This window comes from Catharus ustulatus, chromosome 21 (assembly GCF_009819885.2).
Source record: "Catharus ustulatus isolate bCatUst1 chromosome 21, bCatUst1.pri.v2, whole genome shotgun sequence".
Classification (NCBI taxonomy): Eukaryota; Metazoa; Chordata; class Aves; order Passeriformes; family Turdidae; genus Catharus; species Catharus ustulatus.
This window is the reverse complement of record NC_046241.1, coordinates 8536451-8605378: the sequence shown is the minus strand read 5'-3', so window position 1 is coordinate 8605378 and position 68928 is coordinate 8536451. Positions and strand designations below refer to the sequence as shown.

Here is a 68928-nt window from a genome sequence, read left to right as displayed (position 1 = left end):
CAGAGGAGAGGGCCGGGCCGGTGGTGGTGGAGACGTGGATGTTGCAAATCAGCGCCGGGCAGGGGGGTAACAGCTCCAGGAATGACCGAGTCCATAATTACATATGCTTAGCCAAGATTTTTGGCAGCGACATCAGAAAGGAATTAAATCTGCCTAATTCCTGCTTACCCCCAAAATAGCCTCAAGCAGGCAGGACAGAGGTGGGGACACAGCCTGGGGTTGTGGCTGCGGGGGTGGCACTGCTGGGGGACCCCAAGCACCCCCTTTCCCGAGTCACTCCAGCTCTGAGGGGGGTGGGTTTTGGTGTCTGAGCACCCCCCCTCAGCTGCAGAGGGACATTTCCCACCAGGGCTGGGCTGTGGTGGAGGGGCTGTGCCTGGTTATCTCCCCACTGAGGGGCCTGGAGCCATCAAGATCTGCTCCAAACAATCGCTTCCTTTCCCAGGCACCTTCCAAAAAAAAAAAAAAAAAAGAAGAAAAGAAGAACAAAAAACCCCCAACAATAATAAAAGAAAAAAAAAAGCAAAAGCAAAAAAAAAGAAGTGCTGACTTTTCCCAGTGCTGCCACATTTCCCTGCCTTGTGTTTTCCTGCCCCCACACATCTTCCTCGCCTAGGGATTGTCCCCAGCTGCTTTGAGCAGGGCTCTCCACTGCTCCAGGGCCAGGATTTATCCTGCTGTAAGCCAGCACAGATATCCATGCTCAGACCTGTGGGACTGGGTGAGAAAACCCCGATGGGACTCCTTGGCCCTGGGATAGGGGTGGATCCTTCACTATGGATCCTATCCTACATGTGAGGATAGAGCTGTGCTTTCCTGCTGCTGGAGTTTTGGGAGCCCTCGTGCAGCTCTGTTGTCATCTCGCCCCACACCTCCTCCCAGCTGAGCCCAGCACTCTGGTGACTTCAGCAATGACATCTATGGAAAGAGTGATAAAGCACTGGGATGGTTTGCCTGGGAAGGTGATGGAATCTCCATCCCTGGATGTGTTTAAAAAAAACTGGATGTGCCATGGTCTGGTTGAGGTTGGACTGCGATGGACTCTGTGATCTTGAAGGTCTCTTCCAACCTTGTGATCCTGTGATCTTGTGATTCTGTGATCCTATGAGTCTGTGACCCTGTGATTCTGTGATCCTGTGATCCTGTGATTCTGTGATTCTGTGACTCTGTGATTCTGTGATTCTGTGATCCTGTGATTCTATGATTCTGTGACTCTGTGATCTTCCCAGACATTTTCCCAGTAAAACTGATGGATTTATGGGGTGGATCACCCTTTCCCACGTGCAGGACTCCCGTGGGCTCTGAGATGGCTCTGCAGCACAGCCTGGGCTCTGTGCCTCACCTCAGGGCAGGGGAATGATGCTGCCAGGGCAGAGCAGGGGCTGCAGGTCCCATCCTGGGATTGCTGAGCTCCCCCCATGCCTGTTCCCAGGGCTGCCATCCCTGGGGAGCCCTGGGGAGGCAGCTGGGAGGGCTGAACCCAAGCAGTGCCTTCTGCCACGGGGACCGGCGCGTCGAGGTGTCCATAATTCACAGCAGCCCGAGCTGAGCTGCTGGTGATTGTTCCCAAGGCTGGGATTGTCACTGGGGACAGAGCCAGCATCCCTCCCTGCCCTTCCCAACTCCTCAGCTTCACAGCCTGCACAGGGATGGGCTTGGCCTGGGCTCTGACCTCCTGCCTGCTGCCAGTGACATCCCAAGGTGTGCACACTCACCTGTCCTTGCACACCCACCTGTGCCCACTCATGCCCATGACACAACTCTTCCCTCTCCTTGGTGTGGGCACAGCAGGGGGATTCAGGCCTGACTCTGCTCAGAAATGTGAGATTTTGAGGTTTTGGGTCAAGCTCTGCCCGTCAGGACATCAGGCAGCTGCACTGGGTGTCTGGCAGAGGTTTGGGGCCGCATGGGCAGTGTGGTTATGGGCACAGGCAAAGATGGTTTGGAGGGAAGCCTGAGGCTTGTCCCAGCCGTGTCACATCCTGGCTCACAAGCACTGTCCATCCAGGGCCAGCCTCGAGGGTCACCTACAACCAAAATGTAGCACCAGTTCTCCTCCTTTCTGGGGGCAGTGCCTGGGAAGAAGCATCCCCTCACCCCTGCACAGAGCAGGCTTTGCTCCAGCTCTATCACTGCACCAAGTTCTGGTGTTAATCAGGGTAATTGATGCCAGGGTGGATGAGCTGTGAGCTGGAGGGACTGCAGGGTGGGTGGAGGGCTGAGTGGTGCCGGAAGCGTGGCTGATATCTGCCCTTGGGCACTATCTTTGTCACACTCACAGTTTCCCATGCTGGCTTTGGGAGATAGGCCTGGGGCAAAGCAGAGGGAAAACACCCCAATTCCCAGCCTGGGGGCTTTGGTGTGCGTGATCCCCCCTCATTTATGAACCTGAACCTCTCCCCATGCACAGAGCAGCCCCCTGCCTTAGCTCTACCCCACACTGGTGAATCCTTGGGATGTGAAACTCCTTCTGCACCCCCAATGTGTTTTGCCCCCCCATAAACACTCCAGGATGTGATGATGTCCTGTGGCAGGGTGCTGGGGTTTCTCACTGCAGAAGATTCCTCTCCTGGTGATTCATCTCCCCCTCTGTGGAAGCTGGAGCTGGTTTGGAAATGTGCATCCCAGCTGCCCACAGCTGCAATTGGTGCTTTCCAGGGATGCAGGGTCAGGACTGGCCTCCTCCTCCTCCGTCGTCTGCAGCCTCATCTGTCAGTAATCAGAATCAGTGCTCTGAATCTGCACTCTGGGGTGGGGAGGGAAGGTTTTTCCGAGCCCCTGGGTCAGGGCTGGGTGCCAGAATGGGAGCAGGACTGGGAGCATGGCCACAGCCTGAGCCTTGTGGCACTGGCTGCTTCCCCAGCTGAAGGGGAAACTGAGGCACGAGCTGCCCTGGCCACTGCTATGGTGGGGAAATCAGAGCCAGGCACCTTGAGCATGGTTTTTCTTTACCATTTGTTTATTTTCTCGCACGCTCCCCAGGCCGTGCTCTTTTGCAAGCCGAGGGTTTTTCGTAAGAAGAGGGACGGGGAAGTTTTGCAAGCTCAGAGATCCTGCACGTGCCTTTGGAAACTGAGCCTGACCTCGGGGCTCGGTGGCTGCGCTGTCACTGTCACCTTCCCCTTTCTGCCTGCAGCGACGAGGCTGAGATGTCACTGGAGGCAGGAAGGGACAACCCTGCCCTGAGTGTGCTTGGGCAAGCTGGGTGTGGGCAGGGAGGTGAATCACTGCCACAAGGAGCACCAGGAGGGGAGCTGGGACACGGTGGGGTGGTGAATCCAAAACCAATTTTGAGGCACTCTGAGCCTCAGTGCTTCTGATTCCTTGCCAGCCAAGCAATCCCCCAGTCCCCCATGCTTGCAGAACCACTGACCCCACTGGGGATGTGTCTGGAGCTGTGTTTGGATGTGAGCTGGATTTCAGAGCAGCAGGATCCAGCTGTGCCCACCGACCGCCACATCTGCACCTTGTGGGTGCTGGTGTGCACCTGGCTGGTGTGAGGCTGGCTCCTGCACAGAATTCCCCGTGCCACATCCCATCCTCCTCCCCCTGGCATGTGGCTGAGTGCTCTGGAAGGACTCGGTTACCTAATAGGAAGGGGTGGGGGTGGCTGTGGGTGTGATAAATACACGCAGATAATTTTACTTCAGGGTAAGTCAATAAATTACTAAAGAGCCTTTGATTGTGCTCTCAGTGGTGCATGTTGATTCAAAAACCTAAGACATTTAGCCTCAATTATGTCTATTTGTGTGTCTTTCCTGCCTCTCTTCTCTGCAGTGCAGGGGAAATAACCCTGCCTTGTCTGCGTTCCCACACCTCTCCCACCTCGGCCGCGCTCCAGATTTCACTCCTGTCCTGATAACCCTTCCAGCGGCGAGTGGGAGAGGACCAGCTCTTGGCACAGCTCTCTGTGCTTGACCAAAAGCACTTGGAGCAAACTCTCCCTGCAAGTGGCCAGCCCCCAAGGTGCCAGCCGAGGCAGTGGGATGATTTGAGGCCGGGATTGTGGCTTCCCCTGTTCCCCCTCACAGTGCAGATACAAAACCACCTGCAGAAGGGCAAACCACGCAATATGAGGACACCAGAACCCTAAAAGCGTTTCCTTTCAGCATTTCCAGCCCAAGCAGCCCTGCCCTGGCACGGCAGCAGCCTCGTGTGCTGGAGCGAGCTCCCGCGGGGCAGCGCTGCGGGGATGCTCGGACCACACAGCTCCCTTAAGCCGCTGAGAATTGGGCTTTAAAGGCGAGTTGGCACCGCTGCTGCGTGCGCTGGGTGGCTCGGCTGGGGACGTGTCGCCACGCGAGGGAACAGCTCGCTATCAAAGGAGACAGGGGCTGAGCCAGGCATCAGCTCTGCTCCGCTCCAGGGCGGTGTGTGCCCGTTCCAGAGCGCTCCCAGGGATGGAGGAGCTGGCATCGCTGCTGTTCCCAAGTGGGCAATGCAAACTCAGGCTGAGTTCATGGTCAAAGCCCCTTCTGCGATGGGAGCTGCCAGGCTGAGCTCATTCCAATGGGAAGACGATGGTTTCGTTCTGGGAAACATCAGCAGAGGGTCATTAATCGCGGGGCAGGGAGCTCTGTGTGTGCCGGGCTGCGATGCGGGTTCAGGACGATGTGGATGTGCCACGGAACCTTCCCTGGCCATTCTGAGCCAGCCTGGTGCTGTTCCGTGAGTGTGCAACAGGCACTGGGATGGCTCTGGCAAGCACAGGGCATCATTCCTGCCTCTGGCCTGGCTACATGTTTGTGCATGCAAATTTGACAGTGGCTTTTCAAGTGCAAATCTCCCGTGAAAACAAAAGGGCCCCAAAATCGGAGCGCAGGGTGCCTTGAATTGAGCTGTTCTTGCAACATCTCCCCAGATCCTGCTTCCCGTGCCTGCAGAGGAGCACCCAGCACCTTTTTCTTTGTGCTCTGCCACCTATTTTTAGCTGGCAGGGAGGAAGCACGATTACCCCGAGGGAACACCCACCCTCAGCAGACACTTCTGCTCGGCTGAGCTGACACACGGCTGAGCGTGCCCGGCTGCTCGGGGCTTTGCTTCAGCGCAGGTTGGTGCCTGATGGGATCAGACAGGGAAAGGGAACAGCACGGGGATGTGGCAGGGACATGCAGTGCTCACACGGAGGGTCTGACCCCCCTCCAGTCCCAGCCTGCGGGCAGGGAGGGACAGAGCTGCTGGGGTGCAGGTGTTTGCATCAGGAGGAGAAGTGTAATCCCCAAACGTTCCCAGCGCCCAGCCTGGCTTCTTCCACATCCTTGCTGCCATGGTGCCTTCCCCAGGCAGGCTGTGAGGCTCCTGGAAGGCAGGAGCACTCCTGGCCAGGCTCGGGATGTGGGATGTGGCTGCAGTGGGACATCAGCTCCGAGGAGCTGGGTCACACCAGGAGCCCCCCACCATGCAAACTGTCCCCACTGCACACACCTGGATGCCTCCGGAACCTCTCATCAGTGTGGGAGACCCATCAGCAGGACAGGAGGGTGGCACAGATGGTGACACAGGGGTGTGACAGCGTTCCCAGCCCGGGAGCGCATCCACAGCCCCGGGGCTCCGCGCACCGCAGCCAGTGAGTCACTCCCAGGGCTATTTTTACCCCCCGGGGCAGCCTCGCCGGGTCGTTCCCGGTTCCTAATTGCTGTGATGAGACCTTCATAAATCTCACCCGAAAGAGGAAGTCTGGGAAATCGAAATTTGCCGCTGCGAGGCTGGGCCGGGCTGGTGGCACAGAGCCGGGGCTGCTGTGGCCAGAGGAGGCTGAGGACAGAGAGCCCCGACCTGAGACCCGCTGCCCTTCACACCTTGCACCGCAGAGTTCCCCACTGGGATGTTTTGGCTGACATTTAACCACCGGAACAGACTTCTTCCACCTCCTCCTCTGTTCCCAGCCTCTCCCTGCTTCCCTTAGTGCTCCCAAACTCCTGGAGCGGCCAAGCCGAGCCGAGCCAAGCCGAGCTGAGCCAAGCCGAGCCCAGCCAAGCCGAGCCCAGCCAAGCCGAGCCCAGCCAGTGCAGGGGAGCAGTGCTGGACGGGAAAAGCCAACCCCTGATCTCTTGCCCAAAAGTCACACCACACCCAAGTGTCTGAAAAAGCTTCATTGAACAGTTTGTTGGCTATTTTTGTCAGTGTCTCTGCCCTTCCTGGCTGGAGCTGAGACCAGAAACAGCAACACCACGATGGAGAGGACGAGATGACCATGCCCAGAGACCAGAAACAGCAACACCACGATGGAGAGGATGAGATGACCATGCCCAGAGATCAGAAACAGCAACACCATGATGGAGAAGATGAGATGACCATGCCCAGAGACCAGAAACAGCAACACCACGATGGAGAGGATGAGATGACCATGCCCAGAGATCAGAAACAGCAGCACCACGATGGAGAGGATGAGATGACCATGCCCAGAGACCAGAAACAGCAACATCATGATGGAGAGAATGAGATGACCACATCCAAGGCATGGATGGAGGAGAAAGGCTGGGAGATCCTGCCGGCAGGGTGCTGGAGGTGTCCTTGGGCCTTGCTGCTCAGGATTTTCTGTATTGGGTGATGGCTGGAGGGTCCTGCTGATACTGTTTGGTAGTGGGCTGTGGGCTGGAATCAGCCTCCAGCAGAGATAAGCAGAGCACAGAAACATTGCCATCTGCTGACACGTCCGGGCGCTCCCGCTGGCCCCGGCCGTGCTGCTGGTCACCGTTTGCAGCGGGAGCAGGATGCAGGAATAATCACTTTTACAGGATGTGGGCTCTGCCCTCACCAGGCTGATGTCCCCATCAGGGACAGCTGTGGCAGGGCCAGGTGTTTGGCACCACTGTGCAGCACATCAGCTCGAGGCCGTGGCGATGGAGGCCGAGCTCTGAGCTTGGTGCTGCAGGTGCTCTCTCTGCTGACCATCCAGGAGATGGTGGAGGGCTCTGTGCCCATCCCCAAAGAGTTAATGAACCTTCACCCTTCACTTCAAAGTGTGGGGCAGCATCCAGCACGGCAGCCTCGTGCAGACAGAGAGGGCAAGTCTGGGTAATTGCAGCTCTGATGCAAGCGCTGCAGAGGATTTGGGAAAATGCGCACTTGGCTGCAAAAAGGAGTTTTGATTCCCCTCAGCCTGTTCCCCCCTGAGCTCCCCCCGGTGCCCTCCAGCTACAGAGCTTGGAGATGCGTGTCTTGGACTGGATTTGCTTTGTTTCAAGTTCCCTGGGAATCTGGCACTGGTGTCTCCCAGAGGAAAGGTGCCTCCAGTTTCTGAGCGCCGGGGTTTTGCCATGGTGGGCAGAGAGCTGGGAGCTCCCCGCTGCTCTGGGGTCTGCAAACAGCATAACAGCATCCCCAAAGAGTCAAAATGCAAACCCACAGCCCAATGGGGACCAGCCAGATGGCAGAGTTATCCTTGCATGGCTCTGGGATCTCCACAGGCAGCCCTGGTAGGGGAAGCTGATGGCCAGTGGGATTTGCTTCCCCCATCCCAGGGGATGCAAACACCCAGCACAACAGGAGCAGGGAAAGCTCATGGCCAGTGGGATTTACTTCCCCCATCCCAGGGGATGCAAACACCCAGCACAGCAGGAGCAGGGGAAGCTCATGGCCAGTGGGATTTACTTCCCCCATCCCAGGGGATGCAAACACCCAGCACAGCAGGAGCAGGGGAAGCTCATGGCCAGTGGGATTTACTTCCCCCATCCCAGGGGATGCAAACACCCAGCACAGCAGATGGAGAGGGAGGTGCAGCTCCCAAATCTTGCAGAAGAAGACACAGACACAGATGTGGAGGGACATGTTTGGCCTGTCCCACAGCTGGATTCAGATGAGCTCCCAGAGGCTCATCCCCCCCAAGCTCTGCCCTGAGAGATGAATTCTGGTACAGCAGGGCCAGAGCAGCTGCTCTGAGCTCAGAGCAACCTTGGCTGGGTGGAGCATCCCAGGGCCATGGCCTGGGCTCTCCTCTGGCCAAGCACATTTCCCTTCCCCAGCCTGGCAGCAAAGGCAGTGTTTCACTCTTGTGTCAACATTTGGAAGAAAAAGGGGGGAAATAATCATTTCTGTCAAACCCTGGGAATGTGGATGCCTCGAAAACAAATAGAAGCTCTGTTTCTTCAGTGAAAGGCCGTTGTAAATCTGGTTGGCTGCCAAAAAGTGATAAAAATGATTGCTGTTCCGGCACTAGAGGAGAGTTTTGTTGGAAATGTCACCCCCCCCACGCACCCTCCTCCCAAATCTCAGTTTTATGAAAACACCATTTTTTATCAGTAGCCTGGCAGGCAGATGTTTGGCCTGGGCCCCCACTGGAGGCCAGATGCACCCAAATTGCCATTCCTGCTTAATGTCATTTATTGACTGACAGCTGTCAGTCACCTCTGCTTTCCAGGAGTTAATTATGCTCTGGAGATCAGATTTCCTCCTGTCCTGGACTTCCCTGGTGTGTGAGGGCAGATATTTCCAGGTAAGGATCCCCATTCCCAGGTACCACTCCCCACCTGGCAGTGTCCAGCGTGGGGAATGTGGGATGGGCAAAGGGAATGGGCCACAGGAATTGTGGCTTTGCCAGGATGAGCCGTGGCCAGTGGCTGGGGAAAAGCCATTATCCCTGGCCAGTGCAGCAGCTGCCTGCTGGCACAATCCCTGACTCTGGAGCCTGCAGGAGGGAGGATGCTCCCTGTCCACACTCTCGCTTTTCAAAGGGCACAAGGAAGAGGGGTTGTGTCATCTGAGCTGTGAGCTGGACCTGTCAGGGCTCATCCCTTGTTTATTTAGGAGCAGTGGCAGCTTTCCAGCCAGTTGTTTTCCTGCTATTAAACTCCCAACCTTTTGTTCCAAGGCATTGCCCAGGCTTGGGCAGCTCACATCTCAGCTGGGGCAGCATGGAGCCCTGTTCAGGGAGCAGGGCAGGGACAATCCATGAGGGCAGCTCAGTGTCCCCTCTGCTCATCTGGCACAGCTGCTTGGGGCTTTCCAGGTGTGCCCATATCAGGCTGGGAGCTCCATGAGGGCAGCTCAGTGTCCCCTCTGCTCATCTGGCACAGCTGCTTGGGGCTTTCCAGGTGTGCCCATATCAGCTTGGGAGCTCCCAGCCTGGGTGAGTGCAGCAGGGACAGGGACAGGAGGGACATTCCAAGCCCTGACAGCGTCACTGGCACAGGGATGTGGACATGCAGATCAGTTCCCTAAAAATCACCGGTTTGAAGGTTGGGTGTGAACACTTCCAGCCCCATTGCAGGACCATAATCTTTATAGAAACATTTTAAACCTGCTAGGAGACAAACCAAGAGAGGGACCAGAGTGGGGTTAAAGTGTTTGGGGGCAGCATGAAGGACTGAGCTTTGAACTCATATTCCTCTCCACACCTGCACAGAGGAGCAGAGAAAAGAGGCGAGGAAGGAGCTGGGGTGAGCGCTGGGGTGAGCTCATGGCCACGGGAGCAGCAGCACATCCCAGTGCCTGGGGGAGCCCAGCTCTGCTGCTGCGGGGACCTGCCCGGGCACAGCCGCTTCCCTGGCTGCTCTTCTGGAGGATGAGGATCCCACGGTGCCCATCCTCCTCCTCCGGGGGAGGAGCCGGCAGGTGGAGTGCCCGGGGCCACAATTCCCCATCAAAAACCCACACGCGTCCCGGCTCGATAAGGAGGCGAGAGCGAACCCCCGGGAGCCGTCGGAAACGCGGCGCTTTTACTGGGAGAGCCCCAGGCAAAAAAAGCCCGTGCCCGGCTTCCAAGGTGCGTGGTGGTTGTTTTTGCACACTCAGACATAAATTAATTGAGAGAACACCCAGCTACCCGGGTGGATTTGTCTCTCCGGTTTCTGGAGCATCCACAGGTGGTGCGGGAGGGCTGCCGGGGGCACTGCTGGGCGGGGAGTGCCTTTGCAAAGCTCTGGACATTAATTTTGAAGCAGACTGTGTCTTTTTAGTTCAATTCTGCGGCCAAGCCTCATCTTTATTCAGGAAAAAAACTCCCTTTTAGCAATTGCAGCCTCACCTAGGGAAGGCAGGTAGGGAAGGAGCAGACTCCCTCCAGCTGCCTTCATCTGCTCCTGAGCCATATCCTAGTGCAAGATGCTGCAGGAGGGTCAGGAGTGCATCCTTTTAACATCTCCCCCTTCCTGAATTTCATGTGCTCACCATCAGGCAGGGAGCAGGGAGCAGGAGCTGATAAAATGGGGTTGCTGGGAGTGTGGCCCATCTCCTGCTATTTCACACACAGCAGGCTCTGCACAAGGCAGGACTCCCTGAGCTGGATCCATGGTGAGCTGAGCTCCTTGGCCTTTATTTTAATGTCAACCAGGCAGAATTCCCCTGCATGACCCCAGGGATGCAAGCAGGGAGATTTCCCAGAGAGCTGAGCTTGCTTTCTGTGGTTTCCCCTCTCCAGGGGGATCCAGATGGGCACAGGGCCCTCCTGGGGATGTGTCCTGAAGCTCCTGCCCAGATCAGACCCCTGCAGGGAGGCAGCACCCATGGAAAACGCAGTGGCTCCGTGTCTGCAGCCACTGATGGTTTATGCCCAGACATGTCCCACAACCTGCTAGGAGAGAGCTGTGTTCCACTGCTTTCCTTCTTCCCAGTGCTGCACTGGTGGAAGGAGAGGGAGGACATGTCCAAAAACACCTGGAGAAGAGTCTGGTCCTTCCCAGCCAGCGAGGAGAATTCACTCTCTCAACTGGTGCTGCCATAAATGCAAACAGCCAGAACAAGTGGGGGGAGTGAGACCCTCTGATCCCCACAGCTCTGGGAGATGAGGGGAGAGGGGTTTTCACTGCCTGCTTGAGAAGCAACAAGTTCTCTCTGCTGCTTCTTTATCCACAGCCCTCTCCTAGGCCAGTCCCTGCAGCTGGCTGCACCATGGGCAGGGAGGTGACAACTCCTGGGAATCCTTGGAGGTGGATGGACACCCATGACAGGCACCCAGGGAATTTCTGACCTTGGAGATGGATGGACACCCATGACAGGCACCCAGGGAGTTTCTGACCTTGGAGATGGATGGACACCCATGACAGGCACCCAGGGAATCCTTCCTGTCCTGGGAGATGGATGGACACCCATGGGGGACTTGTGCTTGTAGTGTTTTGCTTGATTTACTTTCAAATTCAGAGGTTTTGAGGGTCCATCCTAACCAGGCTGGGGGACACTGGTGTGCAGTGGGGGCAGGGACAGGGACAGGGACAGGGACAGGGACAGGGACAGGGCCAGGGCTGCTCTGCAGGGCCTCAGGTGAGGAGCTGGGGTGCAGCCCAGCCCTTGGCATGTCCCCATGGGCAGCACAGTGCCCAACACGTGCTTGCAAGCCCAAGCCCAGGAACCTGCCACGTGGAGGGGATGGAGGAACCCAAAAATCCCAACTTCACCATAAAAATATCAATCATCTCCAAACATCCGTGCGATGCTGATCCTTCCCTCCCTATTTTCTCACGCTCTGAAGCTGGCAGCAGACACTGGGAAGCAGTGTTGGAACTTGTCCTGCCATCCCATCAAGGCAGTTTATCTGCAGCATCGAGCCCTAGAGCTAGAAGAGCTGCAAGCAGGGGCAAGGCACGCTCCTGCTTGCCGCTTTCCATTGCGTCACTTGCACACGGGCTGAGCGAGTGCCCCGGGGCCAGATCCCACACACACCACCCTGCCTGCCCCTGCAGAGCACAGCAGCGTCCTGAACCCCTGAGAGCAGCCAGGGACCCTGGTGACACCCCTGAGCATCACTGGGATCCTGCCCTGTGTGTCAGGAGTCAGTGTGTGTGCCTTGCGTGACTCTCCCAAAAGTCATCGTGCCAAGAGCTGCACGCTCAGGGTGACCCTGGATTTCTGACAGGGATGGGGACCTGGTTGGTGCCACCTTTGGAGCAGAGCATGGCTGGGATGGTGGGGACAGGAGGGAATGGTGGCACAGATGCCAGGTAGGGGATGATGAGGCACCTGCCTCAGTGTGGGATCCTGCTCAGAGCCAGCCCGGGTAATTAACACAATTACAATTATGAGGCAGGCTGCTCCTTGCCCCTCCCTTGCTGGCCGCTCCATGAACCAATGGATTTGAAAAGTCAGCCACCCTTCTCCACACCCCTCAGCCGCAGCCCTGGCAGCCCCAGCTGCCCATGGCTTCCAACACAAAACTCCTGAGATCCTGGGCAAGGATCCAGTGCCTGCCTGGGCCACGTGGCACCAGCATTTTGGGGATGACAGCATGGTGACCACTGTCACCAGGGCCACAAAACCTGAGAATCTGACCCTTCCCACCTCTGGCTATGCCCAAGCCATCCCTCAGTTTCCAGGGAAGTTTGTGACTCCATCCTGGTAACTTCAGATCAGTCCAGGTTCCTGCCAGATGGATCCCCGTCTTCACATAAAACCTGCCCCTGAAACATTCTTTTATCAACAAGGGGAAAAAAAGATCTCAGCAAAGCTTTGTGTCCCACTGCAGCAATTCCTGGCAGAGCTGCAGAGCCGTGGGCAGCGTGGTGGGACGGCAGAGCTGCCCTGAGCCCGTGGGACTACGGTGTCACAGCGCACAGGGGCTGGCACGGCTGGAGCTGGGGCTCAGGGGTGCTCAGAGCACCAGGAGCAGCCGAGCCAAGGCAGGAAACCCTCCTGGTTTCCTCCACACTCAGAGCTCGGATGGTTTCTCGTGCGTGGGTGCTCTGCTGTCGAACAAGGCAGCGCTCCCCACGCGGTGGCTCTGAGGTGACACCAGCAGTGACACCCTGAGTGCCTCTCTGACCTCTCCTTCCACTGCCTACGCGCAGGAAGCTGGCAGCAAACAGCTCTGAGGCTGTCCCTGCTGGGTCACAGGAGGCTGGATTCGGTCCCTGACTCTCCTGCACAGACACAACACTGCTGGGTGTGGGGATGGGGTGTTTGTAGGGTTTGGAGTGGCAGAGGGACCCTAAGAGCAGCAGGAAGCTGCTTTGGCTTCTGCAGAACCCACACGGCCAGAGGAAGCTTCTCTCCACAAAGCCAAACATTAAAATGTGTTATTTTATTAATCAAACCCCTGGCACCCCCCTTCAGGGAGTGGTGCAAGGTGAGGAGCTGCTGTAAAATGAGAAGCCCCTGCTGGCTGGCGCTGAAAGAGTGAAAAGCAAACACTCAGAATATTTGTCTTTGGCCGGCCTAGGGCTTGTTTTTCTGACAGAAAAAGATAGTTTTATTTCAAAATTACCAGAACTCTCTTGCTCCCCTGGGCTTGGTTATCCCAGTAGGTTTGTTCTGGGGCAGGTTTTCCTACCCTTTAAAAAAAAATAAAAGAAAAAGAAAATTTAAAAAAGCAGAGTTTGGTCATTTCCCAGCTTTTCTCAGTGGAATTGAGTGAGATTCCATCCGTGCAGGGCAGAGCTGGCTCGGGGCTGCCCCATCCCAACATCCTCACTCCGTGTCGGCCACCTCAGCCTTGGGCACGGGGAGCTGGGATTTGATGGGCAGGAAGAAGGAAAAAAAATAAACCAAACCAACCCAAAGAGGGCTGTTTTGATGGCAAGGACCCAAATGTCCCTCTGCACCCTGACCTTCATTGTGTGGGGAAGGAGGGAGCGACTGGGAAAACGTGATAAGGATTGCCCGGGGGTGACAGCGACACTGGGCTGGAGCCACACGTAGCAGCACATGCAGGGAGTTTGTCCCTGCTCAGGAATGTGGGATTCTGATGGTTTGGGATGGCAGCAGGGGCTCTGGCTGGACCCAGAAGGAATCACGGTGCAAGGAAAGCAGAAGAGTCAAGACTGGGAGAACTGAGGGGGAAGAGGCTGCTCTGGGGAGCTGCTCCAGGGAAAGTCGTCAAGGGCTCTTCCCTGTCCCCAAACTGGTGGGAAATCACTCCCTGGGGGCTTCTCTCACCCGGGACCCTGCCTCACCCCTCATCCAGGGTGCTTTGGGGACTCCTGTGCCCCAGGGCTGGGGGTGATGTGCTGTGCCACCCTCTGCTCCAGGGGTGATTAGGGCTGAGCTTTAACAGCCCCTCATTCGATGGGGCTGAAGAAGCTGTTTACATTCACCTTCCCCTGTGTTTGGTTTGTGATAGCAGCACAGCAGATGCTGTGGGTGTCCCGTTCTCAGCACATTCAGGGGGGTTTCCTATGGGAAAAGCGGCGATAGAGCCCTGGCAGGCGCCCATCCAGCTCTTCCCCTGTTTTTTTTTTAAATTTATGTTTAGCTTTTACCTCATCTCAAATAAAAAGAGTGATTTAAAACCCCTTGCAATAAAACAATTCAAACAGAAGCCGCTCTGCAGCGCTGTATAACGGGGGAGAAGGTTCTCGTTATTTGCTTAATTACAGGTTTTTGTTTGACGAGTACTTGTGGGTGAACTGTTTGCAAATAACAGCTGAGTTTATTCATGCTCAGAGTCCTGAGATTAGAGCTGGGAGACAGGAGCTGGAGGGTGCTCAGGGCTGTGGGTGACCCCTGGGAAGTCCCAGGAGGGGCTGGAGGGACCTGGGATGCTGTGCTGCTTCCTCAGAGAGCTGCAGGGCCGTGATGCTCCTCTGTTGGAGCTGCCTGCTTTAAACAATATGGTCCTAATCACGTGCAGTTTATCCTTTTATAAATTGCAGATAAGGATTAACTGCTTTATGGAGTCCCTGTAAAACACAGTCCATTAATGGGAGCGAGCTGAGGTTGCCTGGGCTTTGGAATCCTGGATTCAGCCTGCCAGGCCAGGCCACAGACTGCCAGGTGTTTCCTGACCCCCTCCTTGGTGTCTGCAGGAGATAACAGCTCTCCTTGGGGCTTCTTCCCCGCTTTATGATGCAGATAAGGGAGTTGTGGGCTGCCAGGTGCTCTGCTCATGCCGTGCTGAGGTGGATTCAGCCTTGGGATGGACATGAGATCTGTGTGAGATCAGTTTTGGGGCCACCCTGCTGCTGTGATGTCCCAGCACTGGAGCTTGGGGATGTCCTGAGAGCCTGGGCAGGGGCATGCAGCCCCAGCCTGGAAAAACAAAGTGCAGGACACAGAAACGTCCCTGCACCCACCCACACGGCAAAGCGCTCCCAAAGCGAAGAAATCCCAATTTTTGCAGCCTCAAACTGTGACCGTGCTGCAGGGGTGATGGAGCTGAAGGAATCATTCCCTGAGGAATGGAATGGAAGCACAGAAAGGCAGCACCCACTTCTCTGACCCTCCCACCCTGCCCGCTCCATGGAGCCGGGTCAGAGGGGCTGAGGCGCTGCAGGTGTTGAGGTGGGATCAGAGGGACGCAGGTGACTCAGGTGTGACTCAGGTGTGACTCAGGTGTGACTCAGGGCAGAGTCACGCAGCGCCCACAGCGCTGCCGGAGCCCGCTCCGCCCCAGCCTGCGCTCGGGTGATGCGGAGCCGGCACGGAGCCACCGCGATCCCGAGCCGTGATCTGCAGTGTGGGAAAAGCGCAATCGCTGCGAACAATCACAGGCAAAGCCGGCAGCAGCACGCAGAGAGCCAGCGAGGAATTTGGAGCCGCATTCCAGAGGAGGGGCTGGGAGCTGCGCCTGGAGTGCAAAAATAAATAAAAAAACCCAACAGAAACAAAACAAAAAACATGCTCCGATTTGTTTTGGTTTTTCTCCCTCTCTGCAGAGAGTTTGGCTTTCGAGTAAAGCTCGGGAGGGTGGCACGGAGGGAGCCAGGGTGGGCAGTGCTGTCCTGGGGGCACCGGGGACAAGGACAGCTCTGCTGTCCCCTCTCACCTCAGCCCTGCTCCCTCCCGGACAGCACCAGCGGGCAATAAATGTCCCATGTGCCAGCAGCCACCATCCCCAGGCTGGCACTGCCAAGGCTGCTGGCTCTGGGCAAGCTGCATCCCATCCCGTGACTCAGTTTCCCCCGAAACCTTGGAGTGCAGCGGCTTTGCCTTGGAGGGGACTTTGGGGACAGGGACATGTCGGTGTGTCCTCACAGGAGTGGTGGCACTCAGGAGCAGTGGTGGCCGCCAGGCTGGTGTCACTGGTCAGCCTTGCAGCTCTGTCATTCCCTCCCCTCCCAGCAGCTCCTCCCGGCTCTTCCTGACCCCTTTTTGCATTGCACGATAAAGAAAAAGCCGAACAGAGCAGGGGGAGAGGATGCTGGTGAGGCCAGGGGCTCGTGGTGACATGCAGCACAGCCCTGTGTCACCTCAGTGTGGCACAGAACAGGGCACGGGAGCTTCTGGAAGCTGCTCTGGCTCCGACCTGGGCTTGCCAGGAAGGTTTTCTGTCGCTGCAGGGACACGGTTAAGGCTGTCCTAGAGAGCCCTGGAGGTCACCAGCAGTGCTGCCGGTGTCCCCTCACCCAGGAAAGGCGGTGTGAGACAGATCCAGAGGGCTGAGAGAGACAGGAATTGGTGTGAGGGCTGAGAGGGGACAGGAATTGGTGTGAGGACTGAGAGGGGACAGGAATTGGTGTGAGGGAGACCCAGAGGGGACAGGAATTGGTGTGAGGGAGATCCAGAGGGGACAGGAATTGGTGTGAGACAGATCCAGAGGGCTGAGAGGGGACAGGAATTGGTGTGAGGACTGAGAGGGGACAGGAATTGGTGTGATGCAAACTCAGAGGGGACAGGAATTGGTGTGAAGCAGATCCAGAGGGGACAGGAATTGGTATGAGGGAGATCCAGAGGGGACAGGAATTGGTGTGAGGCAAACCCAGAGGGCTGAGGGGGGACAGGAATTGGTGTGAAGCAGATCCAGAGGCTGAGAGGAGACATGAATTGGTGTGAGACAAACCCAGAGGGGACAGGAATTAGTGCGAGGCAGACCCAGAAGCGGCAGGAATTGGTGTGAGGGAGATCCAGAGGGGGGACAGGAATTGGTGTGAAGCAGATCCAGAGGGGACAGGAATTGGTGTGAGGCAAACCCAGAGGGGACAGGAGTTTGGATTTCCACAGATTCACGGCCACCTCCACATCCCTGGTGCCCATCTCCACCAGCATCACCCTCCAGGCGGGCAGAGGCTCCTCCCGGGGCACAGGGAGGGATAATTGGCAGGGTGTGCTGGTGCCCTGGGCCGTGTTTCACTCCTTGCTCCAGGCAGAGCAGCCATCAGGGAGCTAAGAGCACTCAGTTGTTCACTGATGCTTTTCTTTGAAGCCCTCATTCATCCTCCAAGGTCTGTATTGATTGGGGACTCCAGGAAAGCATCTGCCCTTCTCTGCCTTCATCAATGACTTTCCCACATTAATCCACCTCTTCCCTTGATAACCACACTAATTACTGACAGCTCAGTTGGCTCTGGCAGGGCGGTGGAGGCTGGGAAGAGGAACCTGCTGCAGCCTGGCTGTGCCTTAAAGCTGCAGGTCTGTCCAGAAACAGGTCCTGGTGCTGGGAGGAACTGGCCAAACTGGGAATGTGAGCACCATGGCATGGGGCTGGCCGAGAGCAGCACAGAAATGGGGGGAGAGGTGTTTGCTTTCCATTTTTGAGGCTTCTGTACTTGCAGCAATGTATCTAAATAGTCTAAGCCATAATCTGTATCAAGTGCACCAGTCAAACTATATTTAGCTGTTTTTCTATATATTTAAATTTAATTTTAATTTTCCATATTTCTTAGTTTAAACCATTATGTACAACAGGTGCACTGAATAAGCCATTTTAAAGTATTTTTCTGCAGTCTGTCAAGCTTTCTAAAAATCTTCAAGGCTGCTAAAACATAAATTGTACTAAATTGGGAAAGAAGAAGCTAAAAACAAAAATGCCAAAATTAAAAAGCCCAAAACAAAGGTAAGCAGTGATGCTCTGCACTACAACCAATCATCTTACCTGAAAAACTCGTGCAGAGCACGTGGACAAGATAAAGGCACCAGTCAAAAAATGTGTGATTGCATGAACAGTAGTTTAAAAATGTATAAGTGGGATGCACATCCACCCTCCCTGCCTGCATCAGCACAGGCCTGGGGCTTCAGGGCCTTTCTCTCTTGTGCTGCAGGGTGTTTTAGACCACCACGGGAGGTTCACACCCTCAGCCTGGGGTGGTCTAGGCATGAGATGAGATCTTTTCCATGTCTCCATCTGGGTTTCCTTGAGGGGAATGAGAAGGACACAGTTCTTTGACTTCAGCCAAGGAATCCCACGTCCAGTGAAGAAATTATTCCTGATATCCAATCTAAATCTGGTGCAAATGAAGCAGGAATGGTGCTGTAAGCAGAGGAGGAAAACTCTCCTGCAAGGAGGTGGTGGCTTCCAGCAGTGCCTGTGGGGACAGGGCTGGCAGGGGGACATGGGGGCTGTGCTGAGCCCCCAGAAGGGACAGGACACCCCAGGCTGGCCCCCACCGTGCCCCTGCAGCCATCCCTGAGGTGGAGCCGCCATCTAGTGACACATGGAATGGCTTCCCCAGGGCAGTGGTGGCCCTGTCCCCTGCTTGTCCCTGTCCCCACCCCCCCCAGCTCCTCAGGGTTGGGAGGACAAAGCCAGAGCCAGGTGCAGGAGCAGGATTGGGGTCCCCTCTCCTCACTCTTTCAGTGCATAATCCCCAAAGTGCAAAAACAGTGTTGGGTTATTAATTTATCTAATAATAGAACCATTGAGGTTGGAAAGCCCTCCAGGATGATGGGTAACCCAGCACCAACCTGTTCACCATGTCCCCAACATCCCACACACCTTTTGGACCCTGTTCCCCCTGGACACCCCCTGAGAGCAGCTCAGAGGAATATCCCAACCCTTTGGATGCCCAGCACGAGGGGCTCACCCCTGTCCCCGGCAGTGACAACCAAAGCTTGCCTGTCCCCACCCCAAGCTGCTCCTTCTGCACATTCAGACCCATCACCATCATATCTTTAAACCCCCCACACCCTCTCCTTTCCGCCTCAAAAACTGAACAAAGGCTGTGGCCGTCCCGTCTCTTGTCCCCCTTCCATTTTCCTCCCGCTGGCTGCCGAGAAAAGGGATTCAGCCGTGCCCAGCGCTTGTGAAAAGCCCCCGCCTGCCTTGTGTTTTATGAAGGAAAATCTCCTTGGGAGAGCAGCCAAACGTTCCCAGCCTCCTGCTGGGTGTTTCAGACGGGAGGATGCGAGGGCAGGCGGCCCCCCGGGTGTGGGGGGAGCGTGGGGGGACAGGGATGGGCTCTGCACAGCCCCCGATTGCAGGGCAGAGCAGAGCAGGAGGTCACTGCGGGGCTGGGGTGGCTCTGTCTCTCCTCGAGGGAGGGAGTGTTGCTGTGGGATGGGGATGCTGAGATGGCCGCACATCCCTTGGGGAAGGATTGGGAAGGTGGGGCTGTGCGTGCTGTGAGCTGGGTGCTGGGTGCCATCCCTCCATTATCCCCATCCTTTTCATCTCCTTTTCCTTTCTCCTCTTCCCACACTCCCCCTCTCAGCATCTCTCCTGGACCACACATCCCCACGCACTGCAGACCTCTCAGACCCAGCAACTCTTTCAAAGGCATCCAAGAGGCCCCGGGGGCTCCAGCCCACCAAATCAAACTCAAATTTGCAGCTTATATGCAAACATGATGTGTGTGGACGCCGAGGCTCTGCTGGCACACACAGCAAGTAAACAGAAACACATGGCTGGGGCTGGAAGAGCTGGGAGCTTTGGGGAGGGATTTTCAGCAGATCTGGGGAGGGATTTTCAGCAGCAGCACCCAAAGTGGGACTGACTCACCCCCACTGCAGCTCCATGGGTGCATTTCCCACCCTGTGTCCATGGCAAGGCTCTTCTTGAGGGCTCAGGGAGAAAAACAGAGATTCCTACTCTGTAGCTGAACCAAAAACCACAAGGGCAAATTCAGACAGACCCAAAGGGAGAATCGCTGCCATGTTTCCTTTTCTGGTTCATTGTGCTCCACACGAAATTAAAACCTTCCTTTCTTTCTTGGGGGCCATTCAATATCCTTTAAAGGCTTTTTCTCTTTCTTTTGAGGCTGGGAGCAATTTCTCAGGGAAAATGCTGCTCACCCAAAAGCACGTTTCGTATCTGACAATGATGAGACAAAAAACATTTCGCAGCTCAAGAATTAAACTTGTTGTTGGCAAGCCTTGGTGCAAAGTATTTCAATGTTTTTATTGCATCCATCCTCCCTCCTCTTTCCCTGTGAAGCTGCTGCCTCAATTTGACCCGCACCAGCAGACAGCTTCACACGTTTTCCAACTTTGAACCTCTTATTTGTGAAACCAAAGAAGCGTCTGCTCCAGCACAGCCCAGCTCCCTCTAGCGCGGCTCTCCCACTCCACCTTCCTGTCGCCTGGAGATGCTGCTGCTCCTTGCTTTACATATTTTCTCATCTAAAGTTTCCTGAAATGTGTTTTTTGAGGTTTAAAAAAATACCGAAAAAAGAAAAAAAAATTTTTAAAAATGGAAAAAATTGTAAAAAGCCTCTGGCCCTCCAGCGCTGCCCCTGCTGCATCCCAGATGTTGTGGTGTGGGGACCCAGTGGTGGCAGAAGGACATTCCCTGCAGAGCCTGTGCTATCCAGCAATGGAATTCATACATTTTTTTGCACGACAGCACTCCCCCTTTCCAGAATTTTCACCTCTCTGAAGCAGACAGGGGTGAAGGAGGGCAAACCTCCCTGCTGCCTCTCCCTTTGGACAGCGGTGTGAAGTGCACCCTCCAACCCCAACATTCCCTCTCCTTGGGCTTTCCCAGCTGGAAAATCCTGGTGAGCCTTTGGGGGAAGGCAGGGGGGGCTGGAGATGGGAGATTTCCATCAGGGAAAACGTGGAGGCTTTTCCAAGTGCAGGAGCAGCCACAGTGCGGTGTGCTTCCCCTTCCTAAGCAAGCACAGCAGCTCCTGCTCCTCCCAAGGAACCACTCGTGTGTCTCTCCCCTTCCTCCTCCTCCTCATGGTCTGTATTGAGTCCAAACCCTTTTGCACAGCTCCCAGGGTTGTTTTTGGGGCAGGGCATTAATAACAATGTGCAATGTTAATATCAAATAATGAGGGCACTGCTGGAGCAAACCCTGCCCCTCTGGGGGCTCTGCCTCCAGACAGGATTCACATCCTGAGGGGGATCCAAGGAAAAGCTGCCAGAGGAGGGCAGAAGGAGGCAGAGCATCCCTGGGAGCCTGCTCTGGTGGCTCTGCTCTGTCACATCGTCACCCCCTCGCCCCGGGGCTTTTGGGGTCGCCAGGCTCTGCCCAGCCCCTCCTTTCCAGGGATGATTTGGGGGTAAGTGTTCCCACACCTCTCGTTCCCAGGAGGGAAGGGAGATAAGGGCTGGCAGGGGATGGATGTCTCCTTGCCCTGCACATCAAAGCCCCGAGTTTATCTGCAGCTCCTGGCTGGGTGTGGGGCTCCTTTCAGCCAGGCTGTCAGGGGAAGGGCTCAGGGCTGTCCCATCAGTAATTTGGCCAAAGTCTGGGCACTGAGCAGCCCTGCCAGAATTTGTGTGTCCCTGAGGTGAGGGGTGAAGGGACACGAGGGAACTGTGGGTCCAGGTGAGTTTGAGGCTGGAAGTGAAGCTCTTTGCTCCCTATTCTATGAGAGGATGGTGGGAACACCTGGAGGGCTCCAGCTCTGGCACAGGGAGATGGATGGGCTCAGGGTGCAGAGGAGGCAGCACAGCCCATTGAGGAGGAGGATGAAGCACAGCAGGAGGTTAAAAGTCAACATCTTTCCCTTTCCCAGCTCCTCCAGGTCAGAGGGAGCTTCCCAAGGTTATCAGCTGGGGTCAGGCACTGGGGGAAGGCAGTGAGAGGTTGGGCTGCCAGGACAGGGGGGCTCAGCCACCCCTGAGGGACCGTGGGGACACTCACCATGGCCTGATGCTGCTCCTGAGCTGGGACAGGGCTCACACACATCCATGGGTGCAGAAACACTGAAGGGGGACCAAACCTCCCAGCAGAGAACTGCAGGGTCTGTGCTCTGAGTGACAAATGGGGACCCCAGTGGAGGCACAACCTGAGCCCCCAGCATCCTGCCTGAGCTCTGGGGAAGCTCTCAGAGCCCTCTCAGCTGGGTGGGTGTCAGATGAGGCCCGGACTCTGCTGCAGTTACTGTGTTTTGATATCGTTAATGTGACAAGTTGGATTAATTAAGTGTGTTTGGAGGCGTTCCTGCCTTTCCCAGGGCTTTTACTTCAAAGGGAAGCAAACCACGAGAGCATCTCCCTGCCTGCAGTGACCCTGTGGGCCTTGTCAAGGATTTTCAGGAGCATCAAAACTCTTCCTGCTGCTAAATCTGAGGTCTAGCCCGCAGCAGCCATGGGAACAGGGCTGGAGCTTGCTCCCCATTGCCCACTGGACTTTCTGTGCTCCTGTCTGGCACTTTCCCTCCTGGCTGTGACCTGGGAGTCTGGAAACTTCAGGAAACTTCAGGAGAACAAAGTGGAATTTTTTTTAAAAGTCCCCAAGAGGCGGAGAAGAAGTTCCATGCTCCCACTGGGTTTGTCCTCACAAGGTTTTGGAGTGTTTGGTAGCAAAGTGAGGCTGTTACAGAGCTCCCCTTGCATCTGTTTCCTTTGCCTGTGTGTCTGGCAGAGTCTTTTGCCCCAGTTTGCTGATTTTGTGACCATGGCCTTCCAGCTCCCTCCAGAGAGGACAGCAGCTGCGACAGCAGCACTCACCTGCATTGGCAGAGAGGAAAAGTGTTTTAAAGCTGGGGGAAGTGCTGCTTTTTATATCAAACCAGCACCTGGAGCATTGCCCCATGGCCATGGGGACAGCCCTGCCCCAAGGAGCCTCCAAGCTCACCTGGCAATAGCAGAGAGGTGACAGTGGGGACAAGTGTCCGTGCTGCCCCTCAGGCACATCAGGGCTGCTCTGCTCCCAATCTGGTGCTGTCCCCAGTGCCCCAGGTGGACAAGGAGTGGGGACAGGCAGCAGGCAGTGATGTGTGCTGGCAGCTCACTCCTGGCAGCAGCAGGGCAGAGCTGGTGTCACTGGAGCTCACTGGGCTCTGTGACACATCTGCTGGGCGAGATTTGATATTGAAGAGCAAAAGCTGGAACAGAGAGCTCTCCCCTCCCTTCCCCAGGGAGCTCTCTCCTTATCTAGCCCCACTCCCGTTTCCTTCTGGGATAAGCCAGGAACGGGTGGATTGGGTTTCCTTGGCTTTGTGATTGATGTGGCCACCCCACAGATGGGGAAGAGCTTCCCAGTGTGTCCGTGCTGGGCTGGGAATCAGCCTCTCTCCAGGGCTGGAAAATTCACTTAGCAGGGCCTCTTCATCGGCAGAAAAGTGCAGGCACCGGGGGTCCAATTACAATTATTTAACATTTCTGAGCCCAGCGGGGCCTCGCTGTCTCACAAGTGGGTCAGGCAGCAGCCCCAGCCGCGGTGTCAAACTGGCTCCAGGATTAAGTGTGGTGTAACTGGAGCAGGGCTGGGAGGGGAGGCTTTCATCTGGCTGTGATTGCACACAGGGAGCAGGGCTGGGATGATCTTCCTGACCTGTGCAGAGGGCTCAGGGATGGCTCAGTGGTGGCACCGTGTCCTCACGTCCTTGTCCTTCTGCAGAGCTTTTGGTGGCATCCCTGTTGTAAGTGTATAACATTTATTGGCACAGTGAAATGTGTTTTTCACATCCTCAAAGGACAGCCTGGTGCTGCTGGGTGGTCTGGCCTAGCACTGTTAGATGGAAAGAGCAAAGCCTCAAAATAAATGGTTATCACAGCTCCTTTTTGCTGGAAAATGGTAAATGTTGGATCTGCCCGATACTGGCTGGACTGGCACCACTGCCCTGGTGTTTGCCCCCTCCCCAAAGCCCTGCTCATGTTTCTCATCCCCACTGCAATAATTTCCTGTGGTGAAGCTGCTGGGGGAGACCTGGCTTTGTTTGTGCAGGGATTTCTGACTCTTGACGCTCCCGTAAGAGAAAAATGAAACAAAACCAGAGCTGAATGATCACCCCAAGAAAAGGAGAGTGAAACACCCATCACTCTGCCTTCACCAACATTTTCTTTACACTTTGAAATCTTGAAAAGTTGGAGCAGCATCACTTCCCAGCAGGGATGAGAGGGGGTGACTTTCTGAAAAACAACTGGGCCATTTCCTGGAACGTGTGTCCACGATGGTCTGCACAGCCTGGGGCAGCAGCTCCTGCTCTCACAGGAACCCCACCTTCCCCTGCTCCACATTTTGGGAAGCCCAGCCTGTGCCATGAGGGAATCTGTGCCAGGAAGGGATTTTGAGAATGTCTTTGCAGCTGTGCAGGGAAAGAAAACCCTTGAGCTTTGATCAGCCTGGCTCTGTGTGTGAGATACCAACCTGAAATTTGGGGGCAGTGAGAAAACAACTTTATTTCCTTGCTCAGAGAGGGGAAGAAGAGGGTTGGAATCAAAGACTCAGCTTTGTTCTGTGGCTCTGCTTTCCCCCCTGAGCTATCAGATCCTGTCCCCAAGGCTGTGAGCAGCTGTCCCATGTGGCCATGGACACACAGATGGACACACAGACACACAGACAGACAGCCCTGGGGCAGCCCCAAGCCCAGCCTCGGGCTGCAGGACAGGGATTTGGATTCTGCATCCTTTCCAGCACAGTCCCAGGGGTCAAGGACGGCGGGGAAGCGTGAGCTGCAGTAGTAGGAAAACAGGAAGCTCTGGTGGCAGGAATTTGTGTCATTTAGCATTTTCACGTCCCAGGGAGGTGTGGGGACGGGGGTGTTTGCATCACCCTGCTGGAGGCTCGAGCAGCCACGTGCTGGGTGTCCCTGTCCCTCCTGCTTTGGCCAGGGTGGCTTTGCAAGGACAGGGTGACACGAGGTGTGGCATCCCTGCATCCATCTCCGCGGGGATGGCACTGTGGGTACCACCAGGGAATGGGTTAGGATGCTGCTGTGATGGGGAGCAGCAGCAGCAGGACAGCCCCTGGTACCTGTGCTCAGACATCTCCCAAAATCTGCCCTAAATCAGCCACCAAAAACGCTGAGTGGCCTTGGTATAACAAACTGTGCTTGTGTCCCAGGGAAACAGAATCACAGGATCACAGAGTTACAGAGTCACAGAGTCAGAGAATTACAGAATTACAGAGTTACAGAATCACAGAATCACAGAGTCACAGGATCACAGAGTTACAGAAACACAGAGTCAGAGAATTACAGAATTACGGAGTTACAGAATCACAGAATTACAGAATTACAGAGTCAGAGAGTCACAGAGTCACAGAATTACAGAATTACAGAGTCAGAGAGTCACAGAGTCACAGAATTACAGAATTACAGAGTTACAGAATCAGAGTCACAGTCACAGAGTCACAGGATTACAGAATCACAGGATCACAGAGTTACAGAATCACAGAATTGCAGAATCACAGAGTCACAGAATCACAAGATCACAGAATCACAGGATCACAGGATTACAGAATCACAGGATCACAGGATTACAGAATCACAGAATCACAGAATTACAGGATCACAGAAACACAGAATCACAGGATCACAGAGTTACAGAATCACAGAATCACAGGATCACAGAGTTACAGAATCACAGAGTCACAGAATCACTGGGTTGGAAGAGATCTCCAAGATCATCAAGTCTTTTTTTTTAATCCATCCAATGCTGCTTGCATTGGGCCTGAAAGATCACCCCGAAGAGCCCTTGGAAAACTCAGGATTTCTATAAAACACCTGGGAAGGGGGGAGGAAGAGTCCTTGTGCTGGGCCATGGGGACTGCAGCTGTTTTGGCCAGGTGCAGGTGAGCTGTGCAGGACTTTGGGGGGCTCCTGGCTGGGATCTGCCCCCTCCCCAGGCACACACGGGGCACCCGCAGCCGCTGCCGTTTCCTCCCCGGGGCAGCCGCAGCGGGCGGGATCGGTGATTTATTAATGAACGGAGGGGCTGGGGCGTGCCAGGCGGAAATGTCTGCTCCGAGAGATTGGATAACCCTCTGGCCTGCTTCCCTTCGCAGCCTTCAAACGGCTGCAGCTCCCAGAAGCACCATATCCTTTTCCTCCCCCTGCCAGCTCCCTCCCTCCCTCCCTGGGCAGCACTTTGGTGGCTGATTATTTTATTTACTTTATTTAATTTAATTTCATTTAAAATTTATTTAATTTTATTTTTAATTTATTTTAATTTTTTATTTTATTCTATTTTTATTTTTATTTTATTGTATTTCCTTTGATTTTGTTTTACTTTGTTATTTTATTTTATTTTATTTTGTTTTATTTAATTTTGTTTTATTTTAAATTTATTCTATTTTATTTATTTTATTTAAAATTTATTTTTAATTTTTAAATTTTATTCTATTTTATTATGTTTTATTTTATTTTATTTTTATTTTATTGTATTTCCTTTTATTTTGTTTTGTTTTATTTTATTTTATTTTGTTATGTTTTATTTTAAATTTATTCTATTTTATTTTATTTTATTTTAAATTTATTTTTAATTTTTTAATTTTATTCTATTTTATTATGTTATATTTTATTTTATTTTTATTTTATTGTATTTCCTTTGATTTTGTTTTATTTTGTTTTATTTTATTTTATTTTATTTTAAATTTATTCTACTTTATTTTGTTTTATTTTAAATTTATTTTTAATTTTAAAAAAAAATTTATTCTATTTTGTTATGTTTTATTTTATTTTATTTTATTTTATTTTATTTTATTTTATTTTATTTATTTTGTTTTATTTTTATTTTATTTTATTTTATTTTAATTTTTATATTATTTTATTTTTGGGGGTTTTTGTTTTAGTTTTTTTTTTGTTACAGCATCATTTTGTTGTTGTTTGGCTGCTGCATGGTTCACTACAATCAATGGAGATGATGGATATCGTGTCCCAGTTGTTCTAGAACTAAAGTTGTGTTTAACTCAGAGGAACTCCAAAAGTAAACAGCCAGGGAAGAGCTGGCTCAGGGAGGAATTGCTCATGGATTGAAATCTTCCCTGGGAAAACCACAGCCAGGAGCAAATATTCCTGGCTGCTGCACAAAGAAGGGTTTACAGCAGAGCCACGGGCTCCATCCTGGGAGCAGCAGGACCTGAAGGTGCTTTCAGTGAGAGAATCCTGGGCTGGTTTGGGTTCAAGGATCTTAAAAATCATCCGTCCACCCCTGCCATGGGCACCTTCCATGGACAACCTTCCAGGCTGTTCCAAATTCCATCCACCCCTGCCATGGGCACCTTCCCCTATCCCAGGCTGTTCCAAACCCCATCCAGCCAGGCCTTGGGCACTCCCAGGGATCCAGGGACAGCCCCAGCTCCTCTGGGCACCCTGTGCCAGCCCTGCCCACCCTCCCAGGGAAGGATTTCTTCCTAACATTGAATTTAATCTCCCTGTTTTAGTTTAACACCATTCCCTCTGTCCCTGCCTGCTGTTTCCAGGCGTGCAGAGCTGCTGGCCCGTGCCTTTTTGGGCCAGGAGCGTGGCAGGAATGTGTGAGCACAAAGTGCTTCCAGGAAACGGGCTGGGAGAGGAAACCAGCACTAATGAAGAATCCCTCGGTGAAAAATGTGTCTCTACAACCGTTAGATTGTTGTGTCCTTGAGGGGCAGGGGAGGAGATAACGAAACAGCCTCGCTGTGTTCCAGCTCTGGCTGTGTGCTGGGGGTGTCACATCTCCCCCTTGTTCCTGGAAAAACAGTGCTGGGGGGTGAAAATATCTCCTGTGGGGCTGATTCCTGTGCACTGGACTGCTCTGAGCATAGAGGTGAAAACATCTCCTGTGGGGCTGATTCCCATCTCCTGTGGGGCTGATTCCCATCTCCTGTGGGGCTGATTCCTGTGCATTGAACAGCTCTGAGCACAGCCAGAGAGGGAAACATCTCCTGTGGGACTGATTCCCATCTCCTGTGGGGCTGATTCCTGTGCACAGAACAGCTCTGAGCACAGAAAGGGAAACATCTCCTGTGGGGCTGATTCCCTGTGCACAGAACAGATCTGAGTACAGAGGTGAAAACATCTGTGGGGCTGATTCCCATCTCCTGTGGGGCTGATTCCCATCTCCTGTGGGGCTGATTCTGTGTGCACAGAACAGCTCTGAGGACAGCCAGAGAGGGAAACATCTCCTGTGGGGCTGATTCCCATCTCCTGTGGGGCTGATCCCCTGTGCACAGAACATCTCTGAGCACAGCCAGAGAGGGAACTCTGCACAGGAACAGCATCCAAAAGACCAAACACTTCGGAGAAGGAATCTGGGGGAAAATACAGTCTAATTTACGGGTTGGAGGTGTTTCTTTCTTTCAGATCATTGTGGGATTGGTGCCGGGGACAGCAGGGTTATCCCAGGCTGGCACCACACAGGGACAGGCAAGGAGAAAGGACTTGAAATACCCTGTGAGCACCTCCCAGGCTCGGGCTGGAGCATCGGGAGGGGAATTGTGCGGAGCCAGGAGCCCGAGTAACGCGCAGCATCCCGGCCCCGCTGCCTCCCGGGCTGCGCTCTTTTCCCTGAGCTCCTTTCCTCTCCTGCCCTCGGGAGTGACTCAGGCCAGGAAATTGGGGGATGTGTCGGTTCATTTCCATGTCAGGACGCTTTCCATGTGCTCCCAGCTCAGGGCTGCCCGCTGCTCCCCACCCCGGGGTGCTGGAGCACCCAAATCCCTGCGCATCCCTGGGGCAGCGCGGCCGCTCGGCATCCCGGGGGCGGCCGGCAGCGGTGACATTCCTTTGGAGATGGGACGTTTGTGCTCAGGAAGGCCTGAAAAAAGCCAGGACAAAGGGGGGAAGTGATGGTGGCCGCGTCTGGAGTTATCTTGCTGCCGCACTTGCGGGGGCCGCTGAGTGACAGCGCAGCTCCGTGCGGCTGCGGAGGGGCAGGAAACACTCATCTCCTCCTCTGCCTCCTCCCTTCCTGCCCTGCCCTGCTCTGCTGCAGGGGATGCAGCCCTGAGCCCCTCCCGGGGGTGCCCAGCATCGTGTCAGCCCATCCTAAATCTCCTCTGCCCTGTGGTGGTATTGGAGCATCAATGCCTTTCACCCTGAGCTGTTTGTTCCAGCACGTGGGAAACAGGGAAAACATCTCCAAATAATTTGGATAGCCCCAAAACAGCCTCTTCCCATCTTTCCTCACTCTGTTAGTCTGTTTGAATCTCTGATTTGGCTCCTCAGCGAGTGAGGGGAGCTGTGGGGTGGGAGAAGGCAGGGAATTCCTGCTGGGATTTCTGGGACACACCAGCCTGGCCGTGCAGGGAGAAAAGAAAAGCAAAGGAAGCAAAGAAAAGCAAAGGAAGCAAAGAAAACGCATCCCCACTCCTCCATCCCAGCAGGGCATCCCCCAGCACAGCCAAGCTCAGGGTGCAGGGCCATTGTGTGCTCTCCCCTCAAATGGGAAGTGAAAGAGGAGCAGTAAAAGGATGTTTGGCTTAACCCTGTCTGCTTTGGAGTATCCTGTGATGAAATGTTGCTTTCCAGCTTCTTCCAGAGCTCTGGATGCCAGCAATGCACCTGGGACTGCAGCAGGAACAAAGGAATCTGTTTGCCCTCCCTTTAGGAGTGGAAGAACCTCACTAATATTTTTGGTTGGAAGGACCAGATTTTCCACGGTGGAAAAAAAAAATAAAAGTGGTTTTCTCTTTGCTAATAATATTTAGCACTTCTCCAGCCAAAACCAGCCCCAGAGGCACTGAGCTCTGGCTTCTCCTGCCCAGGGATGCACGGTGGGGTGTGACAGGGTTCTCAGTGGGATGGGATGAGGATTTCTCCTGTCCCTGTGCTCAGAGCTGTGCACAAAGCCCAGGTCCTGCCCTGCAGACCCAAAGGGAGGAGTTTATACAGCACAGCAAGCACGACAGGAATCTGGTTTATCAGCAGAGCTCTGCCAGGCTGTCCTGGTGTTTAAGGTGCATTTACGGGTGTTTTACAGCTCCCTGCTCAGCCAGGGTGGTGTTTGTGCCTCTTTGACAGGGATTTCTGGGGGCTCCTTTTTGGGGGGCTGTAGCCAGGCCCTGTTCTCAGGTAGTGCTGGAAAATCTGCTTTTCTTTTCAGATTCTACTTTAATTATTTGCAGCCAGAGTGACTCACGGGTTTGAAAACGTGGGTGGTGTGTTTTCAGAGACTTTTCAGTCAGAGAGGTGCCACAATTCAGCCCTGAAATGGAGCACAAACACCCCTAAACCTGCTGTGACCAGAGATGGGCTCAGATTTCCTCCTCTGCTCCCACATCCTGCATGGAATCACCTCTCTCCGAGCTGGTGGCAGCTCCCTGTGATGGAAATGTCACAGCAACTCTGTGCTGAGCAGTTCTACACTAAAACCAGGCTTTTTTAGGGCCAAGTTCCTAAAGTCCAGCAAAAACAGGGCTTTGTCATGGAAATGCTGAGATGACATTAATGGCAGTGTCCTGAACGCAACTCTAATTAAAGAGAGGAAGGAGAACTGAAGCAGGATGTCCTGTTTGGCTGCCCAGGATGGAAAGCTTGTCACAAATAAAGTGCATTCTCGTGCTTTGTCTCCGTCCCTCTGCACGAGGCTTTCCCAGATTCTGCAAGCGCTCGTTTTCTTATCTCTCCTGGGCTCTTGTTTCTTTTCTTTTCAGAGAGATCCTCACAGGGTTGTTTTTTTTCTCTCTGCCCACCGAGCTCTCCAGCTCACCCACCAAATAAATGTCACCTCAAACACCGAGTGAATGTGCTTTTTATCCCTCGAACAAAATCACAAATTGGCTCTGTGCAAAGAAACTTCCCTATTAACGTTGCAGAACAAGCTCTGGCAAGTGAGCAGGGACAGGCAAATCAAAGCTGGGAGTGAGATGGCAAATGTTTCCTTTGGAAAACAGGCTTTCCATGGAATTAGCCTGGGGTATGTCACAACCAGTCTCTGAGCTGCTTCCTACGAGAGAAAAACAAATCAAAATCAAAACAGAGCCACAAAAAAAAAGAAAAAAAAAAAGGAATTCAGAAGTAACAGAGCAGTGGTTTTGCTCACTCTGCTACAGAAATCCTGAAATCCTGATCCAATGAATTTCTGTGCTCATGCAGAACCTGCTGAGCGCTGCTGGCTTTGTAGCTGGGACTAATCTCAGCAAAGCTCAGGTTTAAGGTTGAAACCCGAGCTCAAAGCACCATCCCAGCAGCGCTGTCCTGCACATCCAGGATTACAGACCTGGTGTGTTTATGGAAAATGAGATGATCCAGCCTGAACCGTTGGTGTGTGCAGCAGGAGGAGCTGGGCACGTGACGAGGTCCTGCTCCAGTGGTTCCATTTCTGATCCAGATGTTATCTGTGCTGCTGGGCCATTGGTCCTGCTGCCTGTGCTGCCCTGCCCGTTTCCTTGCAGCACAGACCCTCTCTGGGCTGCTGCCAGGGAAGGTTTTTATGAATAAAAACAGCTGAGGGCTCCCCACTGGGCTGGCACAGCCTCCAGCAGCATCCCTGAGCCCTGCATCCCCCAGGAGCAGAAGGAAAATGTTCTTTGGCTGTAAATTCAAGTTGGGTCATTCCCAGTGTTTTTTCTAGAGAAGTTTATCCTCTTTGTTGGGGCACTCAGGTGATGTTGGGGCAGTAATCCCAATGTCTGCTCAGCCCTTTTTGGGACTGGTTCTGCTGCTTCTGGTGGGCAAATCAAGGGCTGGGGAGGGGATGAGCTTATTGCAGCTTATTGCAGGAGCTGTGGGGTCACAGTTCCAGCTCTGCCACTCTCCCTGGCCTTGCACAAGCTCTCAGAACCCTGTCACCATCTGCCCTGGCTGGAGAAGAACCTGCCTGGTCCCTCTGCAGTCCCCAAGCCTGGCCTGGAATCCCAAACTCTGCTAAACACGAGCTTTACCCTTTTATTGGGAAGCAAAACTCCTCGTGGCACCCAGGGCTGTCCTGGACTTTGTGCATTCCCCAGGAGCTGGGTGCACACATCCTGCCAGGCTGGCACAGCCCAGGAGCCTGTCCCCACCCCGGGGACTGTCCCCACCCCAGAGCACCACAGGAGCTGCTGCTGGCCCAGGGACTGGGGGAAAGTTTGTGCTCCTCATTCCTGCAGGTTAATGAATTACCTTGATGCACTGAGGCAGGAGTGCAGTCCGTGTTAAAATCAGTTTTCTGTGTGAATATGGGTTTTTTCCTAATGGCAAAAGTTAAACACAAGTTTTTTAGAAATAGTATGCTTAAACTACCCACTTAGTTAAAATAACAGCCCATAAACATGTAATAAAAACCCTGCAGCTAACACAATTATCAACACTGACCAACTGCAAAAGGCCAAAACCACTACCCAAATTAAAAAATAATAATTAAAAAAAAATTAAAACCACAAGAGCCAAGAAACACACAAGCTCTAAAAAAACAAACCCAGAAGTAGCCATGCTGAATAGTTGTCAAAAACAGTTGAACTAGTCAAATTATACATAAAAAATTATGACTATGTCGCAAGTTCATGCATTGTAAAACATATTTTAAAAGGAGTTCCCAAAACAACCCAGCCATTTTAACCCTTTGCTTTATGTGTGTCTCCTATTCTCTTTTTATTAAACCTTTTAAATCTTAGTAAAACACTAAAATGTGTTTTTCACAAAAAAAAGAACAGGGATAAGATTAGAAATCCACGGGGCTGGCACATCCCCCTGTGTTTGGTGTGAGCCTCCCTTTGTCCCCACACCTCTGCTGCTGCTCTGTCCCCACCCCAGGCTGGATTTGGGTCTGGGCTCCCTTGATGGAACAAACCCACGAGCAGAGCCTGAAACCTCCCTGAGACCTCAGCTTGGGCAGGAAGTTTTGGTAGTAAAGGGGAAAACCGTGTGTGGAGCTGGAAACAGAGTCAGGGAGAGGAGCTGCTGGAGGTGACAGCATTTCCTCATGGACTGAGTCAGCCCAGGCTGCCCAGATGCATCTCTGCCTGGTGCCAGGCTCTGCAGACAGCTGAGCCCAGCTCAGGAGGTGCTGAGAGCTTTGGGACAGGCTGGGCTCATCCCTCTGGGTCTCTGCTTTGTCCCTCTGAGAGCTTTGGGACCTGCTGGGCTCGTCCCTCTGGGTCTCTGCTGCCTCTGGTTTGTCCCTCTGAGTGCTGGTGGGGATGTCCCTCCAGCTGTACCCGCTGAGGATGGACAGCTCTGGAGAAGAAAAGTGCAAACCTGCCAAAATACATCTGGAGAGGCAGAGCTTCAGCAGAGAGAGGGGATTTCAGCCCAGCTCAGCTGGGAGGTGCTGTCAGGGGTTCATCAGTTGATAAAACCAGGAGAGAGGCAAACAGAGAGCACAAAACGATCCATTTACCATCAGCCACATCCATCCTGCCTGCAGTGATCACAGAGCAGCTCCTGTGGCAGGAATTTGCCCCATTTTGCCCAATTAGTTTCTGTGCTGCCGACACTCACTGACATTTGCTGCTGACGCTGCCCAGCCACAGTTTCATGCTCTGAGCAAATATTTTCCTTGGATGGGAGGAAAACTGCTCTGAGGAGATTTTGTGAGTGTGTGGGAACCCAAAGTGGAGCTGGATCCCCTGTGCTCCCTCGGGTCATTACCTGCAGGGAAGCAGGGCTGGGGAGTGATGCTCTGCAGGATGCAGGGTGGGAGCTGCCGGCCTGGCTCTGTTTGGGGCACAAATCCCTCACATCTGGCTGATGTGTGGAGAGCAGGGAAGGGTGAGGAGTCCCTGCTCCCCCAGGATTGCTCTGGTAAGAGCTGGGAGCCATGGGGACACCCCAGCTTCATCCTGAAATCCTTAATGCTCTTGGAGATGCTCAAACATCTGAACAAGGTTCAACCTCTGTGTTCTCCACCCCTGGGGCTTCCTTGGAAGCTTCTCTTGGAAATCTGGCTTGCATGGGGGGAGAAAAACGCACAGAGAAAAATAATCTGTGGATATTTAAAGCCCACTAAATGGAGAGTGGTGCTGAGGGCTGGAATGGTTTGAGATGAGACCACACAGAAAATGTTTTGACACTCAGCCAAGCCCCTGAGAGCTCAGAGAAGCTGGGAGAGGGTTTGTGGTGCACAGTGAAATGACCAAAATGAGGCCAGTGAGAGGTGCTGGCCACAGAACAGCTTGAGCCAATGCCCTGCTGCTTGCTCACACATCTACAAACAAGATTTTGGGGGAGCAAAGCAAGGAAATCCTCTAAATGCCATCCAGCACCGGGGAGGGACAGGGAGCAAATGGCAGATATTGCTCAGGAACAGCCAGGGCCTGTCCCTGGTGGGCAGGGACTGCTGACAGGTCTGGGTGCCGCCCTTCACCTGGGATAAGTAAAGAGAGGAGCAGCCAGAGCTGTGTGTGCAGTCGCTGGAGGAGCCTTTTGTCAGGAAAAACCCTTTATTGCTATATTTGTGCAGGCAGCTCTGAAGGCTCAGACCTTTATTCTTTCAGGCTTTTAAACTAAAGGTCATTTTTCTCTTCCCTTCTAGAGAGGGGAAAAAAAAAAAAAAAAAAAAGAGAAAAAAAAAGTTAATTCCTTTTGACGCAGATCCCCTTCCCCTCTGGATGGGAGTTCAATTGTTCTTGCAAGCAAACTCCAAATCTGCCCCTCGCATTCACTTCCTTTTTCCTGCCCGAAAGGAAACAGAGATTTCTGACTGTGTGAACTGCTCCTTTATTTAAGGATACAAGAAAATAGCTAAATGCTAATTCAGTGTGGATCTATGCACTTTAACATGCGGCCAGGCAGAACAAAAGAAAGAGAAACATGTCCCCGCCCTTCCCAGCTGAATTGTAAACTGCCCACTGGTTTGAGGATAATGGGTATTTATGAAAGTTAGCCTAAAACATTTACTCGAGTCCAATGCAAACCCAGACCCCTCAGCCAGGAAGTTTTTAGCTACCAAAAATAATCACCAGGCCCTGGCTAATATTTTTAACGACCGTGCGTTCTTGGGAATTTCCTCTTCCCTCCATGGAGATAAGTGATTAAACAAAATAAAGGCAGTGGCCATTTTGACAGACTGCGACGTGTCAGAGAGGAGAAATATCAACAGATCTTTTTTTTTTTTACATCTTTTTCCTAAGTCCTGACTTCTGCATTCTCTGTCTGACTTTTAGGGTGAATTCCACTTCTCTCTCACGCTGCTGAAATCCAGTGGAGTCAGCAAAAAAAGCCATGGAAGTTTCCTGGGTAGGACTTTTAAGCCAAGGTATTAAATCCACTAATGGGACACACTTATCTCTTGCACGCCTTATTAATTTTCTAAAAAGGCCGTGGAGCTCTGTTCAGCTGGGTGTTGTTTGGCTGGATCATTTCTGTGCAGCACCATCAGTGTAATCCTGTCCATTCTTCAGGTCTTCCCCATGGACACTCCTCTGGATTTCATTTTTGGAGTGCATTTTTTTTCCCATCCACAGAATTTTTTTTCGAGGTGGAAAACTTTTAAATCAGTTGCAGGTGTTTTGTGCTGCGACTGGGAGGATTTAAAATGTCGATTTTTGTCGTCTGCAGTGACCAGCAAGAGTTGCTGGGAAAGAGATTGTTGGCTGCAGGCAGGGAAGAGGAAGAGGAGGGCTCAGCCTTCAGGACTCTGCTGAGGATGGAATAGCCCAGAAACCTTTCCAAGGACATGGAGGGATGGGATGAGGAGGAATAGCTTTAAACTGCAGGAATGTAGATATTTATTAGATATTTTCCTGGCAGGGTGGGCAGGCTGTGGCTGCCTCTGGATCCCTGGAAGTGCCCAAGGTCAGGCTGGACAAGGCTTGGAACACCCTGGGACAGTGGGAGGTGTCCTTGCCCATGGCAGGGCATGGAATGGATGACTTTTAAATTCCTTTCCAACCCAAATCAGTCTGGGATTCCATGAAATAAATGGCAGGTCTGTGCCAATAATCAATAATTTGGTGTTACTTTTGGCAGAGAATTCAAAATGAGTGTTGTGGATCTTTGCTGAAAGCAAAACTCTGCATTCAGGATTTGGACTGTGTCGTCAAATAATAGCAAAAATAAATTAATGATTGTTAATGCATCCACAGAGGTGTTTCTGCTACAAGAAAAGGACAGCTGGATTAATAGAGTGTAATTTTTGCAGTGGAAAATATTTTCCCATCTTTCTGTGGTGATGGGAGCTGGCTCCAAGGCAGACACCAGGGGTGTGCAAGGACCACATCACCTCGTACCTCAGGGAATTTGGGGGGAAAGGGCAGCCCAGCAATAAACCCAGGCACCTTTTCTTGCTCTGTGATATTTTTTCTCCACGTGGATTTGCAACAGGAGACACTCTGCAGCTTTCCAGGCTGAGGAAACGTGCTGTGGGCAGCACACACTGCACCCCTGCAGTGCAGAGCTGATCCATCCTGTGTGACTTCCCACTGCACAGAGGTGCAATATTTTCTGAGTGCTCTCTGCAGCCAGCTATCTGTGAGTGACACAGCCCTGAAACCTTATCTGCCACCACAGGGCAGATAGCAGAGCCCTCACCACGCTGCCCTGGCCTAAGGGAGGCTCTGGCTTTGCTTTTCCCCATCTCTGGCTTTGCTTTTCCCCATCTCTGGCTTTGCTTTTCCCCATCTCTGGCTTTGCTTTTCCCCATCTCTGGCTTTTCTTTTCCCCAGCTCTGGCTTTGCTTTCCCAGCTCTGGCTTTGCTTTTCCCAGCTCTGGCTTTGCTTTTCCCCAGCTCTGGCTTTGCTTTTCCCAGCTCTGGCTTTGCTTTTCCCCATCTCTGGCTTTGCTTTCCCAGCTCTGGCTTTGCTTTTCCCAGCTCTGGTTATGCTTTTCCCCATCTCTGGCTTTGCTTTTCCCAACTCTGGCTTTGCTTTCCCCATCTCTGGCTTTGCTTTTCCCAGCTCTGACTTTGCTTTTCCCCATCTCTGACTTTGCTTTTCCCAGCTCTGGCTTTGCTTTTCCCCAGCTCTGGCTTTGCTTTCCCCAGCTCTGGCTTTGCTTTTCCCCAGCTCTGGTTTTGCTTTTCCCCAGCTCTGGCTTTGTTTTCCCCAGCTCTGGCTTTTCTTTTCCCCATCTCTGTGCTCCCTGCAGGCACAGCAGCACCTTGTCCCCACCTTGCCTGCCCTGTGCTCCCAGTCCTGCAGAATTTTGCTGCCCAAAGACTTGCACAATGTGAAATCTCTGCTCCCTCACTGTCTCCCTTTCTCTTGTCAGGCTTTCCTGGAGCTGTGTGTGAGGAGGAGGCAGGAGGCTGAGCCCCTGGAGTGCAGATGAAGCATTCCAAAGGTTGTGTGTGTCACTCTGCACAGAGCTGTCCCCAGACACTGCTGAGCCACCCACACCTGGAAAATGGGATCGGGACCAGCTCCTTGCACAATGTGATGTCAAATATCTAATTAACAAGTTGTTAGCAATTATCTTCTGTTGTTAATGAGCAGCTGCTTGGCGAGGAGGCCTTGTGGGGTGTCACAGACTTTGGAAAATGTCTTTATTGCAGAAGTGAGGCTTCCCAGACCTGCAGAGAGTGGCTGCTCTGCTCTGGGGGGGTCCCACTATCACCTGCCACTGTGGGGGACACAGGAGGTCACCTTGGGGTGGGCTGGGGAGTGCCAGCCTCGCTGGAGATGCCAGCAGGAGGATTTGGGGACAATGGGGGGCACAGGCAGAGGTGTGGGCACAGCTGGCACGGCTGAGTGTGAGGCACCAACACCCTCTGGCTCCTTCCTCACCATAACCCAGCCTTGGCTGCCTCCCAGCCTTTCCCCCAGCACCAAAGTGTCACAAATTCAGATTTAAACCCCTCTATTCATGTGGCCCCTGCAGCCTCAGCTCAGGGCTGCAAACCCTGGGTAAACAGGAAGGGTTTTCCTCACATCCCATCCCAGTCCTGCTCCTGCTCCGTGCTGGCTCTGGGTGTGCTCAGAGGTGTGGGTGGCAATGTCCCCCTTGTGCCCTGTGCCCTGCATCCATCCCTGCACAGATGGCACTGAGCCAGCTGGGGCTTCTTGCAGATGGTAAAATTTGGGTGTAGAGTTTGAGGGAGAGCTCTGGAGATGTTTGGCACTGCAGGGCTGAGCCTGTGTGTGTGTGCTGAGAGCCCTGGAGCTGAGATTCTCCATCCCACAAGTCATCCTCTGTGCCTTTCTATAGGGATATACTGCTTAAAACCCATCACTGAAGGGAAAAAAGGGAAAATTGGAGCACTCAGGCACTCGTTTTTGCCTCATCTGTGCTCCCAGAGACTCCCTCAGCTGGGAATGGCAGCACTCTGGGAATGCTGGCACACGGTGCACAATCACCTGCTGCTGGGGAGGGTGATGGGCAGCCTCCAGAACCCTGCCAAGGAAAACAAGAGGGGGCTTTCTTTAGCCATGCATTTATAGAAATAAACACAGGGATATTTTGCAGCTCCCAGGGGGTTTGCCCAGAGCTCTGTTGTGCTGAATCAGGGTGGGAGCAATTCCCACACGAGCTGGGCACACAGGGGAGCCCCAGGTGCCACGTGCCCCTAAATCCACTCCTGGCACTCTGCTGGGACAGGAGCTGAACCCACAGGCTGCTCTGGGGGTCTGGAGAGTCGAGAAATAATTGCAAAATCCCTCTGCTTGCAGTCTGGATTGAAGTACCAAAATCCCATTAAAAACTGTGTTGTTCCTGCTTTGGTTGGCCAGACCTGAGGTCACACACAGATTAATGTTGAAATATTATCAGTTTTATACCTGAATGGGCTTGAAAATCAGGGCATCAGGGCAGTTGTTTCCACGTTTCTCTGCTGCCTGGCCCTGAAGAGACCTTTGCCAGGTGATGTCCTGCAGTTTAGTGCCCCAAACCAAGCTCCTCTGTCTTTCCCAACACAGGCACAGCGTGACAGGGTGACAATAACCTGAGCACAGCCTCATAACCCCAATTTTGGAGGGTCACAAATCCCCAGGAGCTGCTCCATTGGACAACATCAACATTGCCCCTCTTGGGGAGGTGGCCACCAGCCCTGCCAGGTTTAGCACAGGTCCCTGGTGCTCTGGGGGTCCCCAGTGTCCCCTTTGGAGGGGGATTGGGAGCTGCCAAAACGCGCCCCGGTGAGGTGGGACGGCTCCCACCCATCTCAGGCCTGGTGTGAGGCTCAGCAGGGAGTTTAGGCCAGCAGCCCTGTCCCTCCCCGTGTCCCCAAGGCCTCGTGGCTGCCTCTTCTCCCCGTGTCAGCCCCGGTGGGCTCAGCCTGGGGGTCCCGCCCCGTGGCCCCTCTCCCCCTCGGGGCGGCCGTGTTTGTTCTCCTCGCGGCGCCCCTTATCAGCTCACAACACACACAGGAAGTCCTGTCTGGGATTGTCCATCCCCGGCCTGATTTATACAGGAAGAAAAGCATAAAAAGCCGCCCTTCCACCTCGGCAGCCACCTCCTGCCTGTGCGCGGCCGGCGCTGCCCATGCCGGGGCCACCGGGGCCACCACGACGGTGCCCGGGGCTGCTGGACACGGGGTGGCCGGGCAGGGATGGCCATCAGGAGCCACCTGGGAGCACAGCAGGGTGGCCAGGCAGGGATGGCCATCAGGAGCCACCAGGGAGCACGGCAGGGGCACCCAAGGTACCACGGATGGGATGGGATGGGATGGGATGGGATGGGATGGGATGGGATGGGATGGGATGGGATGGGATGGGATGGGATGGGATGGGATGGGATGGGGAGCTGGCACTGCAGGCGTGTCCTCGTGAGCTCTGGGTGGGTTTTGCCCCTACTGATGGTGCTGGGGGTGGTTGAACAGGTTGAGCAGGTGTGTGAAGCATCCTTTGGAGCACAGGGGTGTGTAGAGCATCCCTTGAAGCACAGGGGTGTGAAGCAGCCTCTGCCTGCTCCTGGGTCTGCTGTCACCCACCTGCTATTTTTAAGCCACCCCACTGTTACCCGGGCTGTTTTCACGGGGAGGAGAAGCCTGTGAGTAAATTTTACCTCCTGTTCGTGTAGAGGCTGCAAACACTCGCACAAATTCCTGTGAGATAGCTGGAAATTCTTGGCTAATCTCTTTTCTTTCTGTAACTCCCTCCCTTTTCCCTCTGATCCATCACCACCCTGTCCATCCTCCCCACTCTGCCCTCTGCTCTCCTCTGTGTGCTCTGAACTCACCCCAGAGCTGGCTGGGGTGTGGGGCAGGACAGGGATTGTCTGGCTCTCCCACCCAGCCTTGTCCTGACCAACAGCAAAGCCTCCCAGATTTATAACCACGGAGCTGGGTGGTTTTCACGCTGTCTGCAGCTACCTGTGACACTGCACAGTGCAGGCAGGAGGCTCTCAGTGAGGCACCCAGGGTATTTTGGGATAAAGGAACAGCTGGGATACCCAGGCAGGAATTTGGAGCAGAACCACGCCAGTGAAGGGCTCTTGGTAGAAATAACCCAGCATATTTTTTCCCAGGGTCCAGCATTCATGGAACCAACTCCCTGAGCAGAGAATCAAACGCAGAAAGAAACAACAAGGCTTTGTCAGTGATTAAATTAATTCCAAGCTGGATTGGGGAGGTCTGGCAGTGCTGGGGAGGCTGTGGAAGGCTGTTGTGGCTGGAGCATCCTCAAAAATGCACCTCACCTCAGAGCAGTGGAAAACACGGGTCTGCCCCGGCAGATTCTCACTGCTCTTCCCTGGAATCTGCCCATGGAGCTGCTCCCCCCTCTCTGCTGCTCCCCTACCAGCTCTCCCAAGTTTCCCTGGAGGTAAGGACGAGAAATTGAATCTGGTCTGGAGGCTCGTTTGAGCCTTTTCCCAGGCTCTGCTGCTGCAGATGGGGCTGGCCCGGGGGAGGCAGATTTACAAACTGCAACAAATTGGGGTAAACGAGCCTGCCCCGCAGTCCCAGCAGCAGCAGCAGGGCTGGGAACACCAGGGAAGAGGTCCCAGACCAGACAGGGAAACAAAACTGTCTCTGCAAAGAGAAAGGGGGGTCAGAACTGTTCTTTCCTCCCTCCTGAAGTGAGCGCTGGGATCCCCATCCTAGGGCAGGTTCCTGCAGCTGGAGACTTTCCCCTGGAAGAGAAAGATAATCAGAAATTGTTCTTGTGTGAAAGGCTCTGTGCTGGGCTGCTCCCTGGGGTGGGGAAGGGGCTGAGCCATCCTGCAGCTCCCAGTTATCCCAGCACACTTCCCATGTGCTGATTCACTGGGAAACTGGGGTGGGGGAATCACTGCTGGGTTTTATGGAAAGCCAAAAAATCCAGTTTATTCTTGGGTGGGATGAATAAGTTCCCAGTTTTTACACTGCAGCCGTTGCTGCCACCTGTAAATGTAAATAAAAATCCAAGTTGCATTGAGGGAAAATAAAGCTGGCTGTGGGATGGTGCCCTGTTGTTGCATTTGTTTTTGCACAGCTCCAGCTCAGCTGCTGGTTGTCCCTACGGGCACCTTAAGTTATAACACACTGGTCCTGAGGCAATTAATGCTTGTGAAGTCCTTACTCAGGCCAAAAAAAAAAAAAATCACTTTGTGAGGCTCAGATCTCTGTTTTAATATGCAGAGTCCTGAGCCACTGGTGGCAATAAAGCGAGAGTTATGGGTCAAGTCCTTTTCTTGGTCTGACCTGGTTTTATCCCACTGCCATCAGTGGACTCCTCTAGATTTCCACTGAGATATCTGGTGTGCAGCTGACGCAGCTGAGAACAATATGGGCCACAGCAGAATAGAGGGAGGTCATTTTCCTCACAGAGCTCTGCAGAACAGGGGCTGCTCCAAAGCTTAGACTGAAGTGTAAAGTTTACAAACAGCTTCATGAAAAGCCTGAGCGGAAGAATTTGTCCTAGAACAGCAAAAGCCATTCCTCATTTTTTAAATTTTTTTTTTTTAATTGAGAAGCAGCAAAAATTTCCTTTTTGCTTTAGCAAGTGCTTCCAGTTGTGTGCCAGACCCCCGTGGAGAGCAGTGAGAGCCCTTTGTGCACGGCAGGTATGGGGTCAGCCACGGCTTGTGGGGGCTGAAAAGTTTTTGCATCTCTATGTGTGTCCCTGTCCTGCCTGTCCCCATCTCCCCATCCATCTGTCACTCCAGCACTCCAGTTTGTGTGCCTGGGCACCTCCCATTTTCTGTCAGGGGCTGGAAGTGCTCCTCTCTAAAGAGCACGTTCCTCATGTGGGATTTTAATGCTGATCTGCTAATTCTCCTTAATCAATCCTTCCTTTTTCAAACCCCACATACTCCCCACTCTCCAAGCTCTCCTTCCAAACAGGGAGCCCTCAATCTACCAGGGATGCTCTCAGTGGATGCCCAGGCAGGAGCAGTGGGCTGTAGGAAATTGGGAGGTGGCAGAAAATCTCACCTGCACTGGGGCTCAGCACTGCCAGCACTGCCGTCCCTCCCAGCTCACACTGATGGTAAAACCAGTGGGAGACAAAGAGGTTTTGATAGTGTTGAATCTAAGAGGGAGGCTGGGCAGAAACATTTTTTTTCCTGGCCTGGAGACAAGCATTAATATTAGATGTCGTGGGAGTACACTTCTGGTGTGCAAGGGAGAAAGCTGTGGGGAAAAAATGCAAAACCTCGGGCAAGGGAGGACTCTGAATTCAGGCAGAGCCAAAATCTCCTGTTGCCTTTGTCAGGAGCTCCTCACCCTGCCCTTAACCGTGCCAGCAGATCTGATCTCCCCCCACTCCCAACTGACATAACTCCTCTGCTTCCAAGGGAACTTTGCCAGGTCTTGTCCTGGGGGATTTCCCTCCTAGCATAATGAATATCAGCACAGAGGACACAGAACCCTCCCTGAGAGCGGGGATTAAATGCTCTTTTAATGGGCTGTGTGCAGTTCTTTAGCAGCTGACACGGGCGCTTGCTCGAGCAAAGATTTGACCCAATGAATGGAGCTGGAAACTTTCTGCAATTAAAGTACTGGCAGAATTTTAAAATGCTCAGTGCACTTAGGGATTGTCTGTGGCTGAGAGGATCCAGTGGATTCTCTGGAAGGAGTGTGCTGTGTGGTTGTGTCCTGTGAGGAGCTCAAGGATGTGTCCATCCTCTTCCTCACCATCAAATTTGCACCTGAATTCATGCAAAGGTTTCCTGGGCAGTGAGGGGGTTTTGTCCTTAAATGAGGGTAAATGGTAAAATAGAGTGTAATGGTAAAATACAATGTAATGGTAAAATAAATAGAGTGTAGTGGTAAAATTAATAGAGTGTAATGGTAAAATAGAATGTTGGGGAACAGCAGATGGGATCCCAAATCAGGCAGGTGAGCTTGGATACACCTGGGAGAGCGTGCCAGGCACACTCCTGTTCTCCTGGGTTCTTGGAAAATCCCAGCAAAGCTGCTGGAGGGGACAGATCCTGCTCAGCAAATCCCTTCTGCCTGGGTTCCCACTGGGACCACAGCAAGGTGAGGGAGGATCAGGGCCATAGGATGCTCCTAAAACACCCCCTGTGGGATGGGGATGGATTTCCTCGTGCCCTGCCATGGGTGTGACAGGTCTGTGCCTCTCTGGCACATCAGTGGTGTGGGCTCAGTGCCACGGGGACTCTGTGGCCACCACCCTGCTCTGCAGGGATCTTTGGGAGTGTCCAGGTCCATGGTGGGTCACTGCTGTGTGTCTGCCTGACAAAGGGAGTGTAACACCGAGCTTCTTCTGTCCTCACAGAAAAAAACCAAGATGTTCCACAAGCAAAGAATCCCTGCCCAGGACACCTGATGGAGCAGCGTGGATGAGGTGAGTTGTCTCAGCTGTAAAATGAGATCCTGTGCTTTCAGTACGGCCACACAGAGCAGATCTGGCTCCCACAGGCGTTTTGCAATTATTAGACAATAATTCAGGCTCTCCCCATACACCAGAAAAAAAACCCAATAACTCTCTCTGCATAACAAGATAATTACTGTGCTTCCAAGGCTCTTGGGAGAAGTTGCCTGTGCTGATGAAATTAAGGGAGCTGAAATCATCCCCCAGAGGCAGGATGGGTCCAGAGGGTGAACAAACCTGCACAACACAGAGCTGCACTTCCACCAGCACCAGCGAACCTTTCCCTGCTGCTGGGAGGGATCTCCATCCCCAGCAGCACTTCCAGAGAGGATTCCCCTCTGTTCCCTTCTCAGGGAGGATCCCACCAAAGCTCCTGTGACACTGAGAGCCCCAAGCCCCCATCAGCTTCCCCAGAGGGTGCAGCACGGCCCGAGGCAGCTCCAGTTCCGTCAGCAGCCCCAGCTATCCATGAGGAAATAGAGGGGATGGGCCGGTTGTTCTCTTGGAGCCATTATTGTCGAACTGGTAAATATTTCCTTTAAATGCTTACATGCTTTCAAAAAATTTGCAGGGCTTAATGGGAACAAATATTCCCAGGGGGCTGCATCCTGCCATTCATTTGCACATCAGATCCCTGCTATCTTTAAGAATGGTTCTGTGCATGGGCAGGCGCCTAAGTCATTTGAGAAACAATAACCCTCTGTGCTCTAATTTTCCAGACAAAAATGTAGACAAAACAAGTGGCAATTTGGCACAAAGCGAGCTGCTTTGATAACTAACGGGGCATTTAGGAGGAGAAGCCTGTGGGCAGCTGGGCTCGGGCTGTCCCGGGGCAGGTGTTGGCAGCCCCGGGTGTCACCCTGGAGAGTCCCTCTGCAGCTGGGGGCTCCTGAGGAATTCTCTGAGCATCCTTCAGGGTTTGCTGGGAGCCTGGAGGTTCATCACCCGCTCCTGCAGGACTTTGGGATGAGCTGAACGAGCTCAGGGGGATTAGCGGGCACGGCGGGAGGGTCTGGAGCAGGTCTCTAACCTAGGCAGAGGTGATGTCTCCTCCTGAAATCCTCTGTGCTCCCGCTGGGGAGCGCCGACCAGGACAGTAATTTTTAGTAAAGAGAATTAAATTTGCCCTGGCCAGTGCAGTGGTGATGGACCATTCCATGCCGACGAGGGCCGGGATCTCTCGCTGTTAATCCCCTGCCCACCCAGGGCTGGGCTGGGCTAATGAGGGGCCAGCACCGCGTGTGGGGCTGGGGGCTCCTCCTGCTTTGGGGTCACCAGGTAAGGCTCCAGATCCACCAGTGTCTCCAACAATGCTGTCCCCATCAGCGACAACGTTCGGGACACTACAGCAGTGTAGTGTCCCCTCATCCCGGGAGGTCTCGGCGGCTCTGCCGTGCTGATGGCTCGGGGGGCTCTGTCCTGTCCCCGCAGCACCCGATGGCTCGGGGGGGCTCTGCCTTGTCCCCGCAGCACCCGATGGCTCGGGGGGCTCTGTCCTGTCCCCGCAGCACCCGATGGCTCGGGGGGCTCTGTCCTGTCCCCGCAGCACCCGATGGCTCGGGGGGCTCTGCCGTGTCCCCGCAGCACCCGATAGCTCGGGGGGCTCTGCCCTGTCCCCGCAGCACCCGATGGCTCGGGGGGCTCTGCCGTGTCCCCGCAGCACCCGATGGCTCGGGGGGCTCTGCCCTGTCCCCGCAGCACCCGATGGCTCGGGGGGCTCTGCCGTGTCCCCGCAGCACCCGATGGCTCAGGGGGTCCTGTCCTGTCCCCGCAGCACCCGATGGCTCGGGGGAGCTGTGCCGTGTCCCTGCAGGACCCGATGGCTCGGGGGGCTCTGCCCTGTCCCCGCAGCACCCGGTGGCTCGGGGGGCTCTGCCCTGTCCCCGCAGCACCCGGTGGCTCCGGCGGTGCTGCCGTGTCCCCGCACGATGCCGGGCAGCCGGGGGCAGGTGGCGGCCGGCGGGGCGGGGGCAGGCGGAGATCCCCGGGCCCCGGCGCTTCCCCCCGGCCGGGAGGCTCCGCTTTCCTCCCCGCCGGGAGCTCATTGGGCCGGGGCGGAGGGACCGGCTCGGGCCGGGGGAGGAAATGCGCGGGGGGCCGAGGCCAGGCGGCGACTCCGCGGCTCCGCCACCGGCACCGGTGAGTCCCGGCGGGATCCGCCCGGGGCTCGGCACGGCCGGGGGGGCTCGGCATGGCCGGGGGGGCTCGGGATGTCCGTGTCCCCGGCGGGGAGGGGCGGGGGATGGGGGTGCAGGAGGAGCGGGGCTCGGTACCGCAGCGTGGGGAGAAGGGCAGAGCTGGGCGGGCGGGAGGGGCAGAGCCGGGGGAGCGGGGACCGGGCTGTGGCAGCGGGAGCATCCCCGGGAGTGTCCGTGTCCCTGCCTCCCTCCGGGACACCCTGGGGACAGCCGTGTCCCTACGGCCCTCCGGGAAATCCGTGTCCCTGCTTCCTCCCGGGATATCCGTGTCCCTACGGCCCCCCAAAACCCGCAGCCCCCGGCAGTTCGGGCTCCCTGCCTGTAGCGGTGTCGCCGTGCCCCTCCGGGCAGTGCCACAGCCCCCTCCGCGGTGTCACCGTGGCCGTGTCCCTCTCCATGCCCGTGTCCCTCTCCATGCCCGTGTCCCCCTCCATGCCCGTGTCCCTCTCCATGCCCGTGTCCCTCTCCATACCCGTGTCCCCCTCCATGCCCGTGTCCCTCTCCATGCCCGTGTCCCTCTCCATCCCGCATCCCAGGCAGCGCAGGGAGCAGCCGGAGGTGCCCGGCACGGAGAATCCATCCCCTGCGGCCGGTGCTGACCCTCTTCAGGGAGGGTTTGGCTCTGAGGGCACAGGGACAGGTTTGGAGCCGCGGTTTCACCTGCAGAACCAGGCCAGGCTGTCTGGAAAAGTGCTCTGTCCCGGGAGAGCCATCACATCTCGCCAGGGGCTGGATTCTCTCATCCCTTCACAGCCAGAGCCGGTTCCTGCTGCTGTCAGCTGAGTTTCAGCCTTGGCTCCGTGGGCAGAGCTGCAGAAAGTGCTGCTCTCCTGAGCCTTGGGCTGTGTGTTCCCTCGGCTGCTGTGGCAGGTGAGGCAAGAGCAGAATTTTGGGAATTTAGGAGAATTTGGGGAATTTAGGAGAATTTTGGAAATGGTTCTGACTGCTGGGACAGGGACCCCCAGACTCACAGGAGCACATCAGCCAAGGAGAGTTTGCTGACTCCTAAGACATAATTTCACTTTATTTGAGAGGCTTAAAAAACAGAGACAAAAAAAAGTATTTATTTTTTCTTGAGCATAATTTTTTTCTTCCTTAAGTTCTGTGCTTAAAAAAAGAATGGAATAGATGGTGGCAACAGGACCTTCAGCAGCTTTAAAGAGGTTGATTTTTGCAAACCCATAAAAAAGACAAGCCATGACTATCATATTTTCTACTTTTACAGCTTTTTCTGATAGGAAACAACCATAATTTTATGACCCAGAGGGATCCTCTGAGGACTCGAGGTAGGGCAGTGCTGCTCCAGTTCAAAGTGAAAAAACAAACTCTGTATTTTAGGCTCGTGCCCTGTGTTTCTTGCTGTCCCCACAAGGAAAACTCCCATGGCAGCCACGGGAATCCTGGGGGAGGGTGGAGATGGTTGGCAGAGTTTGACTTCCAGACTTGAGGAGCAGCACTGAGAGCCCAGGATCTGGGATTGGAAGGAGGTTTTGTGTCCCAGCACAGGCCTGGGAAAAGCTGGCTGATGGAGCAAAGGGGAGTTGGTGTGTCTGTGCACCAGTGTCCTTGGAATATCTCCAGCAGGGCTGGGGACAGGGAAAGCTCCTTCACTATTTTTAAAATAACTTCCCTGCAGGGCAAGCAAAATTTGCTTTCCTGATGGTGGAAGTACCATAAATTCATAATTAGGAAATTAAATTAATTGCTGTGTTTGAAGGAGAATGGAGGACTACAGGCTTTAAAGCACCAAAATCCTCCTTCCATCCTCAGGGCTGGGCTTGAATGGAAAATCTGCTGGGATATTTGATATTTAACATTTGGTGTTAAGGGCCAGGAAGGCACCAGGGTGGTTTCTCTGCAGATGTGAATCTCCATCTCCCCCTGCCTCAAATTCTTCTCCTACACCAAGGAAAGGTCGATCCTGAGTGCCTTGGAGAAGGGCTTGGAGACCTGCAGGTTTGCCATGGTTATTTGTAAAACCTGTCTCAGAGCTGGGATCTCCCACTGGAGTTTGGGGATCAAACTGCAATTTTCCAATCCAGTCCTGCCCCACAGCACTTGGGGGTTTTAGAAAGTTGATTTGCAGCTTGATATCTGCAGTGTCAGAAGGAGTTTCTTGTTGTGAATTCAGAAAGTTTGATCAGAAGGTCTGCTTCTTTAATTGGTGCTTATTTAAGGTGGGTTTCTTTATTTCTTTCTCCTTCAGCTGCTGCCATCCGGAGGCCAAGTGGTTTGTTTAACTGAGTGTTGTTTAAATTGGATATTGTTACTGGCCCTCTTCAGCCTTGTTTCCTATTTGTCCTCTGCTAGAAAATCAAAACCTCTTGGTTTGTGCCTCAGAACCGACTCTGCAGATGGTACATATGGCCCTTACAGCACTTTCCTCTCACGAATTTGTGTTTTAAAGAGAAGAAGATCATATTTCAGTGTGCTGTGTGGTGGGAAAGCACAGCTTTACAATGCTGTGTGCATTAGGAAATGACTGGCCATTGTTTTACCCTCCATGCCTGGAACTGGCAGCGAGGTTCAGGCAAAACCCATCCCTTCCCTACCCTCAGCACAGCCCTGGTGCCCTGAGAGCATCTCCAGGGGGTAAATCAAGAGTAATTCCTGAATTAATACTGTGCCACAGGGATGAGACGAGCGGTGTGAGGTGGGTTTGTGCCTGGAGCAGCTCCTGCCTTGCTGGGGTTTGTCCCCAGGGCTCTGTTGGGTGTCACAGCTGGGCAGGGACACCTCATGGATCACAGGTTGGAAAAGATCATCAGGTCCTTTGACTCAACACCTCCTCATCAACTACACCATGCCCAGTGCTTTTTTAAACACATCCAGGGATGGTGACTCCACTGCCCCCCTGGGCAGACCATTCCAGTGCCCAATCACTCTCTCAGTGAAGAAATTTTTTTCCCCTGGAATTTCCTGACGTTCACAGTGCTGCTCTCCTGCTTGCAGGGATCCCCACTGAAGGACAAGCCATGCAGTAGGAGCCAGCACTCCTGGGAGGGACAGGACATGCAGAGCCTCGGCTGCCTCCCCTGGGGACTCCTCCTCATCCTCAGCACCGCCAGCACCGAGGGCTTTGCCCAGCCAGGGTAAGGCCCTGCTTTGTCTGCTCCTCTCAGGTGTGTTCTGCACCCATCAGGGTGAGACACATCCTCTCTGGGCTGGTGAGGAGGTGGATAAAGCTCTCTCTGTTGCTGATTGTTTGCTTTCTCTCTGAAGCTAAAACATCTCTCAGAGGAAATGTCGCAGCTCTGTTTAAGTCCTCGAAGGGACACAAAGACTTTTCTGGGTTTTTTGTCCAGGAAAATCAAAATCTCATCAGGCCCTGAGCTGTTCAGGAATTATTATTGTCTCTTTCAAGCACAATCTTCATGAAAATATGTGTGAAATCCTGCTGGCACACACATCGAGCCTTGTGAACAAGCTGTCATTGGAGGATGCAGCTCCCATCAGAGGGGGATGCAGCTCCCAGCTCTGATGGACAGCCAGGGACAGAGGTGTGGAAAGCCCTGGGCTGTGCTCTGTGCTCCCCAGAATGCTGCTGGGGCTCATGGTCCTGCAAGCCCAGCAGTGGCAGCTCCAGCAATTCCCTTTCCTTTTCTGAGAGAGCTCCCTGGATCCCAGCACTGGGCAGGCACAGCTCAGCTCCTGCTGGGTCTGAGGCAGCCCAGAGCTCAGTGCCCCAGTTTCTTCCCCAGCTGAGAGCTCAAAACCCGCCCCCAGACACAGCTCACATTTTCTACACAGTTTGTTTTTACACTGAAATGCTCCTCCAACATCAAACCTTTCACATTCTGTCCGGGGCTGAAACCACAGCTGAATTCCTCGCTCACACGCACAGGCTGCAGCTAAAACTTTGTTCTGAATTTTACAAAGCAAACAATTGCCATTTAAAAATTGCATCTTCTATAACATTAATCACGAGGCTGAGAGGAGTTTTCTGGAGTTAATGGAAACCATCTGATGTCCATGCTAATTCCCAGGCTTTTTATTTTAGTTTCTAATTGAGCTGGGAGGCTGAGACAAGTAGATGGGTTCCTCAGTGGGACTGACCTGCTTGGGCTGGAAATTGTTGAAAAAAAAGGATGTTTAACCAAGACCACTTTGGCTGTTAACCTTGGGAAAGTTTTTGACTTATCTTAGGAGGGCTGGGGAGTGCCTTTTATCCAACCTCTATTTTCTTTGCGGTGAGCCTGACCCTTCCTGTGAAATCATTAATTTCTTGGTGACCACTGGGGCATCCTTTTCAGGAATGCAAAAATCTCAGAAAGGAAAAAATCCACCTAGAAAGTGAGTGATTTTAGGGGAAGGGAGACAATGAATGTAGTGAGTAAATCATCCCTCAATCTGTGTCCCGACTGCTCCCGCGGGATGGGGGAGGAAGCGCCCGCACTGCTCACAGAGCTGTGTCACTGAAACAGCTTCAAGTGGCTTCCCAGGTCACTGGGGCCACCAGCCACACTGCTGTCACTAGCCCTGTGCGGGGAGGGAGCTCTGTGTGCTGGCTGTGTGCTGGCTGTGGGGTGACCCCGTGTCCTGGCTGATCCCATGTCCTGGCTGTGGGGTGACCCCTCTGTCCTGGCTGTGTGCTGGTTGTGGGGTGACCCTTCTGTGCTGGCTGTGGGGCTGACCTCTCTGTGCTGGTTGTGTCCTGGCTGTGGGGTGACCTCATGGGCTGGCTGACCCTCTGTGCTGTCTGTGGGGCTGACTCTCAGTGCTCTGGGCTGACTCTCAGTGCTCTGGGCTGACTCTCAGTGCTTTGGGGCTGACTCTCAGTGCTCTGGGCTGACTCTCAGTGCTCTGGGGTGGCTCTCAGTGACTCTCAGTGCTCTGGGGTGGCTCTCAGTGACTCTCAGTGCTGTTTGCTGACCCCTCTGCTTTGGGGCTGACTCTCATTGCTGTTTGCTGACTCTCAGAGCTGTGGGGCTGACCCCTCAATGCTCTGGGCTGACTCTCAGTGCTGTGGGGTGTCTCTCAGTGCTATGGGCTGACTCTCACTGCTCTGGGGTGACTCTCACTGCTCTGGGGTGACTCTCAGTGCTGTGGGGCTGACTCTCAGTGCTATGGGCTGACTCTCAGTGACTCTCAGTGCTCTGGGGTGACTCTCAGTGCTATGGGGTGTCTCTCAGTGCTGTGTGCTGACCCCTCTGTGCTGTCTGTGGGGCTGTCTCTCAGTGCTGTCTGTGGGGCTGACTCTCAGAGCTGTGGGGTGACTCTCAGTGCTGTCTGTGGGGCTGACTCTCAGTGCTATGGGGTGTCTCTCAATGCTGTTTGCTGACTCTCAGTGCTGTGTGGCTGACCCCTCTGCTTTGGGACTGACTCTCAGTGCTCTGGTCTGACTCTCAGTGACTCTCAGTGCTATGGGGTGTCTCTCAGTGCTGTTTGCTGACTCTCAGTGCTGTGGGGTGACTCTCAGTGCTGTTTGCTGACTCTCAGTGCCCTGGGCTGACTCCCAGTGCTGTCTGTGGGGTGTCTCTCAGTGACCCCTCTCTGCTCAGCCGCAGGGTGTGTGCCGCGGGGTCGCCGAGCCGCCGGAGCGCCCACACTGAGTCGCACGTGCAGCCCGTGTACCAGCCCTACCTCACCACCTGCCAGGGCCACCGCCTCTGCAGCACCTACAGGTCAGCCCAGCTGTGCCACGGGGGCTTGTGACAGCACACATCCTGCTCCATCCGCAGGGATGGGCATCCCAGCCCTTGGGAGCTGCTGTGGGGAGCGGGAATTGGGATTGGGGCAGCCAGCTGAGCCCGTCCTTGCCTTGCAGGACCATCTACAGGGTTGCCTACAGGCAGAGGTACAGGCAGGTGCCTGAGCCCACGGCCTCGTGCTGTCCTGGCTGGAGCAGAGCGAACGGCCACACGCTGGGCTGTAACAGAGGTGAGAGCTGCTGGCTCAGCCCAGTGCCACTGCCATCCCCACACCCCCAATGTGCCTGGGGGAGGCCCCAGGACCCCAGCTCCCATTTACCAACCCTCTGCCAGTCAGCTGGATTCTCCTGCATTAACATTTCACCCTCACAGCCCAAATGTGGTTCAATATCTGATTAATTCCCAGCTTTTCTCTGCTGCCTCTTGGGCCTTTGTCCTTTGGGATCACTTATTACCTTTATAGTTACCAGAGGATAAATAAAACAACTCCTTCCAGTCTAAATCAGCAGGAATGGATGAGAAATGCTTTCAGGAGGCCACAAATGCAAACCACAGCAGCAGCCAGTCTGTCCCCACATGAGCTCAGAGATGCTGCTTGTTGCCCTCTTCCTTCCCATCTTTTCTGCTTGTTGCCCTCCTCCTTCCCATCTTTGCTGCCTGCAGACCCTTCAGCTTCTTTCCAGCTCCTATTCCACCCATGCTGATCCCTGCAGCTCAACCCTGCTGTGTGGTGCTGGTGTGTTTTGGGGTGTGCCCACATCCAGGGGCAGGGAGGGAGCTGGGGACCCCCTGAGCTGCTGGTGATGCTGTGCTGGTGTTCCCTGTCACAGCCCTCTGCTGGGAGCCGTGCCAGAACGGAGGGAGCTGTGCCTTCCCCGGGAGATGCTCCTGCCCCCCAGGCTGGACAGGGAGAGCCTGCCAGACAGGTACTGTGGCCATGTCCCCCCTGTCCCTGCTCCCTGTGTCACACCTGCCCTGCTGCAGCTGGGAGAGCTTCTCCTGGGAGCATCCATGGGGCTGTGGGTGTCCTTTGCCCTGCACCAACCCCTCAGAGGGGACAGGGACCAGCGCTGTAGCTCCTGTCAGAGCTTGGGCCATGTCTGATTCTGTCCCTCTGCACATCTCTCCAGGGAAGGATGGAAGTGTGGCTCCCAGGGCAGGTCTGAGCTTCCTTTGGGTGCCTCAGTGCTCCCAGCCCTCCTGGGCAGCTCTGGCACCCTCATTTTCTCTGCTGGCTGCTCAGGGCTGGGTCAGTGTGAGCAGAGCTAAAGCAGCACAGAGCCCTTGTGGGGCTGGCCTGAGATCCTGTGTTTGTGCTCATCCCTCCCAGGCTTTGTAAACTCTTGCTGTAAACTGAAACGCCCTTTTACTGCAAAGACTAAAAATCCATCAACCCAAAATATCCGGGGGTGGAGGGGAAGCCTGGTGATGTCCAGGCTCCTCTCCAGCACAGGAACAGCCCGGTGCTCCTCACAGCATGGGGAAATCAGGCAGCTTGGTGCACACCAGTGCTGCAAACCCCTGCCACGGCATTTCCCAGCTTTTCCCAGCTTTCCAGCCTCCTGGAAGGCAGAGGAGGAGCGTGTGGCATTGACCCATGCTGGGCCAGCAGGGCTGAGCCCATCGCTGACAACTCTGGCTCCGGGGGAAAGGATTTTCCCACTGCCTAAAACAGATTTGCCCGGGCGTGGGAAGCACTTCAGCTCTTTCTGCTTTGTGGGAACAGCTTTAATAACTCCCCCGTGTGAGGAGAGGTTACTGGGTTTTGTACACACTTGAAAGGCTGATAGCTCCTCGCCACAGCTGGCTGGAACCAAAACCCCGGCTGTAAATCCGGGATGAGAGCCGAGCACTGCCTGCGCCCGCCTGGCCAGAGCTGGGACATTTCTGACCACAGCTTTCACTTCTGGCTGTGTTGTGGGGGGAGCAGGAGGAGGGGAGGAGGCCAGACCCACTCCAGCTTAGCCCAGGTTTATCCTGGTGCTGCTGAGACAGAGCTGTGCCTGGCACAAACACCAGCTCACTTGGGGAGCACTCACTGGGGTTCCACTGCAGCCCCCCTGTGCCTGAGCCACCTGTGCCCCTCACCCTGTCCCCTCCTCACTGAGCTGTTCCTGTGTTCCAGATGTGGATGAATGTGCCAGCCAGAGCCACGGGTGCAGCCAGCTCTGCATCAACACAGCCGGGAGCTTCCACTGCGCCTGCCAGGATGGCTTCAGCCTCGCTGCCGATGACAAGAGCTGCCAGCCCCTGGTGCCACTGCCCGGGACAGACACCTCCAGCCAAGCAGGTAACCTCTCCCCAGTTGAGTCCAAGCTGCTGGGGGCCTGCAGTGAGAGCTGGGGTAACACTCAGCATGGTGGGAGTGGCAGGAGATGGGAGAGGGGACAGCAGCCAGAGCCCCTCAGCTTTATTCTCGCTGACCCAGCAGCGCTTCTGCCACCCAAACAACTTCCCCTGAGCACAAACCCGTCTGTGAGCGTGATCTGGCTGTGGCTGGAGGTGTCTGGGAGTGTCTGTTCTCTCCATCATCATCCTCATTCCCGCAGGGCAGCTCTGGAGCCTCGAGGAGCAGCGCTGGTGACGGCCCATTATTACTTTTGGTACGCGCTGTGACACTTCAAACTCGTACCGTGAGTAATAATGCGCTGTGGCCAGCACGGGCATCACGCAGCAAACATCTGGGACAGCAGGGCACGTGCCCCATCTGCCTCTACCCCTGCCCAGGGCCCTCAGCAGGGACAATCCCTCCTGCCCACCACAGCACAGGGCAGAGCTGGGTGTTTTTTGGCAGCAAAAGGCCAGGATGCACCAGATCTCTTGTCCTTTGAGCATCACCCCAGTGCCTGAAACCCTCCCCACTTTGTTGCAGGTGCTGCAGCAGCAGGAGCAGCCTGTGTCTTTAGCAGCTGGACTAGATGCCAGCAGGTCCTGCAGATGCCCTGGGGATGATCCCAGGGCAGAGCCTGGGGATGGAAAGCAGCAGAGCTTGGCCAGAGCCCTGCAGCTATGTCTTTGTCCCCAGCAGCTTCCACCTCACCTCGGCAGTGAGCTCTTACTCACTGACATTCCCTCGGTCACTTTTCCAGGTGCTTCCAGTGAAATGAAGGAGGAAATGCAGGAGCTGAGGAGCAGAGTGGAAGCGCTGGAGCAGGTGAGTTGCAGCACATCCCCCTGCCCTGCCCTGCTCAGCCAGCTCCCTCCCGGGGCTGTTTGCAGCCAGGGTTTCCCTCCTCCCCGGCTCTATTTTTAACATCCCAGCAGCAATCCCAGCTGTGCCGGCTTTTCCAGCCCTTTGAACACCACCGCAGCCCTTGAGCCCTCCCTGGTGGGCGCTGCATCCCCCCGGGTGGTCCTGCAGCCTGGGAGGGGGATGCACTCACAGCTCCCCTTCTCCCTGCAGAAGCTGCAGCTGGTGCTGGCCCCTTTCCACAACCTGATGCTGCCGGAGGATGTCGGGGCAGACCCCATCAGCCGCCTGTCCCACTCCCTGCAGCAGCTGGACAGGATTGACTCCCTGAGCGAGCAGATCTCCTTCCTGGAGGAGCGGCTGGAGACCTGTAAGTGCCTGGAAAAAGAAGTGGGGAAGGATCTCCACAGGGAGCAGATGTGGGCCAGAGAGATCAGTAACACATATGCCACTGTTAATCTGGATCTGCCTCCAGCTCAGCAGCCTGTAATTAATAAAGGATGAACACAAACAGCCCATTAGCTTCATTTCAAAGCTGTTTCTGTGGCTGCACCGTCTGACTGCCCTTGGAGCGGCCAAAAATTGGAGGATTGGCACATGGAAAGGTGGAAAGGTGGAAAGGTGCTGTGGGGCAGAGCTGAGGGGAGCAGTGGGTCAGGAGTGGCAGGCAGCACCTCACAGCTTCTGTCCCTTCCTGATCACTCTGCCCTTAGCAAAGAACCCCTGGCTCTTAGGAAATTAACAGTCCAAAAAGTCAATCAGGGAAATTTAAGGAGCGTGCAGAAGTTGGCAGATTTATGAGCCTGGGAAGTTTTAGGCATTTCTTTTGGGAAGTTTACAGAGCACTAAGGGCACCAGAGAGGGTCTCCAAAGGAGCAAACTGAGGAAGGGAGCCCAGTGAGAGCTGCCATGTGTGAAATGGCTGTAGGTGGGGGGTCCTGCCTGCTGTCCCCACCACACAGAGGGACAGCATCCCTGTGGTGCTCACCTTGACTCCAAGCAGAACACAACTGTCTGAACTCTTTAATTTTGATCTTTGCAGCTCATTTTTCCCATTAAATAATTCCAGAAACTGGGCATAACTGGGGTGTGCAACAGCAGCTTGCTGAGTCTTGGAAAGACTCAGGAGAAACTGGTTCAGGGCATATCCAGTCCCAGTTCAGTGCCTGCAGTAATGGCTGAGAGAGAAAAAGAATTCAAAGAACTTGTTTGAAGACAAAGCAGCTGCAAATAGACACTTAAAAACCATCTCAGAGAGGAGTAATTACCAGAATCACTGAGTGTTCCAGCAGGCTGAGTTTTCTAGTAGTGCCCTCCATATATTATTAGTGACAGCACAGAGGAGTGTGAGCAGTATCACAAGGTAACATGGATTCATTCCAAGGGATGACTCCAAAGTCCTGAAATTAATTTCTGCCAAGTCTGTCTCAGCAAGCAAAACCTGTTTTTGTCTCTTTTCATGGTCTTGCAAGTCCCTGTAGGACACAAAGCTGGCCTGTCATACCCCAGGGGCTCACAGGGCATCCCATGGAGTTACACAGCCATCCCTGTTCCATGCCTGGTGGAGCATTTCCCAGCTGAATGCTACCCTACAACTGCACTCCCCAATTAACTGCTCAGTGGGGATGTGTGCAATGACCAAAAAAACCCATTTTCTCTTCTTTAAACCATCAACAGAGGCACCAGGTCAGAGCTCTTTAAGCCATAACAATTTTAGCCCCTGTAGGTGTGAATTACCTCTGATCCAGCACAGACTGTCACTGTCACTGGATTTGGGGACATTGTGCTCAGGGCCCAGGCAAGCACTGTGACATGCCAGGGAGGTGAGAGTGACATTCCTGAGTGTGGGGGGGATGGAGCAGCAAGTGTGGGTGATGTTCCTAGAGCTTCAGGTCAGACACAAACCAAATCCAGGCTCATGACTGAATTTATTTTGCTGAATTTATTTTTTTTTCAATCTTCCCAGGTTCCTGCAAGAATGAACTCTAGCAGAGTGCCTGGGGACCTGGAGCAATCTGAGTGCATCCACAGCTCTTATCTCTGATCTCCAGGCTGGGGGTGAAGCCACAGCATCTACAGGAAGGCACAGGGTAGCTCCCAGCAGCATCTCCATCGTTCTCTCTTCCAGCTCACCTCACCAAAGGGCACCCAGATCCTGCCAAAGTGGACTCTGAGCCCTCTCCCTGCTGGAGAGGCAGCAAATAAACGCCTTATCTCGTGCCATGAGTGCCTGGCTGTGCCAGACTGGCTGTGTGTGACCTTAGCATTATTCTGGGATAACATCTGCCAGGGCTGGCTGTGCTGGCTGCTCTGTGGAGCACAGCCCTGGCCCAGCTGCCTCCCCACAGTCCCTGTGCTTGCTGTCACAGGGAGAAGTTGGGGACAAATCCCTGCAGCCCCAGGCCAGGTGTCACAGCAGGGGACAGGCCTGAAAAGGCACTGCAAAACTGAGTGTCCATCCCTGCAGCTCCTGGAGTTGGGATGGTGCCTCACTGGGTGAAGCACAGCCTGCCTGGGGGGCACAGGCTGAGGACAAGGACCCTCCCTGCCCCTCCAGCACCAAACCCACCCCCTGCAAGAGCTCAGGGCTCAGCACCCCACATCCTCCTCCCTCAGCCCCCACACAAAACCAGGAGGCTCCTGTATTTAAATAACCAAAGGTGTAATTTCTTTTTTTGATTTTTTTTTTTTTTTTGTAAAGCACGTCACATTCTCAGCCCAATTAAAAGTGAACAGCAGACAAGTGCACACAGAGGCACCACTCCCTCCTCCCAGGAGGAGTCAGACATGATTCCCCTCCCCAGGAACCCTCCCAGGGCCCTCCTGGGTTGACCCTCCATGAAACCCTTTGTCTGCCACTCTCACAAAGTGCTGGTTTGGTTCCCATCCTCCCACCCCGACCCTTCCCATCCCCTGAGTCTGTACTGTAAGGCCCCTCCAGTGAAGCCCCTGGCAGCACCAGCTCAGCCCAAGGGCTCCTTCCCTGCCTTTCCCAGCTGAGGCTTTAGCCCCAAAATGCCAGAAAAACACAACTCCACCAATGCAGGCTGCAGGAGCTGGCTGTGCTGGTTACCTGAGTAGCCCCAGTGGCTCATCCCAAGGTCCCCTGTGCCATGAACAGGAGTTAAAGCTACGGGAACCATGGCCCTGACCCAGCCACCAAGGGCATCAACAATCCACAGCTCCCAGAGTGGAATCCAGGAGCTCAGAGTTGGTCCATCACCCCAAAGCACAGGGGAGCCCCCTTTTATCTGGCTGGGAAAGGGGGTTATGTCCCCCCAAGGAGGAGCTGAAGCCTTCCAAGCCTTCCCAGCCCCGTTCCAGCTGCAGCTCACCCACCCTGTGGCTCTGCAGGGCTTTTACAGCCCGTGGAGAGCGGCAGCTCCGCCTCGCAGATCAGCAGAGACGCGGGACGGGCACCATCTTTCGGCCAGTGCTGACCATGACAAGTGACAAAACGAGCACGACAGAGCCCTTGGCCTCCGTGAGGGGCATTGCAGGCACCAGGATGTGACCAGGCTGAGCCACCAGCACGGCAGGGAGCTGGCAGCAGCTTCCCAACGTGATGCTGTTGTGACACAAGGGCATCTCAAGGGGACAGGCCCCTGAGTCCCACTGGTGGGTGGCAGTGCTCTGGGCTGTGCAGGGAGGACACCACACTCCTAGCACTGCTGAAAAGCCAAAGTGTGGATTTCCACCCAGTTCTCAGCCCTGTCTGAGCATCAAGGTTGTGCTGATACAAACTGCTGCTGGTGGTTTCCACCTGGGACATCAGAGGGCCAGGGCAGCACGAGCTGAGCCTGCAGGACACAGGTGCAGGGACAGTCACACGAGGCAGAGCTCAGGCTCCAGGCAGGTTTTTGCTGTCACCCCGTGCCAGCTGCAAGAGCTGGGGGAACTCACCAATGTGGTCATTGAGCCCTTTGGTAGCACAAGTTTGATGCCTGAGAAATTCAGAAAAAGGAGACATTTCAAAGTGAGAAAATGAACGCAAAAGAGAAATCCACTCAAAGGGGAACCTTAGTGCTGGCTGGACACCCTGTGTGTGCCAGCCTGTGGTGCTCCCAAGAGTTAGAAATCACTGCAGAGGAGAAGTTCCTTCAGTATTTGGCAAGGACAGGTCCCTTCAGCCACCACCACACGGTGACACCACTGGAGAAGCCTCTAGGATGAGTCCTTAGCCTGGCTTGGACGGCCTGAGAGCCTGAAGAGGGTTTCCCTCATGGTGCTGAAGCATCTGTCAGTGAGGTCGGTGACATCATCTGGTGTCAGCCCTTTGGTCTCTATTGGAGGCAGAACCTCAACCTTGATTTTGCCTGGGGACAAGAGAGGAGCCTGTGAGAAACCCACACACCACAGAGTGTTCTCTGCCCTGTTCAGCCCCAGCACAGCCCTCAACCCCTCCCAGGGCTCCCTCATCCATCCCTGGAGCACAGGCAGAGTTAGATCCCAGCTCCAACAGCTGTGCCACCCAGAACAATCCCCCTGTGCCCCAAACTGCCATCCCACCCAGAGCTTGCCCAGAGCAGGAGGTAGTAACCAATTTTTAATGAAAACATCCCTCAATGTGTTTAATTACAGCCCTTCCTGAGTTAACCCAGCCCAGGCTCTGGTGCCAAGTGCTTTGAACTGCCTCCAAACATCTCCCAGCAGGGCTCCTCCTGTTCAGCCCAGCTCTGCTTCCCTCTCACACCCCTGTGAGCCAGATCTCCACACGGGACACCAACAACCCTGTCTCCAAGTGACTCTTTGTTACCTGATGTAAATAGCTTTGTCTTTGGGTTATAGAAGCTGGTGAAGGAGGAATACACCACAGGGATCACTGGGACCTAGGGGAAGGGAAGAAAAAGAGGAGTTACTGGCACTTCAGCAGCTCAGGGCAGGCCAGAGACAGGCAGCAAATCCCACACAGCAGAGTTGACCTGGCCTGGCTCTCAGACACACAGGACACACACAGCCCCACAAACAACACCCACTTCCAAAGGCTGGAACAATCAGCAGCCAAATGGAATCAAAACCACTCCCCAAAAACTCAAAGAACCAGGGCCAAGTTCTACTCCAGCCTCAGTTCAGCACTGGTTTTTAGGGCTCCTTGACCCAAGTGAGGCTTCAAACCCCAGGTATTTTCTGTCCTGCAATCAAACACTGCATGCTGCCTGTGCTGACAGGCCTTGCCTGCTGTACAGGCACGTGTCTGGGGCAGGGTGGCTGCTCTGCTTTCAGTTTCTCAGAAAGGGAGTCACCAGTCGTTATCAGCTGCTCCCAGGGAAGCTTCAGGCAGACACAGGGCCAGGAGGGCAGGCAGAGCTGTTCCAGTGCTGGTAACACAGCCAGGATCCACAGTTGGTGACTCAGGGGGTGTAGCAGAGGCGGGGACCAGCTCATGTCATCCTTTCCTCCAGCAGCTGCCAGACTCTGCCTTGGCTGCATCACCCAGCCAGGAATGGGGATGGTACAACACAGGCTACACCCTGGGCTTGGCCAAGAGAACCCAGTGAGGGAGCTGGCATCTCTTCCTTTTCCCAAAATCCCTGCTGTAATAACACCTCTCCTGGGGAAACCAGTTTCCCCTGAGGCCTCGAGGCATCCCAGTCTCTGGCACACTGCCCCAGCACTGTGCCCAGGCAAGCACCCTGCTCCTGAGACAGCTCTGGCTGGCTGAAGCTGCTCCCTCACTAAGCTGTCATTTTGGAGAGAAAAGACATACCAAGAACTGCCATATGGCTGCCAGGGAGGTAGCAGTTATTTTCACACAGAGCAAGCCCAGATGTTGCTCTAAAGCACAAGAATTAACAATCCTGAATCACCACTACACTATTGCAGCCAGGGGGATTAAGAAAGGAATGACAGCTTTGGGCTTCCCCAGGAAAGAACCCACTGGGCTCCCTGCCAGGGGTGAGCTCTGTGCTGCGGCCATGCCCCCAGGGACCCCTGGGCACAGACACTGCCCTGCCATGCTGCCAGGAAAGCCTGGAGATAAGGATCAAGTGTCCCTGTCCCTCACACTCCTCCCTCCAGAGAGGACCAGGACTGAGGCAGGCAGGAGAGAGGACAGGGCAATTCTCCACTGTCTGCAGCCACTCATGCCCAGGGTCAGCTCATTCCTAGAAGGGATGGAAAAGACTCTTGGTTGCTGCTGGGCAGCACTTCTGACACCAGTGGTTTACCTGAGTAGGTGTTACCTGGGAACACAGCTCATCTGAGAGCAAACAAACCACACACTGCATGACCAGTGCACAGTGGCACTGCAAAAGCACTCAGGGTTGCCATGCAGGGCAAAGCACCGTTACCTGTGCCTGGATAGCGAGGTGAAACGCTCCTTTCTTGAATGGCAGCAAATCCCCAGTGCAGTTCCTCGTGCCCTCTGGGTACACCCACACCTTCACCTGCACATGGAGAGACAAAGCTCTGCTCCAGAAATCCACTTGCAATGGTGGGAGCCACCAACCAGCTCTGCCAAGCTGAGCCAGCACCAGGAGTGCCACCCCAGCCAGCTCCACAGTGACACTCACATTCTCAGCCACCATAGTCTTGGCCACCTCTGACATCACCATCTTGGCACTGCTGGTGCTCTTCCTGTTGATGAAGATGACACCTCCGAGGTAGATGATGAGCCCCACGCTGCCCATGTACATCAGCTCTTTCTTGCCCACCTGGACACAGTTGTCGGGCAGGACCTCCATCAGCCCTAATGGGATGGCAGAGGGCAAGACCCAGCAGTCACCCCCCCTGCCTGCACTCAGGTAGGACAAGGACAGGGGTACCAGGGACAGGTTGGCTGCAGGTGACAGCAGGACCCACCCCAGAGGCAGCCCCAGGGAGTCCAGCAGGGCCACTGGCACACGTGCTGGGCCAGCACCTCAAGGACAGCAGGACCTGGGTGTGGCATTGCTCAGAGTGACAGGACTGATGGGGAAGCTGCACCAGGGGCTGCTTGTCCAGGAGGTACAAGCAGCACTTCTCCCACTGGTGAGCAGGAGAAATGTTCTTTTCCCTCCCACCAGCTCCTCACCCATCATGTCGAGGACGCTCTGATGGTTGGACACAATGATAGCAGGGCCCTCCACCTTGAAGTTCTCCAGTCCCTTCACCTCAAACCTCAGGCCGAAGAAATACTTGAAGGTCCTGACAACAGCTCTGATGATTCTGCAGAAGAGAAAAGCAGTCAGCAGCAGGGCAGAGAGGGCAGGCTATATCCAGTAGGGGTGGAAGGAGACAAGAAGAGCTCTAGGACAGAGAACCTCCAGTCTTGTCTGTGCTGTGCTCCACCCAGGTCTGCCCTGCATGGTCTCAATGCTCCAGGATGTGTCTGTGACTTGTCCTGTTCAGTGCCATGGTTCTGGGCTACCCCAGTGCTACCAGGCTCTTCCTCCTGCAAGCAGCAGGGTCCCACAAGTTGTTCAAACAATTCTCCCAGCAGCTGCCACTCCCCAGCACACCCAACAGCCAAGGAAGGCTCTGCCAGGTCTGCTCCTTGCAGTGCTGGAAGCTGCTGCTCAATGATACAAACAAACCCAGGGTGTGCAAGGAAGGAGGGGAATGGAGGTGAGAAACACTTCCCTGCACAAGGCAAGGATACAGGCAGCAAACAGGATGCTCCCCACATGGCTTGGAAGGGGCTGGGTGCCCCCAAGCAAAGCCATGCTCAAGGTTTTGCCCTTCCCCAGTGGATCTACAGGTCTGACAGAGCTCCCAGCTTTTCCCAGCTGGGAGACTCCAGCAGCTCCACTCAGCCATGCCAACACTGGAGCACATTTCCATGCCCTTGTCAGCCCACAGGAGCAGGGCCCATCCATGCCTCCCCCTGACCTGGGGACTCTCCAGCTAGGCCAAAGGACACAGGCAGAAGCTGGCAGAACACAGGGACTATTTTGGGCAAGGGAGCAGCCATTTACCAGGACAGGTGGCAGAGGAGCCTGCACGTGAACAGGGCTCCCAGGAACAGCCACCAGCTTGGCTCTGCCCTCCCCTAGAGCTGATTCCAGAGCTGGTCTGCCCTCCAGCAAGCACCTGGATGTCCTGCCTCAGGGCCACCCCTGGCAGACAGGGGATGGAGCTTTCCTTCCTGCAGCAGATTGAGGGACAGTGTCAGCTTTGTCCCCACCACAGGGTCCAGCTTGGGAGCTGTGCAGCACCATTCCCCTGAGAAGCATCCCTGTCACTCAGGTGGGAGGTGAGCACCTGGACAGCATCTCATGCTGGCTTGGCAGCAGCTCCTAGCATGCTCTATAAAAGTCTCCACAAACTCTGGAGCCACAGGACTTCCCCCAGCTTGCTCCTACCCACAGCAGGGCTCACATCTCTGTGGGGTGTCCCTCCATGCAGACCCAGCTGGCTGTGACACTGCAGTTCAGGCCAGGCCAGTGCCCCGAGGTGACACTGCTATCAGTGCTCAATTCAACTTGCTGCAAGGAGCCACACCCAGGGAAAGGACACAGGGAGGTGTGTGGAATGCTCCGAGCTCCACAGCCCGCTCCAAGGTTACAGGTGTGCAGTCCAGGTGAAGAGACGGGGTTACAGGTGAGAAGAAGCAGGGTGACACCAACCAGTGACGTCTTGGGGGATGCCAGGCCACCAGAATGACCTAAACCACACTTCTCCTCCCTTCTGACTGCCAACCAAAAAAGAGGTCACCGCTCTGGAAGTCACAGTGCTCAGTGGCTGCTGGGAGAGGCTGGTTACACATTACTCAAGAGCAACTATCCAGCTTCCTCCTGCCAGCCCGAAGCCAGACTTTCCTTGCACAAGATGTGGCGTGAGCCACTGAAAGAGGCAAAGGGGCAGAGCTCAGAGCAGGCAGAGAAGAATGGGGTGACCAGCAGCCCTCCTGAGCTGGCCATGTCACCCACAGGGTTAAAGGATGGATCTGAGTCTCCACAAGCGGTTTCTCTGCTGGAATCAACAACCCCAGTGTCATACAGCCAGAGATGCAAACAGCTGTAAAACCAGTGCACTTATTGCCAGACACAAGGAGCACAAAATTGACAGGGAATGGGACTTTTCAGTGCATCCCTAACAGCCTGAGCATGAAAGGCAGCAGCCCCCAGATTCACGTGCTCTGCTCCACAGCCAGTCACAGAGGCTTGTTTAGGATACTCTGATTTTCAAGGACTACTGAAATCTGCTTACCAGATTGGAAGCTCTTGCAAGATGTTGTACCACAGATAAACAGTTCTATCCCAATCAGACACCCTGGGTAACCTCTTCCAAGTCACACCAGCTTGACACTGGAGCCAGCAGCACAGCAAGAACAGGGTGTTCTGCGCCAGGCAACAACACCATTATCGCTGTCTGTCCACCAGCACATGCTCTGCTCCAGCCCCCTTTCCCAAGCTGGAATAAGCAGCCTGGGATGTTGGAGAAATCAGGAACTGACTGGATCACCTCAGCCACGGACCTCCCAGGGGTTGGGATACATCATCAGCATCTTCAGCCAGTGCCACCACACGGAAACAACAGGCTTGTGTTACAGGAAAAGGGCGGTTCTGGCCAAAATTCAGCACTGGGTTTCAACATGAGCAATGCAAGCTCTTGCTCCCAAATCATTCCTTGAAGTTTACAGAAAATTTATAGGGTTTTTTTGGGGAGGAAATAAAAAGATAGTGTCTCCATCATTGACATCATAAATTCTCCCAGCTGCAGAGCTGGCTGGGCGTTGGAAAGCTGCTCCTGAGCGAGCCAAGGCAACCAAAGCTGGAGAGAGAGCCCGGCTGGAGATGTAGAGCAGACTGCCTGGGGCCATGGCACCAGCTGGGACGGGCAGGACACAGCCCTGAAGGCAGCACATCAGTGCCCTGTGCCCGCTCCCTCCTCCTGAATCCTAGGTGTGAAATTACACTGCAAAGCAAAGTCCAGCTCCACCTGCTGAGATGCTGCCAACCTTTGATCCTAGAGGATGTAAAGGCTCTCCTTTCCCCTGCATCCACATAACATGGTCATAAAGCTGCCTAGGGGAGAGCAAAACCAGGAAATGAGCTGTCCTGTGCTGCAAGCAGAAGTGCCAGCTCTGCCCTTAGAATGTACCTTGGCATGGAGAGGAGGTGCTGGATGACAGCAGCCCCTTGACCCTGGCCACAGGTGTCCTGCCAGGGGACACAGGGTGGGACAGCAGCTGCAGAGAGCTGTGCCCCGGCAGCACAAGGCACACAGCCCGCTCCTGGGGCAGGAAACACCCCAAACACAACCACCCAACTGTCAGCATCAAAAGGGACCTTCTAGAGATCAGCTCCATCCGCCACGGCAGGGTCACCCAGTGACACAGGTGTGTTAGGAATGTCTCCAGACAGGTACATCCCTCACACATCTCCGGGCAGCCCGCTCCAGCTGCCATCTCAGCAAACACCGCTCTCCTGCAGCTTTCCCCAATAAAAAGTCACTTCCAGGCGCTTCATCCCCAATCGTGGCTTGCCGAGGGCTCTGCCACGGGCCAGGACGGGCCCCCCTGAGCTGAACCCCCACCGATGGGACAGAGGCCGCACCCCAGGTGCTCCGGGCAGCGGCGGGGAGGTGACAGCGCTGTCCCCAGCCCGTTCCCCCCGGTGCCCCCTCACCTCATGTTCTTGACCGTGCGGCCGCCGTTGACCAGCAGGCAGGCGACGGCCGCCAGCGCCGAGCACACCAGGCACAGCACGCAGTAGAAACCGATGCGCAGCGCGAAGTTGACGGTGGGGCTGAGCTCCATGAGGACGTGCAGCAGCAGCAGCACGGCCGTGCCCCATAGCAGCCACCCGAGCTCCATGACAGCTCCACCCGGGCCCGCCGACACTGCCGCCTCCTCCCCGGGTAACCCGCGCTGAGCCCGCCTTATGTGGGCGGCCCGGCCCGCCCCGCCGCTCCCTCAGCGGGGCGGGCAGGGCGCCCAGGGAATGTTCCCTGTGCAGCGGGCATTCCTCGGGCTGCAGGGCGGGACTCGGTGGCCATGGCCACGGGAGGAAGGCGTGGAGCAGCGCTGGGGGGGTTTGGTTCCCTCATGGAGCGCTGGGGGGGAGTTTGGTTTCCTCATCGAGGGTTGTGGAAGTTTGGAACCCTCATAGAACCGTGTGGAGTTTTGGGACTCTCACGAAGCGCTGGTGGTGTTTTGTACCCTCATGAAGCCCTGTGGGGGTGTTTTGTCCCCTCATGAAGCCCTTTGGGGGTGTTTTGTCCACTCTTGGAGTCCTGTGGACATTTTGTCCCCTCATGGAGCCCTGTGGGGGTGTTTTGTCCACTCCTGGAGCCCTATAGACATTTTGTCCCCTTATAGAGCCCTGTGGGGGGATTTTGTCCACTCCTGGAGCTCTGTGGACATTTTGTCCCCTCATGGAGCCCTGTGGGGGTGTTTTGTCCACTCTTAGAGCCCTGTGGACATTTTGTCCCCTCATGGATCCCTGTGGACATTTTGTCCCTTCATGCATCCCTGTTGGGGATTTGGGGGCGTCTTGGTGCCATTTGGGGGGTTTGGAACCCTCCTGGAACCCTCTGGGCATCTTGTCCCTTCATGGAACCCTGTTAAGGGGATTTTGCCCCCTCATGGAGCTCTGTGGATGTTTTGTTCCTCATGGAACCCTGTGGACATTTTGTCCCCTCATGGAACCCTGTTAAGGGGGTTTTGTCCCCTTACAGAGCCCTGTGGATATTTTGTCCACTCATGGAATCCTGTGGGCATTCTGTCCATTTATGGAACCCCACGGGGGGTTTGGTCCCATCGTGGAACCCTGTGGATGCTTTGTCCCCTCATGGAACCCTGTGGATGTTTTGTCCCCTCACAGAACCCTGTGGATGTTTTGTCCCCTCACAGAACCCTGTGCACATTTTGTCCCCTCATGGAACCCTGTGGATGTTTTGTCCCCTCATGGAACCCTGTGCACATTTTGTCCCCTCATGGAACCCTGTGGGCCTTTGGGACCTTCATGGTGCCATGTGGAAGGGGGGTTTCCCTGCCTGTGTGGTGCCATGGAAAGGTTTTGGGGTCCTCCGTGCTGTGAGGGAGTTTGTGTCCCTCGGGGCACTGTGTTAGGTCTGGAGACCCTCATGGACCCTTGCCCACCTTCTCTGCTGGTGCTTGATGCTGGTTTTCCAGTGGCACTAATGTGCTGAGCGGGATGGAGCTTTCCCTTACTGGCATTGGGGTTAAGATAGGATCAGGCCCTGAAGCTCTGTGGGTACAAAGCTGACATGGGAGATGAAAGCGTCTGTTGGAACTGACACAAACCATTCATTGACCTCAGCTGGTTTTGCAACACTTTTTATAGCAAAACCCAAGTCCCGCGAGTCTCCGAGCAGACTCCACTGGGGTAAGATGTGACCCCGTGGTTCTGAGCATCCCCTTGGCATCCACAGCTTTGCAGCTCCTGGAAAAATCGCTGTTAAAATAACCTGTTCCCTCAGCTGTCCTTGGATTCACCAGCAGAGGTTGTGTACTGTTCCCAAATGCAGCAGCTTTAGGGCTGGGAGCAGCACACAAGCTCCTTCTCTACAGAGAGCTCCCCGCCAGCTCCCTACGGCTGCCAGGCAATGACATCTCAGAGCTGGTCTCATGATTCCAGCTAATGCCACAAAGAACCCTTATTGTATCAGCATCTCCACACAGCATTAGATTAATCCCCACTGCCTGTGTTGTGTGGGCTGTTCAGGGAGCCTTGCTCCAGCCAACATATGCCTGGGAAGTCACCGAGACTTTTGCAGCAGAGCAGACGCTGGGCCTGGAGCGATTCTGTTTTATCCTCATGACTTTTTGCTTTTGTTGACATGAGAAAAAGATCCCTGGTGATCTGTCGCTGGGGCATCACTCAGCCCGATCCGCAGAGCTCATAAACTCTGGCTGGCATTGGGAATCTGAAATGCAAATTCCGGCGGGGCCGCGGTGCCAGCGGCAAGCGGAGTGAACAGATCCGGCGTGGCAGGCTTGGTGCAACGCTCCACGTGTGGGCTCCTGGAGCAGCTTGGCTGCCGTCCCCTTCTCCCCACGCTCTCCAGCCCATTATCTGGAGTAATGCTAATGAAACATTTGATATTAGTCTGTAGCTCAAGGAAGGGGAGCGCTTTCTGATGCCAGATTAGAAGCCAGACATGGGCCTGCCTGCGAGCAAGCAGAGCTGTCGTGCTGAGTTATTTCACAAGGCAGGCGGTGGTGCTGCCAGATGACGACAGCCTGTGCGTTAACGTTTTCATAACAAACTGCCTGGTGGCAAGAGCCTCCTCCTGCTGTGCAACACAAGGATCACCCCATCACCCTGACATGGTCATTTTGGGGTAGAGGCAAAGGTGACCCCTTCCCTGTCCTCCCAAGCTGCAGCAGCTAGAATGAAGCAAATTATAAAAGATCCTGGGTTGCTAGATTGTGCTGTCTGTTTTGCATGTTTAAGATACTGATTGGATTATTTAGACATGGTAGAAGGATCCCTGTCAGGAGCAAAAACCCATCAAGTGCCAAGCAGAAGGGTCCACGCAGCACCACTGCTGGTGGGATTTCTGTGCCTGGGTTCATGAAGCCCACAGCATCACCCTTGTTTTACAATAATCTGGCTGTGTTCTTTCATCTTTTATTTGCCTAAATTTATTGCTTCCCTTGGCAACAACATGTGACCTCCCTGTGGATGACTAGCTTCTGACTGGAAAAGAAACAGAGCCAGGGAGAACATCTCTCACATATGGAGAAGGGAAGAGAGGGAAAGCACTCAGAGAGGTAGGAAGGAAGGAGGGATTTGTCCATCTCCTGGTTGAGCAGGTTGTAGAGCAGCAGGAGGCTCGAGGCTGGGGGGGTGGGTGCTTGGCAGGACCCTCTGGAGAAGCCAGCTGTGCCAAAGAAGGTTGGATTTGTGGAGAATCTCTCAGCCTGCCTCTGCCCTTGGCTTCCCACAGCGCCTCTGGCAGCTCTACCCATCGGCCTGCTTCCCTTTGCCTCCTGCCAAGGGCTGTGTGTTGAAAGCAGCAGCTGGGTTTGGTGACATTGAAGTGGGGGGAGGAGGAAGCAACCAGCCAAACATTCTCGTTCATGGCCTTTTCATGGCACACATGTGTGAGGCTGGGAGCCCTCACAGGAAGGGCAGGCAGCACGAAGATGTGGCTGTGCAAACTCCTCGTGCTGGGTGCTGCACAGCAGCCATTGTCAGGGGCCTGGGGACAGTGAGGTGATCCAGACTTCTGCTGTAACTCCTTCCAGGCCTCTGTCAGTCTCTGTCATCCATCTATTCATCCATCCATCCACCTCCTCACCTGTCTGAATTAGCAGCTGGCTTTGGGAGATGTGTCAGAGCCTGATGTCACTGTGTGTCACCTCTATGTAGCTCAGGGTGCACAGGGCAGCCCAGCATCACAGCACTGATGTGTTTACCCTGTGTAACACACACGGGCAGGGCTGCAGGCTGGGCACCTGGACTTTGCATCCATAAGCAAGTCTGCCCCAAGGGCTGACATCACTGACTGGCATCAAGTGTTGCCCTGGTAAAGACAGTGAAGAGATTTGCCTTGGTCTGCTTGGTGAGGATGGTGCTAAGAGCAGTTTGTACAAAGGATGTGGCTGAATCTCATTTCCCTGTCACCTAAAAGGGCACATGGGAAGTGAAATTTTCCTGCTGCTCCTTGTGTGGGCAGCGGGGAAGCTCTTGGTGAGCCCACAGTGGCAGGGGCAGAGCTTCAGCCTGACCCTCAGCCTCCACGCTGCTCCATGGCCACGCTCC

At 54.4% G+C, this 68928-nt stretch overlaps 2 protein-coding genes and 1 long non-coding RNA gene across 4 annotated transcripts; 2 read left to right on the top strand and 1 right to left on the bottom strand.

The window, feature by feature from the left end:
- Positions 1-38939: 38939 nt before the first annotated feature.
- Positions 38940-44601, top strand: LOC117005694. The gene is made up of 4 exons (XR_004419866.1): positions 38940-39114; positions 43137-43205; positions 43586-43757; positions 44368-44601. It is a non-coding gene; the product is annotated as an uncharacterized LOC117005694 (long non-coding RNA).
- A 2657-nt stretch (positions 44602-47258) lies between these two features.
- Positions 47259-56498, top strand: EGFL7 (EGF like domain multiple 7). Of its 2 annotated transcripts, none has more exons than XM_033077683.1 (9): positions 47259-47386; positions 48383-48522; positions 50932-51054; positions 51198-51310; positions 51912-52007; positions 53207-53371; positions 54171-54235; positions 54485-54641; positions 56238-56498. In XM_033077683.1, exons 2-9 carry the CDS (start codon positions 48443-48445, stop codon positions 56258-56260), a joined length of 822 nt encoding a protein of 273 aa, XP_032933574.1. In that variant the 5' UTR covers positions 47259-47386; positions 48383-48442; the 3' UTR covers positions 56261-56498. The 2 variants fall into 2 exon arrangements, with proteins under 2 accessions (XP_032933574.1, XP_032933573.1); XM_033077682.1 differs by having other exon boundaries at positions 50890-51054.
- A 416-nt stretch (positions 56499-56914) lies between these two features.
- AGPAT2 (1-acylglycerol-3-phosphate O-acyltransferase 2) lies at positions 56915-65036 on the bottom strand. Its single transcript, XM_033077684.1, has 6 exons — positions 64822-65036; positions 61284-61417; positions 60784-60959; positions 60562-60657; positions 59028-59100; positions 56915-58587 (listed from the first exon to the last, which is right to left on the bottom strand). The coding sequence occupies exons 1-6, from the start codon at positions 65007-65009 to the stop codon at positions 58436-58438; spliced, it is 819 nt and encodes a 272-aa protein (XP_032933575.1). The 5' UTR covers positions 65010-65036; the 3' UTR covers positions 56915-58435.
- Between the last annotated feature and the right edge of the window lie 3892 nt (positions 65037-68928).

Bases quoted from the DNA above. Each gene is read 5' to 3' on its own strand.
- EGFL7 (XM_033077682.1), top strand. From the start codon at position 48,443: ATGCAGAGCCTCGGCTGCCTCCCCTGGGGACTCCTCCTCATCCTCAGC. The intron at 51,311-51,911 runs GTGAGAGCTGCT...TCCCTGTCACAG, and splicing joins CACGCTGGGCTGTAACAGAG to CCCTCTGCTGGGAGCCGTGC. The intron at 54,236-54,484 runs GTGAGTTGCAGC...TTCTCCCTGCAG, and splicing joins GAGTGGAAGCGCTGGAGCAG to AAGCTGCAGCTGGTGCTGGC.
- AGPAT2 (XM_033077684.1), bottom strand. From the start codon at position 65,009: ATGGAGCTCGGGTGGCTGCTATGGGGCACGGCCGTGCTGCTGCTGCTG. The intron at 60,960-61,283 runs GTGAGGAGCTGG...CCATCCCATTAG, and splicing joins GAGCGTCCTCGACATGATGG to GGCTGATGGAGGTCCTGCCC. The intron at 60,658-60,783 runs GTGAGTGTCACT...CTCCATGTGCAG, and splicing joins AGACTATGGTGGCTGAGAAT to GTGAAGGTGTGGGTGTACCC.